Raw genomic sequence first — 72,089 nt, forward strand, 5'->3', positions numbered from 1 at the left:
AAGTGACAAATAGCGAGGGTCTTATATTTCAAGGAAGCAAATAGTCTGTTGAGATCAGGGCCTATATGTGAAAGCACGATGAGATATGTTCAGGGGCCAGGGCCAGCCACAACTGCTGAAGAAAGTGTCACCTAATTAATTAACTAATGAAATCTTAAATGATATTGAGGGACGTAGTAAGGACATTTCATATCAAAATATATGAAGTTGTTGCAGATTTGGTATCACTGACAATTTGCTTTTTGGTAAAGTATCATTGTAATCACTTTGATGAATAAGGTCAAGGAAAAGAAAAAAAACAAGGCATTGACAGGATTAGAAGGTGGTAATAGTAAAAACATTGGCATTTCTGCACTTACAAAACAACAACAAATTCAGTATAATTTTACAAGTGATGGTCTGAGGAGGGTATAGTGTGCACGCATACTGACCCCTACCTTGCGAAGGTAGAAAGACTATTTCCGATAGACCCTCAGCTAAAGCAAGAGTGCCAGACACAGTCAATTTGCGCCCTTTCTGCATCTAGCTGGAGAAAATCAAATTCTAATATTTTCAGCACGATAGCACATCAATATAATTACTTTATCTATTAATTTATTTTCAAAATTCAGATTAAGTTAAATTCATTTTAGAATTTTGTCAAATTGACCCTAGGAGAGATGAAATAAAACTAATTACTCCATAACAAATGTATTAGTCAAACACTTGCTCACTAATCCATAGCAATTAATTCATTCTTTGCTCCCTTCATAAATTGAAATGATAAGAAGATAATATCATAAAACTAACAAATGTAAGTATATACAAATTAGTACAACAAATTTAAGGTTTAAAAAGAATATCATATAAGTATCTCAATTGCTTGAACTACCTAACCTAAGTTTATTAAACGATCTTTCACCCGTGCTATCTTTCTCAAAAATGCGATCAAACGGAAGCTTAACAGTCTTAAACAAATTCTTGTTAACCGCCGTTATATCATCACCAGCTCCTCCGTTACCATCCTTAGACGACCGGGTTGAACCGCCTCTCGAAAAGAAAGGAGGCACATTCATAAACCCCCACCGGTCCGCCCGTCCTTCCTCATTAAACCGCTCGTAATAACCATGATTAATCCGTGCTGAACCGGTTCCCACACTACTACTTCTGTACCCATTCCTCACACTTCTCTCCCTTGGAAACGGCGAGTTGCTTTGTGCTCGACTCAAACCCGAGTTAATCAATTTGTTCCGAACCTCCTCTGGTAATCTTAAAGTAAACCGTTCACAATCCTGACCGGGTTGAATCAGTGAGTGACCGGTCGAGTGAGACCTCGGGAATTTTCCTGTAATTTTCTGTCGTTTTTGCGTTGACCTTGGTGGACGATTGTGTACTGGTGTTTGTGCTATGTTTATCACTTCAGGAGATGCAACATTTATATCAATCACCGAGTCATTCACTTCATGAACCAGGTTACCAAATTCCAGGTCGGGTGACTCGGAATTTATTGGGTAATGACCAAGAACCGTGATTTTCTCATCACCGGGTTTAGAGAGTAAATTAGCACGACAAACGGGACAGGTAATATGGGAAATTAGCCAAGCATCAATACAATCAGGGTGGAACACGTGGCAACATGTAGGAAGAAGTCGAAGAGTTTCATCATCTTCGAACTCGTTTAAGCAAACAGCACATTCTAATGCAGATGTACCAATTTTGAGATCCTTAACATCAGAGTAAAGAAACATAGGAAAAGAGTTAATGACATTTGGGTCTATACCACGAGCTGCCCCGCGGAGAGAATTTTCATCTACGTGTACGAAGTCGTTGGCAAAGCGGCGTTCAGCACATTGACGTACGTAAACTGAAACAATTCCCATAGCAAAAAATACACTGATTAGGGTAACAAGAATTATAGCCATAGGTGGATTTATTTTGATATTTCTGTCAAATGAATATGGTGGTTTTGGCGCCGTTTCTGCAGTTTGTGCTGCGGCACAAGCCACAAATATAAAAAGGCGGAGGAAAATAACGCAAAAGCCATGGCTAAGCTCGTTTATTATCTTCTTCATCTAATCTAAGTATAATGAAAGAAAAAAATTAGATGAATGGTAGACAAGTAATATTCATTTGCTTTGAGAGGAGTTTGATTACAAATTATTTCAGTGCCGGACGTGGAGCGAAGAATATATAAGGCAGAGATGTTTAAGTTAAGGACGTGGGGTTGGGAGATTTCGTTTATTTTAAGGGAGATGGAGATAATGATTTGTTTTGAGCAAGTTGAGTGAGTTGGTGGTGAAATAAACTCAATTTAATGTTAAGTTGTACTCACTAACCGCGTATTTGATTTTTTACACTATCAGATTTAGTTAATTTGCGATCAATGATAACACATGCTTTTTTATTAACAAGCCTGATATGATGAAATAAATAAATAATGATCTATTATAGTTGATTAAATTGTACTTATAGTATAAGAAATAGTTACACTATTATTGTATTTAACTTAAATTTACAAAAATGTACTATGTTATTTATCTTACAACAGAAGAGTTATCCATTTATGGTGGTCTCCCTCTGCTTTGTGATTTTATCTTAGTTAGATGTTGACAACGACGAAAAAGAAACATAGAATAATTGGTTGTGGCACTCATGTCCTACTAATTAGGTAGAACTAATCATTAAACCACTCAAAGATCAAAAATAACTTTTCAATTGTTGATCCTAGTCAATTATTTGAGAGGCACTCAATCATTTTTCCAAGGAAATAAAATCTTCTAAGTTTGTAGATTTAATTATATTTTCCCGCAATTGATATAACAATTTAGGTTTTGATGACCAATTCAACGTATTCTGTAAAACAAAATTGGATATTGTAATTCAATGCTAAATGGCCATATGTTTGACTTATATTAACAAAAACATAAGTAACAAAGTAGAAGATAAAAACGAAGTTGTACATAGAACTTGACTACAGACTAGTCTATCTCTCTTCTTTTGTAGCCACAGAAAAGAGAAAGAACGTAACAATGTTTGGGAAAAAAACTGTTCCCCTTTAGATTTTGAGCAGTGATTGAAAAAAGAAATGGATAATATATAATTACCGATAACATGACTTATAGCATCAAACGAAATAATGCTTTTATCATGTTTTGGTCCTCCTATCAAACCTTTGAGTACGACAATCGCTACCACTTACTAAATTGAGGAATTATTTCAACAAAATCATTGAATTTAAGCTTGCATCTTAAGTAAGTCATGTCCTTAATTTTCTCTTTCACATTGGACGTGTAACTTTATGACTTAATGTTAACATACACGATCATTCAGGTCTTTTGTCTTCTGTAAGTTAACACATACTACAATGGAATTCTAATCATAGGGATGCTCTTATGATGAACGACGTTGAAATCTAATCATTGCTAAGTAAGCTACTTCTAAGCTGAAACCATTTAATTAGGAGCTAACCATATCTATATAAGCTTTGTATTAAGTAAAGCCATTAACATATAATCATCGAAGTCGTTTGCTTTCTGCGAATTAACCTTAAGTAGAAAACTAACTATGAATGTTTTTTTTTTGATGAATTAAGCGCAAATCAAATGATTATTAATTTGTAAACTACTGGTGAAGTACTGATTACTTGATATACTAATTGTACTTCAAGTATTATGATTTATCTTGTAGAGTGGTGACTGGGTAAATCATGGTTTCGGCTCTAATATAACATTATTAAAGCTTGTCATAATTTTATTGGATCAGTGGCTACATTCTAAGTTCAAGACACGTTGGGCATAATCAAAATTATAGCTCAACAGTAATACCTAATAATTTAAAGAAGGACATAATAGTCATTTAGCCAAAATAATTAAACTTAACAAAGGGGATAATGGGCCAAAACCTATGGGAAGACTTGGTAAAAAAAAGGTCTTGTCAAGTTCTGGTTATCGAATTAAGAATTTTGATAAACTAAATGAAGAACAATTGTTTTGGGACGATTTTCTATTTATATAAATGGAAAATTGGCGACTGAATTACAGACTAATTCTACTAATAAAGGAAAAAAAACTAGTAACTCTTCATGGGATTGGATACCTACAGAAAAGAGAGTTTTGGATCAAAATTTATTAGAAGAAGAAGAAGAGAAGGGAACACAAAGTTCACATGAATCGAGAAGAAAGAAAGGGAATTTACCCAAATTCAGATATGCCTCCCCCCCCCCTCTCTCTCTTAGCTGCTTATATCTTCAATTGAATTGATTTGGGTCGTTGTTGCTCATTAAACTACTTCTAATCTGGGCCCTTCATTTGGGTATTTGTAATTCCGGTATAGCTAATTCTTTTATTTACACAATTTGAGCTTGAAGGGTCATGGCATACCCCTCCACTTAAAAACATCCTTGTCCTCAAGGATGAGAATCAAAATCAGGGAACTTGGACTTGAGAAACTGCTAGTCTTCCCAAGTTGCACCCTCTAGCGCCAAATTAGACCACTGGACGAGGACCTTGGCAGCAACTGTATTACCTTGTTTCACCATCTGTCTTTGCAATATGTGAACATGCCTGACTAAAAATTGTCCATCTCCACCGGTCATAGGCAATGAAGTCTGCACTAATACCAGTGCCCACCTTCTTTTTCAATAAAGAAACATGAAAAACTGGATGGACCTTAGAATCAGCAGGAAGCTCAAGCTTGTATGCCACTTGACCTATCTTCGCAATCACTTTATAGGGACTATATAACTTGGAAATGAGCTTCAAATTTCTCCTCAAAGCCAATGAGACTTGTCTGAACGGTTGCATCTTCAAATATACCATGTCTCCCACCTGAAAAATCCTTTCAGTCCTCCTAACATCTGCATAAAGTTTCATTCTCTCTTGAACCTTGCTCAAATTAACTTGTAGGAGTTGTTGCATCTGTTGTCTTCTCATAACTAAATCATCAGTAGTAGGAACAGTGTTGTCAACCAAGGGGCCTAGAGAAAGTTGAAGAGGACAATAGCCATATAAGGCTTCAAATGGGGTGCACTGTAGGCTGGTATGGAAGTTAGAATTGTACCACCATTCTGCTAGTGGTAACCATTGTTTCCATTGGACTGGTCTGTGAGAGGTCATACACCTCAAGTAGTTTTCAATATATTTGTTCACCCTTTCTGTCTGGCCATCACTCTGAAGGTGATATGCCGTACTAAAATATAGTTGAGTACCCAATAGTCTGAAAAGAGCTTTCCAGAAGTTGCTGAGAAATATCCTATCTCTATCAATGACTATAGACTCGGGTAGGCCATGTAGAGTATGAATCTTCTTAAAGAATTTGTTAGCAACAGTGAGGGCTATATAGGGATGTGCCAGTTCCATGAATGAGCAAATTTGGATCTTCTGTCGACAACTACCAAGATAACTTCCTTACCCTTAGACTTGGGTAGTCGTTCAATGAAGTCGATGCTTATGTGTCTCCAAGATTGATCTGGTATGGGAAGTGGTTGAAGGAGGCCTGGATAAGGAACGGTCTCATCTTTGTTCCTTTGACAAATATCATAAGCAACTACATGTTGAATAACCATTTGTTTCATGAGAGGCCAAATAGAACACTTGAGATAATCTTTTGAAGGATCACAGCTGGCCAGAGTGCCCACCAAAGGGTGAATCATGGAAAGTAGTCAATAATTGCCGTCCGAGATCACCAGAAGTTCCAACTTATATTTTTCCTTTTCTTCTGAGGATACCAGCTGAGTAATGATATAGGTGAGGTCCAACAGGAGCTATCGATAACTCAGCAATGAGTTCAGCTACTTGGGAATCTCCTTCATAGTTGTTGTTGATGTCTAACATCCATCTTGGCACTGTAGTGCTAATGGCCTGTAGAGTAGTTGTTGGATGGCTAGCACCCACTTCTTCGATGCCCTCATACTTCCGGGACAATGCATCTGCAACTCGATTCTCTACTCCCTTCTTGTACTGGACTTCATAGTCTAGTTCAAGTAACTTCGTCAAGCCTTTTTGTTGAATTGCCGTGGTAACCTTCTGTTCCAACATGTCACGACTCAAAATTCATTTAAAGATCATGATGGCACCGGACACAACTGTCAGGCAAACCAACACTAAATACTTAATTTAGGTCCTCATTTTAATATTTTTGAAATCATAGTTTCCTTCAATTTAATCAGTAACAGATGAGATTTACAGAATAATAAAAATGTTTTCCAATTTCAATACTGAAAATTCAATAATCATCCTAGAACCCGGTATCACAAGTGCATGAGCAATTACTAGGATTTAAAATACAATACAATAACTGTCTGAAATACAAATTTGGACAGAAAAGAAAACACAAGTACTCTGAAGAGACTCTGCTGGCTATGGATCGTCTCATAAGATGCAGCTCGCCTAACTCCCCGTATCACCCATGCCGATGCGGCTACAAAGCCATTGAACACACATGTGCTTGTACAACAAAATGTACAGCAAATGTAGTATGAGTACGAAAATAACGCGAACCCAGTAACTATCTCGTCTAACCTGGAAGAAGTAGTGACGAGAGGTCTATTCCGGCACTTACTAGTGGTTCAATAATATAATAGTATGAAATTCTAATTAGGCATGATATACAATAATAAACTCAGAACAAGAAATAACTGAACAAGTCTTCCCTATAATTAAGAGCTTAAGTCACTTCCTTCCTTTAAAACATGTGATCATACAAACAATGAACTTATATCAATTACAAAAAGGGGACTTCTAGTTCCATTATCACACACAAATACCATCGAAGACGTTCGGCCCGATCCAACATAAATATAAACTGTACACTGCCGAGGGTCGAATGACGCGATCCATACATACATCTATTTACCCCGGTCGCGAATCATGCATGCGACGCGGTTACACATAGTTTTCTTAAGTCATTATAATATTCTTCAATTCTTTTCAAAATACGAAGTTCAAATGAAATTTTTTAAGTTCCCAATTTTCTCTCAATTTCAACTCCTTTTAAAACATGTAATAAGCTAAATCAATCTTGCTTCTTCTCAAGGCAAACAATAAACATAAATCAACAACAATATCAACAAGGCATGATGTAAGCCTAAAACTACCAGGACATAGGCATAGCTAGTAGCCACGTATAGACTCTCATTACCTCGTGCGTACGTAGCCTCCACAAATAGAAGCATATAATAATTTGGTTCACCTATGGGATTAATTCCCTCTTACAAGGTTAGTGGGAGACTTGCCTCGCTCCGAAAATCCATAACCGGCTCCCAAGCGCTTCTGATGACTCAAACTGATGCCCACCACTCCAAAACTAGTTAATGATTATGCCAACCCATTAATATATATTAAATTACTCATTATAATCCTATTTACAACAATTCCCAACTCCGCTTGAAAAGTCGATAAAATCACTCTCGGGCCCACATGCTCAGATTCCAAAAAATTTCGAAGATAAACTTTACCCCTAACCCCACGAACTCAAATATATAATTTATTTCCAATTCCATGCCCAAATTTGTGATCAAAATCCAAAAATACCAAGTTCTAGGTTTTTCTTCAAAATCCCAAATTTTCTACAATTTTTCATGTCTAAATCCATATATAAACCTTGTATTTAACTCAAAACTAGTAGAAATCACTTACCTCTTGATGATGATGGAACCCCTCTCAGAATGCTCTCAAAAATCGCCTAAGATCAAGTGGGAAAATGAGGGAAATGGGCTATGTCTCGGAATAAAATGCCCTTGCACCAGACGCAGAAGTCGCATTTGCGACCTCTGACTCGCAAATGCGAAGGTCGCATTCGCGACAAAGGCATTGCAAATGTGAAGCCCAGCTGCCTCCTGCCATGGTCGCATTTGCGACAAAAAACCTCGCAAATGCGAAGAGGACAGCATCGCAAAAGCGATATTTCCCTCGCAAATGCGATCTTCCCTCAACAGCCCCAAGTTCGCAAATATGAACCTACCTTCGCAAATGCGATGGTCGCATTTGCGACCCATGCATCGCAAATGCGGTGGTCGCATTTGCGACCCATGCATTGCAAATGCGATCACACCAAAACTAGCTATCTAATTTCTTCACAAAATACTTCGAAGCTACTCTGAAACTCACTCGAGTCCCCGGGGCTCCAGACCAAACACACACACAAGTCTAAAAAAATAATACGGACTTGCTCGAGGCCTTAAATCACATCAAACAACATCGAAACCATGAATTGCACGTCAATTCAAGCTTAATGAACTTTAGAACCTCAAACTTCTACATTCGATGTCGAAACCTATCAAATCACGTCCGATTGACCTCAAATTTTGCACACAAGTCACATTCGACATTACGGGCCTACTCCAATTTTGGAATCGGATTTCGACCCCGATATCAAAAAGTCCACTTCTGGTCAAACTTCTAAAAAACCTTCAAATTTCTAACTTTAGCCAAATGACTCCAAAGTGACCTACGGACATCCAAATCCACTTTCGGATGCGCTCCCAGTACCAGAATCACCATACGGAGCTATTCCCAGACTCGGAGTCCAAAACGGACTTCGATAACATAAAAATACACCTCCACCCCAAATTCATGAAATTCTTCCAAAATGCTAACTTCCACAATAGGCACCGAAACGCTCCCGGGTCATCCCAAAACCCGATCCGAACATACGCCCAAGACTGAAATCATTATACGAACCTGCTGGAACTTTCAAATCCCAATTCCGAGGTCGTTTACTCAAAAGTCCAACCTTAGTCAATTCCTCCAACTTAAAGCTTCCGAAATGAGAATTCTCTTTCCAAATCAACTTTGAACTTCCGAAATTTCAGTTCTGACCATGCGTGCAAGTCCTAGTACCTGAAGTGAAGCTACTCAAGTCCTCAAACCACCGAACAACGTGTTAGAGCTCAAAACGACCGATCGGATCGTTACATTCTCTCCCACTTAAACATACATTCGTCCTCGAACGTGCTAAGAACTGCGTTGGAGTTGTCTGAAATCACTGTTTAACACCTCATGCACCTACCCGTACTACCACAACTCAGTTAAGCATATTTTCTCAAACAAATCTGGAGATTCTCCCTTTTTCCCATAACATACAAGAACAACCATCAAAGCTGGAACAAACTTCCATAGTCCACAACCAAATGAACTGAGCGCCCTCCAAGCACAAATTCCCAAATTAGCGATATTACCACAATCTTCATACTTGGTTTCAATTCTTCAATCAATCAAGTGACTACATGTCATACTTATACAATCTTCCCGTGGAATATGCTCCCACGACCTTCCGCACCAGGTAAGAAGTCTGTACATTCATACCATCGGCTGCACTAATGCTTTAAAGCGAACCAAGGATCCACAAAACCTCTTACACAAGACACCGATCTAAGGTGACGCTGAAGACAATACCAGTTTACTCTAAATATCTAAATTCTTTTCCTGCTCATCCGAGCTCGTGACATCCTTGCCAACAGCGAACCACAACCTTTATCCTCAACTTCCAATTCTCATGCTACTCACTGCACCTAATCATGCTAATATACAAGAGTACAAGAATTTCATCTTTAACTCCTGAACCACTAATAGGGTAGACTCTTCATCATATATAAACCTTTCGCTTAACTCCTCTCAGAAGAATCATTCAACATGTGACTGAATTCCCACAACTGCAGAAAATATAATCCTCTAGTAGTGGTCTAAACCACCATAACACTCCCCGGATCCATCCACACTTAACAAGCCATAATACTTAATCGCCTCCAAATAAAAATCAATTTTGGTGGCCATCAAGCTTCGCACGTACCGCCACAAATCACATACATAACTCAACGCGCTGAAGGAACTGATCATTGCCACCATCATGCCTATTCAACCATTTCTAACCGATTTGACTTCTTCTAATTTACTCTAGAAGCATCGGGAATAATAATAGCTCCATTCAAAACATAACAAACCCAAATTCGCACTTGTCCTGAGTGACCTTATTTCACGAGACCACGTTGTCTCAAAACCCACGAACCATCTCACACCCTCCTTGTGTGCATATTCACGTCTTCAACTGGTACATGCATCCGAAGTCATTTTCCCTCATTCCTCCAAATGCTACGCTGCAAGCTGAAGATAACATAGAACACTCCAAGCCCATTCTTCATAATCCGCTGCAAAAGATCGATACTCAACCATATTATGGACTCGAAATCCCCAAGCACCACACTTCAACTTTTGAATCCACTAGGACTGTTGTTGAGAGTCACCCACTCTGACTTGGTCCCGAATATAATCAAACTCCAAGGCTCTTCTATCACATGAACACCCTCTTAAAGAAGCACTCGGCTGAATCACATTCTTTGTAAATCACCTCTACACGAAACATAAATCCTGAACCTTCCCAAAGCCTGAACATGAATTAATAAGGCCAAGTATAGCACACATTCCTCAAAACCTTTGCTCAAATCACCACTGATGTTCTCTTTCTTTAGTCGTAATAACCCATCAATATGCTGATCACCAGAAACCTCACAAGTAGATAACCATACAATCCAATCGTAGGCGATGGGACTCTCCCACTTAGCTTGAAGCTACCATTGCATAAACCTGGAACCTACCAAGATTCTTCCTTTATCATGGACATGATCTTGCACAATCTAACTGCAAAACTCCTCAAAATCTTTCTATTACCCATTTTATGAACACTCTGAATCAATAGCTACATTTACATATCCAACCTCTCGCCGGATAGCCAGTAGAATTCTTCGTAGAAGCTTCGTCAACCACACGACCGCTGACCTGCTCATAGGAGATAACCCACCTGTGGAAATTACATGTTGACATCTTCCAACATCGCTGCACTGGGTACAATTATAACCGAATCAGTAACCCCTCCTGATCCTGTGCTCATTCGCCAGTCGTACGAGTCCGTTCACTTCTCATGGACATCAACTAAAAGGTGCAAGTACATTCCAATCCAAAGTCATATTGTACCCTTCTTCATATTAAGAAACTCTTTTCTGTCGTATCCAAACTCTCTCGTATAAAAGCCAATATTCCAAATTAAGTTTGTAAACCTAGTCATTGTCCACCATGAATCCCAAATCACTCTAACCTCTTCTCAAGGCGTGTAGTCATCCTACCAAAGAACCCATATGCTACTCTGCCACTCTCCCACTTTGGTCAAACCCTCTCCCTTAAGCAACTACTCGACTTCTGCTTCTTACACCTGGCATTCTAGGAATTTAACCACCGCATGAGACTTCCTACATGTCCTTTATCATCCTTCACTGCCCAGTTATTGCCTTATATCAAAATCTATCTCTATAGCACTTGAACCTATAGATCGCTACCAACTTTAAACCTCTTTAAAGATCATCTTCCTCGAGTCGTCAACATTAGAAACACCCATTTGAATTCCGAAATTGCTACACTCCTCTATCTCCGATAACAGCTTCTCTAGCACCATCTCACACTACTCTGCCCTGAAGGCAAACTGATGAAAACTATAACACCGACAAACCTTAACGCGTTGAACAAGGACGACGATACCACATCTTAGATGAAAATTCCACCACGCTCGAAAATACCGAGCCTTGTTACTCCATCAACCCAAACTTGAACATTTATAATCTAATTGCCTTTCCTCCGCTAGAAATAAAATAGTGAATCTCTGAATTATGCACTAAGTAAAACCTCCTCTCAAGTCATTCACTGCCCTGACGCATAGACAAGCATCCAACCATTACACAAACACTGTGTGATAGCAACGCACGAATCATCAAAAAAATCAATGCCAAATCCCTAAACTGTAGGTAGTACTGATACTAAGCTAAAATGACAGAACGGCCTTCCACAAGGCAACAACAATTGCCCAATCAATTACGCAGGGGGAAAGATCCTGCACCACATCTCTAGTGCCATTACAATTCCTTAATTGCCGATTTATAACAAGTGCTTCACGTCACATAAGATCGAGTAGGAAAGAAACAAAGGCATAACCCCAAAGGAATCAAATCGCACGATGAAGAAGCAAGAAGGGAAGTACTCCTAACAGTCTTGTAGCCTCTCGAAGATAAATACAGACGTCTCCATACCGATCCGCAAGGATCTACTAGACTTGCTCATGACTCGTGAGACCTAAGTGAACCTAGTTCTCTGATACCATGCTATCACGACCCAAAATCCATTTAAGTTCGTGATGGCACCGGACACCACTGTCAGGCAAACCAACACTAAACTCTTAATTTAGGTCCTCATTTTAATATTTTTGAAATCATAGTTTCCTTCAATTTAACCAATAACAAATGAGCTTTACCGAATAATAGAAATATATTCCAATTTCAATACTGAATATTCCATAATCATCCCATAACTCGATGTCACAAGTGCATGAGCAATTACTAGTATTTAAAATGCAATACAATAACTACCCGGAATACAAATTTGGACAAAAAAGAAATACAAGTACTCTAAAGGAGACTCTGCTGGCTGCAGATCATCTCATAAGATGCAGCTCGCCTAAGTCCCTGCGTCACGACCCTAAAACTAACCCGGTCGCGATGGAACCTATCATGGAACTAGGAAAGCCAACACAATTCCAAAACAATTCAATATTTGATTAACAAATAGATAAAAGCCTTTTTCATACTGAAATTTCATAAGAGAGTTCAACTCGAAAACAAAATGTGAAAGTAAATAACCCGACATCGGGGTGTCACTAAGTCATGAGCAACTACTACAGCTGTTCTAAAAGAGAGTAAGACTAACATAGTCCGAAAAATAACAAATACAACTAAAGGAATATAAGAGGGAGAAGAGCAGGGCTGCGATCATTAGGCAGCTACCTACCTCTCTCCGAGATAATCATCAACTAGAATAGTCAACAACTGCTACCATGCCCAGATACGTCTGGAATTGCACACAAGGTGCAGGGAGTAACACAAGTACTTCCAACTCAGTAAGCAACAGAAATAAATAAGGAACTGAGAAGTAGTGACGAGCTATGCAAATACAGTTTGTTTCAGAAAACTTCATCAAGAAATAGGCATGCTTTTAAATTCAGCAGCTTAAGCCAAATTAGTTCGTGCTTAAGTACCAGATTACAAGTCTTTCAGAGAGTTACATAACAAGTAGAGGAAACAGTTAAGAGCAACAACAATGGAAAACGAGTACAGTCTCTCAAGACACAGTCACTCAACTCTTCTCAGCAACTCAATCACTCGGCTCTCAGCCCTCAATGATCACACTCAATAGGTACATGCGCTCACTGGGGGTTTGCAGACTCTAGAGGGGCTCCTTCAGCCCAAGTGTTATCATCCGCACGGACAACTCACGTGCTGCACGGACAACTCACGTACTATAGTATCAATAACATAATCCACACGGACAACTCACGTGTTATAGTCTCAATATCAGAATTCGCAAGGACAACTCAATATTCTCACAATTTGTCCCTCGACCTCTCTCAATCATCAGTCTCTCCAGTCTTATAGGCTCTCAGAATCATATAAATAGCCCAATAGAAATAATATCATGTATCAACAATAAGCAGTAAAAGGCGGAGGTATAATAAGCAAGATAAACTATGACTGAGTACAAAACAATAATTAGCAGCTAATTTAGCAAGTACACAACCTCGTCGGTCTCAACAGTGCACACACAAGGCCTAAACATGATTTCCAACATTAAGTATGGGCAATTTCCATGAAAACAGAGAGAACATATATTAAAAAGTAGGCCAATTGATTCCACTGTCTCACGAGACAAACCAAGTCATAATCCCTACGGTGCACGCCTACATGCCCGTCGCTTAGGATGTGTGTCCCCTCCCAAATAGTCATATGACACGGTCTCCAGGGTTTCATACCCTCAGGACCATATTTATAACCGTTACTTACCTCAAACCGATCAAATCCTCTACTCTGCGATGCCCTTGCCTCTCGAACCGGCCTCCAAATGCCTAGAATCTAGCCACAAATAATTCAATACAATCAACACGAGCTAAAGGGATCAATCCCATAAGAAAATGCTAAGCTTAAGGTCAAGAGTCAAAAAGTCAACTCAAAAGTCGGGCCACGGGCCCACATCTCGAAATCCGACCAAAGTCACAAAATCCAATAATCCATTCGATTACGAGACTAACCATGCTAGTTTCACTCAATTCCGACTACATATCGGCTTCCAAATCCCAAATTTGTTTTTATGAAACTTCACAAATTTCCCTCAAATTCCATCCCAAATTACAAATCAAATGATGAAATCAATGATATATTCATGATTATTAGCCAAAACCGAGTTAGAATTACTTACCCCAATGATTTCCTTAAAAAACTCCTGAAATTTCGCCTCAAACCGAGCTCCCAAAGTCCAAGATGTGAAATAAAACCCTAAACCTCGCTTATATAGTGCTCTGTGAACTCTCATTCCGCGGTCCGCGTATTTCTCTCTACGGCCACACAATCACTTCCATTCGCCTCAAACCGAGCTCCCAAAGTCCATGATGTGAAATAAAACCCTAACCTCAGTTATATAGTGTTCTCTGAACTCCCATTCCGCGGTCTGTGTATTTCTCTCTACGGCTGCACGATCACTACCGCGGTCCGCGTAGTTTCCATCGTAGACGCGGACCCTGAGCCTCACCTTCCGCGGTCCGGGTAAAATCTACTGCGACCGCAAACCTGACCCCTTTCCTTTCCGTGAACCTCCTACTGCGGCCGCATTCTTCTAATGCGGTCTGCGAAATCCACACTGCAGCCGCACTCCCAAATGATCCAAGACCTGCAACTTTCCAACACCAAACATTAGGTATTTCCAACTTCCAAGGCCAAATAGTAATCCGATAACCACCTGGAACTCACCCGAGGCCCTCGGGACCTCGACCAAACATACCAACACACCCTATAACATCATCCGAACTAAGTCAAACCTTCGAATCATTAAAAACAATATCGAAACACCAAATCACCCTGGATTCAAGCCTAAGAACTTCTAAACTTATAAATTCCACAAATGACGCCGAAACCTACCAAATCACCTCCAAATGACCTAAAATTTTGCACACCCGTCAAAAATGAAACTAAGAACCTACTCCAACTTTCATAATTCCATTCCGACCCTGATATCAAATTTTCCACTATCGACCCAAAATCACCGAATTTCCAACTTTCACCAATTCAAGCCTAATTCTACCACGACCTCCAAATCATATTCCAGGTGCGCTACTAAGTCCAAAATCACCTAACGGAGCTAACGGAACTATCATAAATCCCAACTGTGATTGTTTACACATAAGTCAACATCCGGTTGACTTTTCCAACTTAAGCTTCTAAATAGGAGGCTAAGCGCCTCATTCCACTCCAAAACCACTCAGGACCCGAATCAACCAACACGATACAATAAAACACAGCTGAAGAACACAGAAGAAACCAGAAATGGAGGAAACAAGGCTATAATTCATGAAGCGACCGGCCAGGTCATTACATCCTCCCCCTCTTAAACAAACGTTCGTCCTCGAACGAGTCTAGAAACATATCTGAAGCTTCAAATAGGTGTGGATATCTGCTCTACATCTCCCGCTCGGTCTCCCAAGTAGCCTCCTCCATGGGCCGACCTCTCCACTGCACTTCCACCGAAGCTATATCCTTTGATCTCAACTTTCGGACTTGCCGCTCCAAAACAGCCACAGGCTCCACATCATAAGTCAAATCACCGTCTAACTGAACTGTGATAAAATCCAAGACATGAGACGGATCGCCGATATACTTCCGGAGCATAGAAACATGAAATACTGGATGCACAACCGACAAGCCAGGTGGCAAAGCCTGCTTATAAGCCATCTCCCTAATCCTCCAAAGCATCTCGAAAGGCCCAATGAATCGAGGGCTCAACTTGCCCTTCTTCCTAAATCTCATAACATCCTTCATGGGTGAAACCTTCAACAGAACCTTCTCCCCAACCATATAAGACACATCATGAACCTTCCTGTCAGCATAACTCTTTTGCCTCGACTGTGCTGTACGGAGCTGCTCCTGAATTACTTTCACCTTATCTAAAGCATCTTGCACCAAGTTTGGACCCAAAAGCCTAGCCTTGCCTGGCTCAAACCAACCCTCTGGATATCTACACCACCTCCCATACAAAGTCTCATATGGAGCCATCTGAATACTCGATTGATAACTGTTGTTATATGCAAACTTTGCGAGCGGTAGAAACTGGTCCCATGAACCCCCAAAATCAATGACACAAGCGTGCAATATGTCCTCCAATATCTGAACAGTGTGCTCAGATTGTCGTCCGTCTGAGGGTGAAAAGTTGTGCTCAACTCAACCTGAGTACCCAACTCTCGCTGCACGACCTTTCAACTGCAATGTAAACTGTGTGCCTCTATTTGAAATGATGGAAACTGGCACTCCATGAAGGCGAACAATCTCTCTGATGTAAATCTCTGCAAATCGGTCTGAAGAATAGTTAGTACACACAGGAATGAAGTGCGCGGACTTGGTCAGCCGATCTACAATCACCCAAATGGCATCAAACTTACTCAAGGTCCGTGGGAGCCCGACTTCAAAATCCATGGTGATCCGCTCCCACTTCCACTCTAGAATCTCTATCTGCCGAAGTAAGCCACCCGGTCTCTAATGCTCATATTTCACCTGCTGACAATTGAGGCACCGAGCTACAAACTCAACTATATCTTTCTTCATCCTCCTCTACCAATAGTGCTGCCTCAAATCTTGATACATTTTTGCGGCACCCGGATGGATAGAATACCGCGAACTGTGGGCCTCCTCAAGAACTCCCGAAGCCCATCTACATTAGGCACGCATATCCGGCCCTACATCCTCAATACCCCGTCATCCCCAATAGTCACATCTCTGGCATCATCATGTAGAACCTTGTCCTTGAGGACAAGAAAATGATGATCATCATATTGGCACTCTCTAATACGATCAAACAAGGAAGACCGAGAAACCACACAAGCTAAGATCTTACTAGGCTCCGAAATATCCAACCTCACAAACTGATTGGCCAAAGCCTGAACATCAACCGCAAGAGGTCTCTCCCCAATAGGAATAAATGCAAGACTGCCCATACTCACCGCCTTCCTACTCAAGGCATCAACCACTACATTGGCCTTTCCCGAAAGGTACAAAATAGTAATATCATAGTCCTTTAGCAGCTCCAACCATCTCCGTTGCCTCAAATTGATATCCTTTTGCTTGAACAAGTGTTGTAGGTTACGATGATCAGTAAACACCTCACAAGACACACCATAGAGATAATGCCTCCAAATCTTCAACACATGAACAATGGTAGCCAACTCCAAATCATGAATATGGTAGTTCTTCTCATGGGCTTCAACTGACAAGAAGTATAAGCAATCACTCTACCCTCCTACATCAATACACACCCAATGTAGACCCCAGAATCATCACAATATACCGTATAAGATCCTGAAGCTGATGGCAAAAATAACACTAGAGTTGTGGTCAAAGTAGTCTTGAGCTTCTAAAAACTCGCCTAACACTCGTCCGACCACCTGAAAGGAGCACCCTTTTGGGCCAATTTGGTCAAGGGCGATGCAATAGAATAGAAACCCTGCACGAACTGACGGTAATAACCCGCCAAACCAAAAAACGCTACGAATCTCTGTGGCTGAAGACGGTCTGGGCCAACTCTGAACAACATCTATCTTTTTCGAATCAACCTGAACACCCTCATTGGACACCACGTGCCCCAAGAATGCCATTGAACTGATCCAGAACTCACACTTGGAGAACTTAGCATAAAACTTCTCATCTCTCAACCGTTGCAACACAATCCATAAATGTTGGGCATGCTCCTCCTAGCTACGAGAGTGCACCAGGATATCATCAATGAATACAATAACAAATAAGTTGAGATAAGGTTGAAACACACTGTTCATCAAATGCATGAATGTTGTTGGGGCATTGGTCAGCCTAAAAGACATAACAAGGAGCTCATAATGACCATATCGGGTCCTGAAAGCGGTTTTAAGAATGTCTGATTCCCTAATCTTCAACTAGTGATACCTTGACCTGAGATCAATCTTGGAGAACACCTTCGCTCCCTGAAGTTGGTCAAATAAATCATCAATACGAGGCAAATGATACTTGTTCTTGATTGTGACTTTGTTCAACTGCCTGCAATCAATGCACATCCTCATAGTGCCATCCTTCTTCTTCACAAATAGGGCTGACGCACCCCATCATAACACACTAGGCCGTATAACCCCCTTATCAATGAGTTCCTGAAGTCGCTCCTTCAACTCCACCGGTGCCATACGATACGATGGAATAGAAATGGGATGAGTGCCCACCACCAAATCAATACCGAAGTCAATATCCCTTTCCGACGGCATGCCCGACAGGTCTACAGGAAACACATCCGGAAAATCCCTCACCACCGAAACTGAATCAATAGTAGGAGTCTCTACACTTACATCCCTCACAAAAGCCAGATAGGATAGGCAACCCTTCCCAACCATCCGTTGGGCCTTCAAGCATGAAATCACTCTACTGGGAACATAATCTGATGAACCTCGCCACTCAATCCGTGGCACTCCCGGCATGGCCAACATCACCGTCTTAGCATGACAGTCTAGGATAGCATGACACGGAGACAACCAATCCATGCCCAATATCACATCAAAATCAACCATACTAAGCAGCAGAAGGTCTACTCGGGTCTCCAAATCCCCAATAGTCACCACAAAAGACCAATATACGCGGTCCACCACAATCATATCGCCTACAGGAATAGATACATGAATAGACGAAACAAGAGACTTGCGGGGCGTATCTAAATAATGAGCAAATAATGACAACAGATATGAAAAAGTGGAACCAAGATCAAATAATATAGAGGCATCCCTGTGGCAGACGGAGATAATACCTGTAATCATAATATCTGAAGCAATAGCATCAGGCCTGGCAGGATGTGCATAAAAATAGGCCTGGCCTCCACCTAATTGGCCTCCCCCTCTTGGGCGACCCCTAGCTGACTGAGCTCCACCCCGCTCTGACTGGGCGGGTGGTGTAGCTATTGGTGTTGATGCCATCGGCCTAGAACTCTGCTGCGGAGTCCCACTTAACAACCTGGGGCAATCTCTCTTGATATGACCAAGATCCCTGCACTCGAAACAACCCCTCCTCTGATGGAACTGCTGCTCGTGATATCCCGTGGAACTACCCGTAGAAACCTAAGTAGACGAGGCATGGTGGGAGATCTGTGCTGGTAGTACAATAAATGAAGATTGGCCTGAGTGAGCAATGTGGGGGTTGTGGCTGGCTGATGCACCACGATGAACTGGTCGGGTCGCCTGATCATGTATATAGGGACGACCCTTGCCATGGTGGAACTGATCCTCTAGAAGGAATGCCACCAAAACTCCCTAATCCATGAGGTTGGCCTCCCTCTCAACTCGCTTCTGGCGGCGTACGGACTCTATTTCCCGGGCGATGTCAACAACCTCCTCGAAAGAAGCACCAGACACTCTCTCCCTAGTCATAAGAATTTGTAGTTGATATGTGAGGCCATCAACGAACCTCTTGATCCTCTCCCTGTCTGTGGGAACCAACCAAATAGTATGACGGGTTAGCTCAAAATATCTCATCTCATACTATGTCACAGTCATGTCATCCTGATGCAACTACTCAAACTGTCTGCACAGCTCCTCTTTGCAGGACTGCGGCACATACTTCTCTAGAAAATGAACCTAGAACTGTTGCCAGGTAAAGGGCACTACACCAACAGGCCTACGCCTCTCATAAGCCATCCACCAAGTAAAGGCAGCTCTAGAGAACTGAAAGGTAGTGAACGAGACCCCACTGGTCTCCAGAATACCCGTTGTATGAAGAATCCTTTGACATTTATCCAAGAAACCCTGGGCATCCTCGCCCTCTATACCATTGAAAGTCGGAGACTGAAGTCTACCAAACCTCTCCAATCTACGCTACTCATCATCAGGCATGACTAGAACCACATAATCTTGAGCAGGTGCAACCGGCTGGGCTGGTGGTGTCCTCGGTGTCTGAAGTCCCTGAACAATCTGCTCAGGTGTGTGGGCGGTGGGAGTTAGAATGCCTCCCCAAGCCTGGGAAGTAGCTACTGTATTAGAAACGGCGACCGCCTGAGCAAGACTTGTTCACATGGTAAGAATCTGAGCTAAGGTCTCCTGAAGACCTGGAATAACCATAGGCACAGCTGGTGCCTGAGCCGGTCTCGCTGGGGCATCTACACCCGAAACCTGATCCTGAACTAGGGCAGCTAGTGGATCTACTGGTGCTGCCCTAGCTGCAGTGCGAGCTACACCTCTACCTCTGCCACGACCTCTAACATGACCTTGGCCTCTCGCGGCCCTAGCTGGTGGTACTGGTGGCTGTCCGTCCTGACCAATAGTACGTGTCCTCACTATCTGTGAGAGAATGGAATAATAGAAGTTCAGTTACCCGAATCAACATATTCGCACGACAAGAATTCAAGAATATGAAGTTTTCTTAAAGGTTCTGCAGCCTCTCGAAGATGAGTACAGACGTCTCCGTACCAATCCACAAGAATCTACTAAACCCGATCATGACTCGTAAGACCTATGTAACCTAGGCTCTGATACCAACTTGTCACGACCCTAAAACTAACCCGGTCGCGATGGCACCTATGATGGAACTAGGCAAGCCGACAAACTCCTAAAGCAATTTGATATTTCATTAACGGATAGATAAAAGCTTTTTTAATACTGAAATTTCATAAAAGAGTTCAACTCGAAAACAAAATGCTGAAGTAAATAGCCCGATATCAGGGTGTCACTAAGTCATGAGCAACTACTACAACTGTTCTAAAAGATAGTAAGACTAACATAGTCTGGAAAATAACTAAATACAACTAAAGGAAGATAAGAGGGAGAAGAGCAGGGCTGTGACCGCCAGGCAGCTACCTTGCTGTGTCCGAGATAATTAACAACTGGAATAGACAACAGCCGCTACCGTGCCTAGATATGCCTGGATCTGCACACAAGGTGCAGGGAGTAACGTGAGTACTTCCAACTCAGTAAGTAACAAAAATAAATAAGGAACTGAGAAGCAGTGACGAGCTATGCAAATACAGTTTATTTCAGTAAACTTCATCAAGAAATAGGCATGCTTTCAAATTCAGCAGTTTAAGCCAAATCAGTTCGTGCTCAAGTACCAGATAACAAGTCTTTTAGAGAGTTACATAACAAGTAGAGGAAACAGTTAAGAGAAACAACAATAGAAAGTGAGTACAATCTCTCAAGACACAGTCACTCAACTTTTCTCAGCAACTCAATCACTCGGCTCTCAGCCCTTAATGATCACACTCAATAGGTACCTGCGCTCACTGGGGTGTGCAGACTCCAGAGCGGCTCTTTTAGCCCAAGCGCTATAATCCGCACGGACAACTCACGTGCATGGACAACTCACGTGCTGCACAGATAACTCACGTGCTACACAGGAAACTCACGTGCTATAATATCAATATCAGAATCCACACGGACAACTCACATGCTGCACGGACAACTCACGTACTGCATGGACAACTCACGTGCTATAGTATCAATATCCTCACAATCAGGTCATCGGCCTCACTCAGTCATTCAAAATCATATAAATAGCCCAACAGAAATAATATCATGTATCAACAATGAGAAGTAAGAGATGGAGGCATAATAAGCAAGAAAAGCTATGAATGAGTACAAAACAACAATTAGCAGCTAATTTAGCAAGTACACAACCTCGTCGGTCTCAATTGCGAACACACAAGGCCTGAACATGATTTCTAACATGAAGTACAGGCAATTTCCATGAAAACAGAGGGAACATGTATTAAACAGTAGGCCAATTGATTCCACAATCTCACGGGACGAACCAAGTCACAATCCCTATGGTGCACGCCCACATGCTCGTCACCTAGCATGTGCGTCACCTCTCAAATAGTCATACGACACAGTGTCCGGGGTTTCATACCCTCAGGACCAGATTTATAACCGTTACTTACCTCAAGTCGACCAAATCCTCTACTTTGCGATGCCCTTGCCTCTTGAACCGGCCTCCAAATGCCTCGAATCTAGCCACAAATAATTTGATACAATAAACACGAGCTAAAGGTCAATCCCATAAGAAAATTCTAAGCTTAAGGTCAAGAGTCAAAAAGTCAACTCAAAAGCCGGGCTCCGGGCCCACGTCTTGAAATCTGACCAAAGTCACAAAATCCAACAACTCATTCGATTACGAGACTAACCATGCAAGTTTCACTTAATTCCGACATTGGAATCGGCTTCCAAATCCCAAAAGTTCATTTTATGAAACTCCACAAATTTTTCCCCAAATTCCATCCCAAATTACAAATAAAATGATGAAATCAATGATATATTCATGATTTTTAGCCAAAACCGAGTTATAATTACTTACCTCAATGATTTCCTTGAAAAACTCCCGAAAATTCGCCTCAAACCGATCTCCCATAGTTCAAGATGTGAAATAAAACCCTAAACCTCGCTTATATAGTGCTCTCTGAACTCCCATTTCGCGGTCCACGTATTTCTCTCAGCGGTCGCACAATCACTACCGCGGTCCGCTTAATTTCCATCGCGGACATGGACCCTGAGCCTCACCTTCCGCAATCCGCGTAAAATCTACCGGGACCGCAAACCTGACCCCTTTCTTTCCGCAGTCTGCGAACTTCCTACTGCGGCTGCATTCTTCTACTGCGGTCCGCGAAATCCACACTACGGCCGCACTCCCAAATGATCTGAGACCTGCAACTTTTCAACACCAGACATAAGGTATTTCAAACTTCCAAGGCCAAATAGTGATGTGATAACCACTTGGAACTCACCCGAGGCTCTCGGAACCTCGACCTAAAATACCAACACACCCCATAATATCATTTGAAACCTTCGAATCATTCAAAACAATATCGAAACACCAAATCACCCTCGGATTCAAGCCTAAGAACTTCTAAACTTCTAAATTCCACAAATAACGTCGAAACCTACCAAATCACCTCCGAATGACCTAAAAATTTTGCTCACACGTTACAAATGACACTATGAACTTACTCCAACTTTCAGAATTACATTCTGACCCTGATATCAAATTTTCCACTGTCGGCCCAAAATCGCTAAATTTCCAACTTTCGCCAATTCAAGCCTAATTCTACCACGGACCTCCAAATCATATTCCGAACGCGCTGCTAAGTCCAAAATTACCTAATGGAGCTAACAGAACTATCAGAAATCCCAACTGAGATCGTTTACACATAAGTCAACATCCGGTTGACTTTTCCAACTTAAGCTTCTAAATAGGAGGCTAAGTGCCTCATTCCACTCCAAAACCACTCTGAACCTGAATCAACCAACACAATACGATAAAACACAGCTGAAAAACACAAAAGAAAGTATAAATGGAGGAAACAGGGCTATAACTCAGGAAACGACCAGCTGGGTCATTACACCCTGTATCACCCATGCAGCTGCGCCCACAAGGCTGCTGAACACACATGTGCCTGTACAACAAAATGTACAGCAAATGTAGTATGAGTACGAAAACAAAGCGTACCCAGTAAGTATCCCGTCTAACCTCGAAGAAGTAGCGACAAGAGGTCGACTCCGACATTTACTAGCAGTCCAATAATATAATAATATGAAATTCTAATTAGGCATGATATACAACAATAAACTCAGAACAAGAAATAACTGAACAAGTCTTCCCCATAATTAAGAGCTTAAATTACATCCTTCCTTTAAAACATGGGATCACACAAACAATGAACTTATATCAATTACAAAAAAGGACTTCCAGTTCCATTATTGTTACGACCCAAATCGATGGGCCATGACGGGCACCCGGTGCCTTACTCAATCGAGTACCAACGTAACGTATCTTTCTTATTACATCATCATGGGTAAGTGGGCCAGAAGGGCCGTATGAGGCAACAAGAATAAAATATAAGGAAGTACTCGACATAAAACAAATCAACCTGATATAGAAACTATACACGTGACATACGAGCCTATAAGGCCAACATGATCATTTGTAGACTTAAAATATAGGCCGACAAGGCCATACAGGTATCTGTATGCATGACATCTACCTACAAGCCTCTAAGAGTACATACTTATCATAAAGGTCGGGACAGGGCCCTGCCATACCAAACAATACGCATCTAAATCATACTGACCAAACAAGGAACTCTAGAGAAAATAGAGCGCACCAACATCTTTTGCTGAGCTGATAGCTTACTTGGAGGACTCTCGACCTGTCTATCGAGACCTGTGGGCATGAGACACATCATCCCCATGAAAAAGGGACATCAGTACAAATAATGTACCGAGTATGTATGGAATAAAAATCAGCAAATAATAGACATGAGAGAAACATGGAGTAAAATACTCGACATGTAAGTCCAAATAACTCTGTGAATCATTAATATGTATAATGTCATGCATATGCGTATAAATATCATGTCGTGCATAGGTACATGTGTTCGTAACATCATCAAGCTTCTGAGGGCATTCCATCATATCATCTCGACCACTATGGGCAAAATTATCAACGTATATCAGCTGATCAGGTGGTGGTGCGTATATAACGACGTAACCATTTCTCATATCCCATATACATATATATACATAAATACGCGTATATAACAACATCTAGTCATGGGTCAATGTACATGTATAATTGAATGCAATGCATAAGAAGTACGTCAATAAAATATCTTGGAATGTCATAAGACCATTATGCCTTTGAGTAATATCATAAAATAAACTTTTTCAATTTACGTTTTTTCTAAGACCCATGAACAGACGATAGAACAATAAGATATATGGGAATTCAAGAACATAGGAGTCTCTAGTATTTCTATGAATAAAGTCATTTATGGAAGTTGTGCATTTGCTCGTTTCGTTTGTATTGTATGTATCATGCCAAAAACAAAGAAGGGATAGCCTTAACATACCTAAACCGATTTTTTTGACAATCCCTTTAACACCCGTTGATTGCGACAACACATAATGGCGGATTGAAGTAGGGAAAAATCCGTATGATATTCTTGAGAAAGATTGTACCATACTCTCTTAGAATCGCAAAATCTCACGTTGTTAAGATACTAAGAATTCTCCTTTGAATTCTTGAAGACACCTATAAGATTTAGTTGAATTGTTGAAGATGAAAATTCTCACGTTCTCATGAATATGAGAGATGCATAAAGAGAGATGCATATTAGAGTCTTTATTAAAGAGAGATGCTCTTTACTTCCAAAGAATTCTCGTTGTCTAGAATTGCCATTCTCTTAGACAACATATGTATTTTGATGACTTATATTGGAGTCTTTATTAAAGAGAGTGGGCCCCACTTTAGGATGACTTGGCCATAAGATTTTCTAGTTGTGATACCAAATACATGACTTAAGAGTCATTTTTAGCTAAAACGTTTTGGTTTCCACGTGGGGGAATTTGTCCCCACCTATTAATTATCCACAAATCCTTAATTACATGGTTAATTTTCCATTAAACCAATAATTAACCATTTACCCACATAATTAAGAATTATCTCAAATTACTTAAAATACTACTCATTTTTAACACACTTTATACATCATACCATCATGGTCATATGGTACCTTGTATGGCATTAGTCCATAAATACCAGGTATTATAGCTCGGACCATATTTTATCCCAAAATGTCAAACTTCGACGAAAACTCATTTTCTTCTATTCGCTTACCCTCTCACCTTCACGAATATAACACTTGTTTGAAATAGCATAATAATTATAATTCCAAAATAATCTCACTCCCGAGCTTACGTCGATTAACTTACGACGAAACTTTAACGTACAAAAATGCTCTAACATCTCATTTCCGAGCTTTCATCAATTTATTTATGGCGTACTTTTACGTACGAAAATATGGGAAGTAATAATTATCACACACAAATACCACCGAGGATTTTCGGCCCGATCCAACATAAATGTAAATTGTGCAATGCCGAGGGTCGAACGACGCGAACCATAGATGCATCTATTTACCCCGATCTCGAATCATACATGCGACGCGGTCAATCATAAATTTAAGGAATTTACCCTACTCGCGAATCATACATGCGACGCGGTTACACATAGATTTCTCAAGTCGTTATAATATTCTTCAATTCTTTTCAAAATACGAAGTCCAAATGAAAACTTTTAAGTTCCCAATTTTTCCTCAATTTCAACTCCATTTAAAACATTAATAAGCTAACTCAATCTCGCTTCTTCTCAAAGCAAACAATAAACATAAATTAACAACAAATGCGAAGCCCAGCTGCCTCCTGCCATGGTCTCATTTGCGACAAAAAACCTCGCAAATGCGAAGAGGACAACATCACAAAAGCGATATCTCCCTCGCAAATGCGAGCTTCCTTCATCAGCCCCAGGTTCGCAAATGCGAACCTACCTTCGCAAAAGCGGTGGTTGAATTTGCGGCCCATGCATCGCAAATGCGATCACAACAAAACCAGCAATCTAATTTCTTCACAAAATACTCCGAAGCTACTACGAAACTCACCTGAGCCTCTAGGGCTCAAACCAAACACTCACACAAGTCTAAAAATATAATATGGACTTGCTCGAGGCCTTAAATTATATCAAACAACATCGAAATGATAAATCGCACCTCAATTCAAGCTTAATGAACTTTAGAACTTCAAACTTCTACATTCAATGATGAAACCTATCAAATCACGTCCGATTGACCTTAAATTTTGCGCACAAGTCACGTTTGACATTACGGACCTACTCCAACTTCCAGAATCGGATTCCGACCCCGATAACAAAAAGTTCACTTCCGGTGAAACTTCTCAAAAGCCTTCAAATTTCTAACTTTAGCGAACTGACTCCAAAGTGACCTATGGATCTCCGAATCCACTTTCGAATACGCTCCCAGTACCAGAATCACCATACGGAGCTATTCCCAGGCTCGGAATCCCAAACAGACGTCGATAATATAAAAAATACACCTCCACCCCAAATTCGTGAAATTCTTCCAAAATGCTAACTTCCACAATAGGCGCCGAAATGCTCCTGGGCCATCCCAAAACCCTATCCGAACATACGACCAAGTCCGAAATCATTATACGAACCGATTGGAACTTTCAAATCCTGATTCCGAGGTCGTTTACTCAAAAGTCCAACCTTCGTCAATTTTTCCAACTTAAAGCTTCCGAAATGAGAATTCTCTTTTCAAATCAACTCTGAATTTCCGAAATTCCAGTTCCGACCACGCGTGCAAGTAATAATACCTAAAGTGAAGCTGCTCAAGGCCTCAAACCACTAAAGGACGTGCTAAAGCTTAAAATGTCTGGTCGGGTCGTTCACAACAAGTATTTGAGGTGTTGGTGATCAGTCCTCACTATAAAATGCCTATATTGTAGATAGTGCCTCAGTTTGTCAATAGCATTAAGTAATTCCATATATTCCTTTTCATAGATTAATTTACTATGTGTATTGGAGCCAACATCTTGCTGAAATAGGGTATAGGTCTACCCTTCTGTATCAATATACCCCCTATCCCTGAGTGACCTGCATCTATCTTTATAATAAATTCCTGACCATAATCAGGTAAAGCAAGTGCAGGTGTATTAGTCATAGCCACTATTAAGGTCTCAAATGATGTCTCAGCTTCTTCAGTCCATTTGAATGCATCCTTCCTGAGCAATTCAGTCAAGGGCCTACAAATGATGCCATAGTTCTGGACATATTTTCTATAATATCCTGTGAGCCCAAGAAAGCCTCTTAGAGATCTTACACTAGATGGTTTAGGCCACTCTATCATTGCCTGAATATTCTCTAGATCAGTAGACACTCCTGCAACAGTTATCACATGGCCAAGATATTCTACCATTCGCTGTCCAAAAGAACACTTAGACCTTTTGGCAAACAACGAGTGGTCAATCAATATCTCAAAAACTATAACCAATTGACTGAGATGTTCGTTTAGTGACTTGCTATAGACCAGTATTGTCAAGACCAAAACCGATAGGCCGCAACGGGTGCTTGAGTCCTACCTGTCAAACACCTCTAAGCATGCGTCTATGATTTGCACCTATATAACATATGTTGAATTACGAAGATAACATACATGAAGGAAACCTGCAAACAAGGCATATGTACATATACATGCAGAATACAGTGGGCGAGCCGGCAAGGATACTATAGCCAACTACACATCCAATAACTGAAAGTCGACAAGGCCACATACAACCCAACTAGACATACTGTCCACAAACCTCTAACAGAAACATAACTGTACAAAGACGGGACTGAGCCACGTCATACCCATATACATATATATATATATATATAAACGTATCGTACCAACATCAAAAGCAGCTCCGGATACACACAAACGTATCATACCAAAATCAAAAGCAGCTCCAGATCAAGTGGAACACGCCAACTCTCGCTGATTAGGGACCCTAAGAAGGGGGACCGTCAACTTGCCTACTTGCACCTGCGGGCATGAAACGCAGGCCTCATGAAGTAGGGCGTTAGTACGAAAAATGTACTGAGTATGTAAGGCATGAAAATTAATACGTAAAAGACATAGATGGAACATAGAATACAGAAATACCTTTAAATATGAATAATTTTGTAAATTCTGAAACGTTTATAATGTTATGCACGTGCGTATAAATGTCGTGCCATGCATAGATATGGGTGTACATAATATCATCAAGCCACTGAGGGCATCCCATCATATCGTGTAGGCCACTGTGGGCACATCATCAACATATACCAGCAGATCAGGTGGTGGTGCGTATATAACGCCGTAACCTTTTCCCATATCCCATATACATATATTTACATATATACGCGTATATAATTCCATCTGGTCATGGGTCAATGCACATGTATAAATGAGTGAATTGCATGAAAAATACGTAATAATCTCAATATTCTTTTAGGATAAACTTTTCCAACTGCGTATTATTCTGAGACCCATGAACAGAAGATAATAATATATTTCATAGGGAATCAAAATATAGACACCCCTACTAATTCTATGAATAGCGTAATTTATGAATACACTGTTTTTGCTCGTTTCTTCAGTATAATTTGGACCATGCCAAAAGAAAAAAAAGGGAGGGCCTTAACATGCCTGTTTCTTGAATTATTTGAACGAATCTACTTCTGCGGAATTCTTGAACGAAATTTATACTTGGATCTGCTTCTAGCGTTTTTGGCTTGGATTGTAATTGAAATTGGACAAATTGAACTTTGCTTGGATTTGAATATTTGGACGAAATGATTCTGTTTCTAACTTCCTTGTTTTGAAAACCAAATACAGAATGTGCCCTTTTTTATCTAATGAATTCATTACTAAGTTTCCTAGGTACAAGTCTTATTTGCTACAACTTAAGTCATGTCTTAGTCATATTTACAATTAGCCATCTGGCAACAATGACTATCTAGTCATTTCTAATGTTGTGGCTTCTTGCCACGTGGGTGGGGGTGGGATAATTTATTAATTTTTTATCCACTTATTAGTTAACTGGGTAATGTCCTATTATCTGGTAATTAATCAATTACCCGCATAATTTAAAAATTAACACAAATTACTTAAAATTTTATTTATTTTTGAAATACTCCATATATATACTTTATATATTATACTACCGTGATCATATGGTACCTTGCATGGTACTAGTTCATAATTATCGGGTATTATCACTCGACCCGTATTTTATTCCAAATTGTCCACTTTCAACGAAGCTCGTTTTCTTTAATCCATGTACCCCTTTATCCTTCATAACACTTATTTATCGCTTGTTATAAATAGCGTAAGTACGTTAACGTCAAGATGATCTTATCCCCGAGTCTACGTCGGTTAACTGAAAATAAAATTTTAACGTACGAAAACGCGAGATGTAACATCCTCCCTCCCTTAGAAACATTCGTCCTCAAATGTTCAACTCCCCGTGATCTATATAATTTTGGTAAGGTCATCTCTATAACAACACCACTACCAACTTTCCCCCGTAGAAGCTTAAACATCCATGATTATGAATAACGACAATGGCCTCACATGACCAACGATAATAACCAACACAAGAATTTATACTCGTACCTTAAAGTTATGACGTTTCTTCAAAGTACTTTCACCGAAGCTACGTCTTTAGTTTTCGATCTCCAAATCTGTCTGTCTAATATTGCAATGGGAGTTTCTTCATATGACAGCTGGTCTATGACTTGAATGTCGTCAACTAACACAATTCTGGAAGGATCTCCGATATATTTATGGAGCATAGACACATGAAAGACTGGATGTATAGACTCCAAGCCCGAAGGCAAGTCTAATTCATATACTACCTGGCTTACTTTGCGTATGATACTTTATGGTTCCATGTACCAAAGGCTATGTTTTCGTTTCTTTCTGAACCTCATGACAACTTTCTTCGGTGATACCTTTCTGGAATACTGAGTCGTCCACCTGAAATTCTGAGTCTCGTCATCGATTATCCGCATAAGCCTTCTGACGGCTTTGAACTACCTATAGCTTTTCCTGTATAAGTTTAATTCTCTCGATTGCTTGCTGTACCGATTCTGGTCCTACTAACGTACTTTCCCCAACATCGAACCACCCTATAGACGACCTACACTTTTGTCCATAAAGAGCTTCGTATGTAGCCATCTGAATACTGTAATGGTAACTATTATTATATGCGAACTCAATAAGCGGTCGATGATCATCCCAGCTACCTTTGAAGTCTATTACACAAGCTCGTAACATATCCCCTAGTGTTTGAATAGTACGCTCAGCTTGTCCGTCTGTTTGGGGATGAAATGATGTACTAAGACTTACTTGAGTCCCCAATCTCTTTTGGAAGGACCTGCAAAAGTTATTTGTAAATTGAGCTCCTCTATTCGAGATAATAGATATAGGGACACCATGCAGTCGTACTATCTCCTTGATATAAAATTTTGTATAATCCTTTGAGGAATATGTAGTCCTAACAGGCAGAAAATGGGCTGACTTTGTAAGCCTATCAACAATCACCCATATCGAATCAAACTTATGCTGGGTACGAGGTAAGCCTACGATGAAGTCCATATTGATTACTTCCCATTTTCATGTTGGAATATCCATATCTTGAAATAACCCACTAGGTTTTTGATGCTCAATTTTAAATTGTTGACATTTAGGACACTAAGCAACAAACTCTGCTATATCCTTTTTCATTCTGTCCCACCAATACACTTCCCTGATATCATGATACATCTTTGTTGTTCCTGGATGGATAGAATAACAAGAATAGTGAGTTTCTCCCATAACCTGCCGATGCAGCCCTGCAACATTAGGCACACACAATCATCTTCGATATCTGAGGACCCCATCTTGTGTAATTCCAAACGGTGTCTTCTCCTTCTGAAGGATGGTATCCCTATAATGAACTAACATAGGATCCTCGTACTGGCGTTCCTTTACTTCAGTTACTAATGAGGATGTTGTCATATTCTGAAGATTAATTCTAATGCCACATGAGTCCAGTATCCGAACTCCAAGACTAGCTTGTTGATGAACCTCATGGGCTATTCCCCTTTTTTCTAGCTATAAATACGATAGGCTACCCATAGATTTACGGCTGAGGCGTCGGCTACTATGTTCGTGTTCTCCGGATGGTATAAAATATCAACGTCATAGTCTTTAAGTAGCTCCAACCATTTCCTTTGACGAAGATTCAATTCCTTTTGCTTGAAGATATACTGGAGGCTCTTATGATCCGTATAGATATCAACATGAATGCCATACAAGTAGTGCCTACACATTTTTAATGCATGAATCACCGTGGCTAACTCTAAATCGTGAGTCGAGTAGTTCATCTCGTGCTTTCTTAGTTGTATAGAAGCATAAGCCACAACCTTACCATGCTGCATCAGCACATAATCCAATCCAATGCCTGAAGCGTCACAATAGATAATGTGACCATCGGTCCCTTTTGGAAGTGTTAGAATCGGTGCTGAAGTTAATCTGTCCTCTAAGGCCTGGGAAAACTTCGTTCACAAGCGTTGGTCCATTGAAACCTAGTTTCCTTCTGAGTTAACTTACATGGTTATCCTAATCTTGTACAATTTAGGAAATTTCTCTCTTCGGAGGCCCAAACTTCATCGTTCACAATTGCGCCCTTATCCCACTATTAGGGCAACATTTCATCTATTCTAAACGTTACTAGTCTTAGACTTCTTTGAGTTCATTCGGGCTATACTGAGCCTTCTATAACTTAGGGAAACCATCAGTTCTCTTATGAACTTATTCCCAAGGACTCATCCATTCTTGTCACCTTTTTACTCATCTTTTCTTATCCTTCCTCCTGTCTTCCTAGAACCTTGTCGCTCTACCATACTTTAGCTTGCGACCTACACATATCTATTTATACTTATTCGCAACCTTTCTTCAACCTGCTTGCACTATAGATTTCCTTATGTTATACCAGAATATCAAGCAAGACACCACATACCACTTTGGTCAAAGGTGCTCAGAAGAGAAGAAAATTTCGTTACAAGTTTCTTGTAATAACCAGCCAAACGGAGAAGTTACGAACCTTCATCAGTGTTGTGAGTCTAGGAAAAGTCTTCACTGCCTCAGTCTCTTGTATAACCACTCAGATGTCTTTACTCGAAATAATATGCCCAAGGAAAGCTACAGATTTCAACCAGAATTCATATTTAGAAAATTTTGCATACAACTTCCCTTCTTGTAGAACTCTGAGCACAGTACGCAGATGATCTACATGCTTAGCCTCTAAACGAGAAGATACCAATATATCATCAATAAATATAATTATGAACAGATCTAAAAAAATTTGAACACATGGTTCATCAAATCTATAAATACTGCTGGGGCATTGGTCAGATCGAACGACATAACCCAAAACTCAAAGTGCCCATATCTAGTCCTGAATGTTGTCTTTGGAATATTTTCATCCTTAACCCTTACCTGATGGTATCCGGACCTTTCAAACAAAACAGGTGCTCCCCAACTGATCAAATAAATCATCAATTCTCAGGAGTGGTTACTTATTCTTGATCGTCACCTTATTCTGCTGCCTATAATCAATACACATTCGTAAGGAACCATCTTTCTTTCTTACAAACAAAACAGGTAATCCCTACGGTGACGTACTAGGTCTGATAAAACCTTTTTCAAGCAAGTTTCTTAGTTGTTCCTTTAATTCTTACAGCCATACAAGGCCTATTCTATGGGGGGGAATATATATATTGGATGAATATCTGGTAGTAGGCCAATGACAAACTTAATTTCTTGCTCTGGCATAAGACCTGGAAGCTCATCGGGAAACTCATTATCTACAGGAAAGGACTGAATGGTTGGTAACTCTAATTCCACATCCCAAACCCGAACTAAGTAATAAATATTGTCCTTTATGATCATCTTCCTTGCCTTGAGATAGGAGATAAATTTACCTCTTGGTGATGCGGTATTACCTTTCCATTAAAATAGGCTCTCCTGAAAGTTGAAATCAAACCAACTTTGATCTACACTTGATATTAACATAACAAAATGCCAATCAATCCACACCTATTATCCTTGTTCATTATCAAATCTATCAAGGGCCATTTCGGGTCACATCCATATATATAAGTAACAATATTAAAACATAACTTGCATAACTAACTTACAAAAAGGTTTATATACATAGGGGTTGACTAGGATGCAGACATGTCATACCCAAAACTATATACAGGATAATGTATGCAAAATTTCTAAGTAGTCATAACCATAATATGTACAAGTCGGGATGGGGGCTCCCTACATCCTCATAAAACAACCTAACACATTTAGAACCCTAACTTGGTAATATTCCAAGAAGAGGTGAAACTTACCAGCCAAAAACTGACACTTGGAGGAAGTCTATAATAGAGGGTCATCGCCTTGTCCTATATAAGAACCTCGATCGGACACACTTTGAAGTGAAATCTTCATGTCCTTGTTAGTTATCTTCCTCCTCTTGCCCGACTACTATCTTTTTCCTCTGCGTATCCCATAACATACACCGATGAACCTTGAGTGGTCGAAATAGCTCGAACTGATGACTCATATGGATCCTCAGACAGATCCTTCTCAATAGAACCCATGATCTCCGATGGGTCTGAATCCATAGTATAACTTATCTCTCTTTCTAATACCTATGTAGCATTCTGACCCATGCTAGCGGCTGTAGTCTTCAGAAGCATCGCTAAAAATGTAACACATCGTTAGGAACATAAATGCTTATATCACACGATCTAAGATAAGAAGAGAGTTTGACATCCTATATGTCCTGTAGCCTCTTGTATATAAGTGTGGTGCACAACACACCAATAAACAAGACTCTACTAGACACGGTCTATAGACAACCCTATGACAAAACTGCTCTAATACCACTTTTGTCACGACCCAAACCGATGGGTTGCGACGGGTGCCTGAGTCCTACCTGTCATAACACCCGTAAGCATGCGTCTAGGATATGCACCTATATAACATCTATCGAATTACAAAGATAACATACATGAAGGAAACCTACCAACAAGGCATATGTACGTATACGTGCAGAATATAGTGGATGAGCCGACAAGGCTACTATAGCCAAATACACATCCAATAATTGAAAGCCGACAAGGCCACATACAACCCAACTAGACATACTATCCACAGACCTCTAATAGAAACATAACTGTACAAAGACGGAATTGAGCCACGTCATACCCATATATATATATATATATATATATATATATATATACAGACGTGTCGTACCAAAATCAAAAACAGCCCCGGATCAAGTGGAGCATACCAACTCTCGCTGATCAGGGATCCTAAGAAAGGGGACCATCAACTCGCCTACCTGCACCTGTGGGCATGAAACGTAGGCCCCGTGAAATAGGGTATCAGTACGAAAAATGTACTGAGTATGTAAGGAATGAAAATTAGTACGTAAAAGACATAGATGAAACATGAAATACAGAAATACCTTTAAATCTGAATAACTTTGTAAATTCTGAACGTTTATAATGTCATGCATGTGTGTATAAATATTGTGCCATACATAGATATGGGTGTACATAATATCATCAAGCCATTGAGGGCATCCCATCATATCGTCTCAGCCACTATGGGCACATCATCAACATATACTAGCTGATCAGGTGGTGGTGCATATATAACGCCGTAACCTTTTCTCATATCCCATATACATATATTTACATATATATGCATATATAACGCCATCTAGTCATGGGTCAATGCACATGTATAAATGAGTGAAATGCATGAAAAATACATAATAATCTCAATATTCTTTTCGGATAAACTTTTCCAACTGCGTATTATTCTGAGACCCGTGAACAGAAGATAATAATATTTTTCATGGGGAATCAAAATATAGACACCCCTACTATTTCTATGAATAGCGTAATTTATGAAAACTGTGTGTTTGCTCGTTTCTTCAGTATAATTTGGACCGTGCCAAAAGAAAGAAGGGAGGGACTTAACATACATGTTCCTTGAATTATATGAACGAATCTGCTTCTGCAAAATTCTTGAACGAAATTTATACTTGGATCTGCTTCTAGCATTTTTGGCTTGGATTGTAATTCAAATTGGACGAATTGAACTTTGCTTGCATTTGAATATTTGGACGAAATGATTATGTTTCTAACTTCCTTGGTTTGAAAACCAAATACAGAATGTGCCTTTTTTATCTAATGAATTCATTACTAAGTTTCCTAGATACAAGTCTTATTTGCTAAGACTTTAAGTCATGTCTTAGTCATATTTACAATTAGCCATCTCACAATAATGACTACTTAGTCATTTCTAATGTTGTGGCTTCTTGCCACGTGGGTAGGGGTGGGATAATTTATTAATTTTTTATCTACTTATTAGTTAACTGGGTAATGTCCTGCTACCCGGTAATTAATCAATTACCCGCATAATTTAAAAATTAACACAAATTACTTAAAATTTTATTTATTTTTAAAATACTCTATATATACTTTATATATTATACTACCGTGATCATATGGTACCTTGCATGGTACTAGTTCATAATTATCGGGTATTATCATTCGACCCGTATTTTATTCCAAATTGTCTACTTTCAGCGAAACTCATTTTCTTTAATCCGTGTAACCCTTTATCCTTCATAACACTTATTTATCGCTTGTTATAAATAGCGTAAGTACGTTAACGTCAAGATGATCTCATCCCCGAGTCTACGTCGGTTAGCTGAAAACAAAATTTTAGCGTACGAAAATGCGAGATGTAACAAGTATGTCATCAAAGAAAACCAAAACAAACATCCTAAGATGGGCTTAAAATACCTGGTTCATCAAATCTTGAAATGTAGCAGGTGCATTGGTGAGCCCAAAAGGCATCACTCTGAACTCATAATGGCCTTGGCGGGTCCTGAATGATGTCTTGTGCACATTAGCTGGTCTCATTCTGATCTGGTGATGCCCAACTCTCAGATCAATTTTTTAAAAATCACATACCCTTGTAGCTCATCCAACAAATCATCCACTATAGAAATTGGATATTTATCTTTAATTGTAATCTCGTTCAATACCCTGTAGTCTACACAAAATCTCGATGTTTCATCCTTTTCTTTACTAATAAGGCTGGAGAAGAAAAAGGAAATTGACTAGGCTGTATAATCTCATGGCTCATCATATCTTTAACTTGCTTCTCTAGTTCTTATTTTTGGAAGAAGTTGTATCTGTATGGCCTTAAACATACTACTGAGGCCCCACTCTTCAAAGGAATAGTATGGTCCAATTGTCTAGTGGGGGGGGTTGTGTTGTAGGCTCCACAAACACTTCTTCATATTTGGCCAGCATTTCTTGAATAGCAGAATCCACCACTTCTTGCTCGTGATTTTGCTCAACTTTGAGTAGAAACAAATGTGCCATCATCATCTGTCCTTTCCTTAATATTTTGCCCATGGTGCTGCTACTTATCATACTAAGTCTTCCCCTTTCAGGAATGGCCTGTAAGACCACTCTATTGCCCTTCTTCCCAATGGTAACAGTTTGCTGCTCATGGTCAAATGTAGTGGGGTTAAACTTCTTCATCCATTCATTGCCCAACACTATGTCACACGCTCCCAACTTGATGATCCTCAAGTCCTCCTTGAAGGTTTTACCAGTCATATTCCAAGTGAACTTAGGACAAGTAGAACTACAATACATATAACTATCATCCGCAATAGGCACTCTAATTGGAGTAGAGTACAATGGATGATATTCAGTTTCTTTCACTATCTGCTCATCTATGAAACTATGGGTGCTACCAGAGTCAACTAGCACACTCAAGTTTCTATTCTTGATAATTCCACTTACTAGTATAGTATTTACTCCATTACCAGACAATGCACTCAAATAAATGGCTTCTTATAACTCAGCCTTGATATCACCTTCAATAACAATCTCATGTTCAGATGCTAACTCTGAGGACAATGGTTCACTTTCACCCATTATGCACTGGAGTTGCTTGGTTTTGTATTGATGCCTAGGGCCATATTTTTCACCACATTTGAAGCATAAGTGATTATTCTTCCTATATTCATACACTTCAGGACTGAGTATGAAGGTAGTTGGCTTGAAACTGGTCAGTGCTGCATTTCTAGTTACTCGTGAACTGCTAGAAATTATATTGCTCTTGTACAACTATTTTTGCTTCTTCTGGGAAGCCTCAATGGCCTTTTCTTGCATCCTTGCTTGTTGAATAGCAAAGCTAAGAGTTCTTGGCTTAAACAGTTTAATAGAGAATCTGATTTCCTCCTTGAGAGCACCCACAAAACTCGATAGGAAGTGGTCTTCATTTAGAGCAGGAATTTTGATTATCATTTGAGCTTTCAAATCTTCGAACCTACTCAAAAACTCATCCACACTGCCAATTGTGAGAGCTTGTTAAACTCCTCCACTACATCATCCATCGCTATATCCCCAAATCTATTGCATATTTCAAGTATAAATTTAGCCCAAGTAAGTACTCCTTGACTCAATATTAAGGAGTTATACCAAATCTCAGCATCACCATTCAAATAAAGTGCAGCTCCTTCCACCTTTTGATTATCTGGTACTCTATGCAAACTAAAATACCTTTCACATTTTCTAATCCATACCTTTGGATCCCGACCTTCAAATCCGGGAAGTTTCCATTTAGGAGCAGGAACATTAGCTCCCTGTGGTCTGATTTGTCTCAATTCTGGTACGGGTAAGATCCCATCACCTCGACCTTCTTCCTGTCCATGATCAGGCCTTCTATCCATGTTATCCAGTTGTTCAAGTATCAACTCCAGCGTTCCTTGAATACGCAATTGAGTTTCACCCAGATCTTGTTGTCCATTGGTTAAGCCTTCCAATATTTCATCATGCTTAGCTAGCCTGTCATCCATAAATTTCAATATAGTACCCTCTGCCATTGGTCAATACTATGGTCGCAGAATCGCAGCTCTAATACCAATTGTCATGTTCTGGTTATCGAATTAAGAATTTTGATAAACTAAATGAAGAACAATTATTTTGGGATGATTTTTTTGTTTATATAAATGGAAAATTGGCAACTGAATTACAAACTAATTCTACTAATAAAGGAAATAGAAACTAGCAACTCTCCATGGGAATGGATACCTACAGAAAAGCGAGTTTTGGACCAGAATTTAGAAGAAGAAGAAGAAGAGAAGGGAACACGAGGTTCAGATGAATCGAGAAGAATGAAAGGGAATTTACCTGAATTCTATTATGCCCCCCTCTCTCTCTCTCTCTTAGCTGGCTTATATCTTCAATTGAATTGATCTGGGCTGTTGCTTCTCATTAAACTACTTCTAATCTGGGCTCTATATTTGGGTATTTGTAATTTCGGTATAATTAATTCTTTTATTTACACAATTTGAGCTTAGAGGGTCATGACAGTCCTAAATACACTAGCAATTGAATTGTTGAATTTTAAAGAAAAAAAGAACTTAATAGGAGCAAACTCGAGAACTAAGAGATCACATTCATATCAGGGAAGGACGCACAAGTGCTAGGCTTTGGGAGCAGTTGATACGGTGTCTTGGAACCATACCAAAGCTGTACTTGAATCCTAGAGAAAACTCTTTTGCTTCTTTCGGGTATTACATGAAACCCTCCATCTAACTGTTGTTGGCAGGCTCCTATTTAAGGTGTTCTTATAACTACTATTGAACAATTTGTTCGACTATTTTGTCGCACAAGTTAAAGGGAACAAATTTATATTTGAGTTTTGAGTAATAAATTAGGTGAATCAATATCAGATTTACATTTTCAATTGTTTGAGTTGAAAGTCAAGATGCCAACTTAATAAGTTGTGACTATATAAAACTATTATAGGGATAAGGGAATATAACCTTATTGTTAACCATTCCCCTGAAGCTCCAGAATACTAGTAAAGAAGTTGGAAAGGTTTGAGAATAGAAAAAGAGAATTAAATTGCGATAGATATTTATTTAGAGAATGAATTATGGAGTTGATGGGTAGTAACACTAGACTTATATTGATTTATAGATTTCACACAAATTGGGAATTTGGAGTGATAAGAAGTCGAGCTTTGGCTAGTTGGCATCATGAGGTGAGTACAAACCTTACCGTAATTTATGTTTCTACAACTAGCATGATTTACATATGATTTTAATATGAACATGTTACCAACTGTTTTGAATTTGCATGTAGGACAAGTCATTTACTTGATATGATACCACTATATTTATTTGAGATGATTAAAGTTATTTTAATATTCTCATTATTACTGAATATGTTTTACTGTTACTTGAGATAAGATTTACCGTTATCGAAACGAAGTTACATGATATGATTTGATAAGAATTGAAATGTCCTATATTATTTTAAAATAATTTTCACGAGTATTTACGGATTACAGAGACAAGTATAAATGGGAGTAGACATTGAAGGATCCCGTAGCTAATGACGGGTTCGTTAGACCTGGTGCACCTTGTATTAACCGATTACCATTACAACTCTCGCTAGTGGGAAGGTAGAACTAGCATACCATTATTGATTTCTCTCAAGTAGGGACTACCGTTATATTTGACTTATTGCGATGAGGTCCACAGTTATACCGATTACATGATCCATTTATTGAAACCTCCCAAACATGAGTATTGATATTACACAGTTTTTACCGATCTTATTATCGAATTGTCAATAGAATTTTATTACATGAAAAACATGATAAGACTGATAATTGTTTATTGTTTCTGAAAGGGCATTCTTATGATATTTTTTGTTTAATATACTAGCATGTTTTCTGACTTGCCCCTGATTAAAAATGATTCTAGTTAAGTGTTATTAATCACTGAGCTAGCTACTCACTTCCGGCTATTTTTGTTTTACAAAGACAGCAGTTGATGCAGGCAAGGAATTCGTTAATAAGAGCGCACGGGTTGATAATTCCTTGTGAGCCCCGTATTCGTTCATGTGAGCGAAGAGTTTTATTTATTTGCTATAGTCTTTTCTTTTGAACTCTTAAAGTTGTTTCATAGTTATTTTATTAGTGTCGTGAGTATTCATTTGTTAATATGGACTAGTTACTAGTATTAATTTCCTTTCCGCATTTTTGAGATGGATTTAGTTTTATTATATTGAAAGGGTTGGTAATATTTGTGGAAACACATTTTTGGTTAGTTAATGATGATTTTGACAGGTTTATGATAATATTGGTTGGTTGTTTAATTATGAGACAGGAATTATTTTCGGATAGTCCTAAAACAGGGGAAACTTTATCCGATTTTCTGTAAAAATACCGACGAGATTTATTTGGGGGCACTTGCTCCTAGGTGGTCGTGATCCTAAATTGGGTCGGGACATCAACGAAAGTGGAATAATTCATAATTCCAATTACATGGATTTAAGTAAAATCCTATCTCCCTTGGGCTAAACATTTAGTTGGACTTCATAGAATGAGTCCACTTTATTTCAAGCCCTAGTTCCACAATTCATTAAATTAGTCCTAAAGCTTTAACACTTGCAATCGTAATTGATAAAAGATCTTTCGTCTTTCTTTATATTGGGAGTACTTGTATTTCTGCTATTTGAACGTTGTTTGGATGTCAAGAGCTGAATTTTATTGTATTCTTTTGACCTGAATTATGATCTAATTCGGAGCATGCATCTGCAATATATCAGACTCTAGGAACATTACCCACGGATGGAGCCCAACCAGTTGCCACTATACCCTCCTACCTTCGGAGGTGAGCGTCATGAGGATGCCTAGGATTTCACTGATAGGTGCAGGGACAAACTGCAAAACATGAGGATATTGGAGTCTCATGGGGTTGACTTCACTACTTTCTAGCTAGAGGGCATGGCCCGTAGATGGTGGCAGTCTTATGTTCTTTGCAGGCCAGCGGGTTCTCCTTCCATTACTTAGGGTCAGTTCACACAGTTTTTCTTGGATATGTATATTCCACCCTCTGAGAGGGAAGAGTTGCAGTATCAGTTTGAGCAGCTTGAGCAGCTTGAGTAGGGTCAGATGTTAGTGACCGACTATGAGGCGAGGATCTCTAAGTTGTCTTACCATGCACTGATAATACTTCCTATTGATGCAGAGAGAGTACAGAGGTTTGTTGAATGTTTGCATTCTGGTATTAGGGCCAACATGGCCCGAGAGGTCGAGATGGGGACTCCTTATCAGCTGGTAGTGGAGATTACTCAGAGGATTGAGGGCTACTGTCTGAGAGGTAGAGAGCAGATGCAGCAGGACAAGAGGGCTTTATTCTCTGGAAATTTTAAAGGTGCCCCGGCTAGGGGCAAAGGTCAGTTTGGGAGGGGTCAGCCCAGCAGGCCCCCATATTCAGCACTACCACCTCCTGGAGGTGCTCCAGTGCGCCCATATTTTAGTGTCATACCAGAGAGTACTTACCGCCTGCCAGTCATCCAAGGTTCTTCCATTGGGTATTCAGGTCCCCAGGGTTCTTCCAGCTCCTACTTTAGTGCTACACCGGAGAGTTCATACCGCCCCCAGCCATTCAGGGTTCCTCTAGTGGGTATTTAGGCCATCAGGGCCATGCTTCAGGGAAACAGTCCATGGTGCCGAGAGGTTGTTACAAGTGTGGAGATCCGGGTCACATAAAGAGGACCTGCCCTAGACTTCGGGGCAAGGCAGTGCAGCAGGGTCAATATCCCATGATTATAGCACCAGCTGTCAAGCCGCCCATAGGCGTAGGGCGGACTGGTAGAGACCATCTTAGAGGTGGAGGCCAGGCAAGGAGAGGTCAACCAGCTATTCTTCAGTCAGGTGGAGGCCAGGCAGCCAGTGCTCTAGCCAGATTCTATGCTTTTCCGACCAAGCCAGATGCATTAGCCTCAGATACCGTTATCACAGGTATTATTTCTGTCTGAGGTAGGGATGCTTTAGTACTATTTGATTCACGGTCTACCTATTCATATGTATCATCTTTGTTTGCTCATTTCCTGGATATTCCTCCCGAGTCCTTGGGTACTCCTGTTCATGTGTCAACTTCTATGGGCGATTCTGTGGTTATGGATTAGATCTATCGGTCTTGTGTGGTCATATTCTGTGGTTTTAAGACTAGAGCAGATCTCATGTTGCTTGATGTGACTGACTTTGAGGTCATCCTGGGCATGGACTGGTTATCCTCATATCACGCCGTCCTAGATTGCCATGCCAAGACTATTACTTTAGCGATACTAAAGTTGCCGAGGTTGGAGTGGAAGGGTTCCTTAGCTAGTACATCTAGTCGGGTTATTTCTTTTCTGAAGGCTCGACATATGGCCGAGAAGGGTTGTTTGGCTTATCTAGCTTATGTTTGGGACACCACCACAGGGTCTCTGATGATTGATTCAGTTCTAGTAGTCCGGGAGTTCGCTGATGTGTTTCCTTCTGACCTTCCAGGCATGCCACCTGAGTGTGATATCAATTTTTGTATTGATTTGGCTCCATATACCCAGCCTATATCTATCCCACCATACCATATGGCTACGAAAGAGTTGAAGGAGTTGAAGGAGCAGCTAGAGGAATTGTTAGCAAATGGGTTTGTGAGGCCGAGTGTGTCACCTTGGGGTGCACCAATATTGTTTGTGAAGAAGAAGGATGGGACCAGACCATGTGGATGTGCATTCATTACCGCCAGTTGAACAAGGTTACTGTCAAGAACAAGTACCCGTTGTCGTGCATTGATGATTTGTTCGACCAATTGCAAAGTGCTAGGGTGTTCTCTAAGATCGACTTGAGATCAGGGTATCATCAGCTGAAGATTCGGGACTCAGATGTCCCAAAGACTGCTTTCCGTACTAGATATGGCCATTATGAGTTTCTAGTGATGTCCATCGGCTTGACTAATGCCTCAGTGGCATTTATGGACTTGATGAACAGGGTGTTCAGGCCTTATATTGACTCCTTTGTCATTGTCTTCATTGATGACATCTTGATCTACTCACGTAGCCTAGGGGAGCACGAGCATCATTTGAGAGTAGTGCTCCAGACATTGTGAGAGCAGAAGGTATATGCTAAGTTCTCCAAGTGTGAGTTTTGGCTTGAGTCAGTAGCATTCTTGGGGCATGTTGTATCAGGAGAGGGTATTAAGGTGGATCATAAGAAGATTGAGGCAGTTCAGAGTTGGCCACGTCCTACTTCAGTGACTGAGATCAGGAGTTTCCTGGGGTTAGCAGGCTATTATCGCTGATTCGTGCAGGGCTTTCAATCCATTGCATCACCTTTGACTAGATTGACCGGAAGGGTGCTCCTTTCCGATGGTCCGATGATTGTGAGGCGAGCTTTCAGAAGCTCAAGACAGCTTTGACTACAACACCGGTTCTAGTATTGCCTTCCGGATCAGGGATGTATATGATATATTGCGATGCCTCACGCATTGGCTTGGGTTGTTTATTGATGCAGGAGGGGCAAGTTATTGTATATGCTTCGGGTCAGCTGAAGATTCATAAGAAGAATTACCTTGTGCATGACCTAGAGTTAGCAGTGATTGTTCATGATCTTAAGATATGTAGGCATTATATGTATGTGGTGTCATGTGAGGTTTATACTAATCATCGCAGCTTACAACATTTGTTCAAGCAGAGGGATCTCAATTTGAGGCAGCGAAGGTGGCTTGAGTTACTGAAGGATTATGACATCACCATTCTTTATCACTCGGGCAAGGCAAATGTAGTCGTGGATGCCTTAAGCAGGAAAGCAGAGTGAATGGGTAGCTTGGCATTCATTTCAGCAGAGGAGAGGCCACTAGCTTTGGACATTCAGTCCTTGGATAACAGACTTGTGAGGATGGATATTTTAGAGCCCAGCCGAGTCCTTGTGTGTGTTGCTGCTCAGACTTCATTATTGGGACAGATCAAGGCTCGATAGTTTGATGATCCACATTTGGCAATCCTTAGATAGACGGTACTACAACGTAGTGCCAAAGAGGTTTCTATTAGCGAGGATGGTGTTCTATAACTTCAGGGTCGTCTGTGTGTTACTAGTGTCGATGGCTTGAGATCCAAGAGGATTTTCGTGGTAAAGGTTCAGTGGAGGGGCCAACCGGTCGAGGAGGCGACCTAGGAGTTCGAGGAGGACATGCGGAGAAGATACCCACGCTTATTTAGCACTTCAGGTATGAATCTAAACCTGTTCGAGGACGAACGTTTGTTTAAGAGGTGGAGAATGTAACGACCCGACTGGTCATTTTGCTTTCTAGAATCACGTTCCCCTAAATAAGACTTCCCGTACATGCTTTTACTGATTTATGACTTGCGGGGATGGTTGGTTCGGGATTTGGAAGAGTTTGGGTTGAAATCGGGACACTTAGTTCCTTAAGGTTGGCTTAAAAAGGCTAAGTTTGACTTCGGTCAACATTTTGAGTAAACGACCTCGGAATCAGGATTTGAAGGTTCCAACAGGTTTGTATGATGATTTCGGACTTGGGCGTATGTCCGGATCGGATTTTGGATGACCCAGGAGCGTTTTGGGGCCTAATAGTGAAAGTTGATTCCTTAAGGATTTTTTAAGTTCTTTAAATATGGTTTGGAGCGAGTTTTTGTGATATCGAGGTCCGAATGGAATTCTAAGACCGGGAATAGTTCCATAATATTATTTAAGACTTGCACGCAAAATTTAGTATCATTCCGAGTAGTATAAGTATGTTTTGGCATATTGGAAGTTGATTGAAGAACTTGAAGTTCATAAGTTTGATTCAATTGTTTTTAGGGTGTGATTCTTAGTTTTAATGTTGTTTCGGACGTTCCTAGGGTTCGAGCGAGTCCGCTTTATGATTTCAAACTTTTCGGTATGTTCGGGCGGGGCCCCGGGGCATCAATCGAACGAGGCTCGAGCTAAGTTGAAAATTTGAGAAGGAGCTGAAGCTCCAGATTGTTGTCATAACCGCACCTGCGGTTGGCTAGCCGTAGGTGTAATCCTACAGAAGCGACTAAGACATCGTAGATGCGGCCCAAGGGGAGGAGCCCAGGCTCCACAGATGCGGCCCCTCTTCCACAGAAGCGATCACCCGACTGCAAATGCAGCCCCAGTTGGCCTGGCCAAATTCTGTAGAAGCGGACGACCCTTCGCAGAAGCGAGACCGCAGATGCGGTCCCCTTACGGCAGATGCGGAAATTGCTGAAGGCAGTTGCCTTCATTTAATAAGGGAGTTTTGTCATTTTGACACATTTTACTCCATTCTTGGGCAATTTGGGAGCTTCAAAAGGGGAGATTTTGACCTAGCTTTGTGAGGTAAGTTATTTCTACTTAAAGTGAGTTTAATACATAGTTTACGGGTAGATTACAACATGTAAATTAGTGTAAATTATGGGTTTAGAGTAAAACCTAAAGTTTTGATAAAAATGAGATTTAACCACGAAATTTGTTATGGAATGTAGTAGAAATCATATATTCTTGATCCTAAGGTTATGGGTAACGATTTTCTTCGAAGATTTCCACAATTCGAGCATGTGGGCCCGGGGATGATTTTTAGGGACCTTGCATTTAGGGTTGGAAAATTACTTTAATATTAAGAATATGAACTATGGAGCATATATTGACTAGTTCTTACCCCATTTGAATAGTTTTGGATCGTTCGGCTCCGATTTGAGGGTATGAGCTCATTAATGAATTTGGAAGTAAGCTTTAGGGCAAGGTAGGTCTCCTTTCTAACCTTGTAAGAGGGAATTATCCCCATAGGAGAAATAATCGAATATTTGCCACTAATTGCGGGGGCTATGTATGCACGAGGTGATGAGAGTCCGTGCATAGCTACTTGTATACGGGTGAAATCGGGAGGCCCGATTTCACGATCAATGTGCCTCTCCCTTAGCTTGAAAAAGGCCTCGAAGACCCGAGGGTGCAGCTCGAAGTTTCGACCTCGAGGGTTCTTCACACTCGACCTCGATGCAGCATGAGTCGATGGTTATCGAGGGTAAGCGGAAAGTTTCCTAGGCAAGTGGTCCGAACTGACATCATCTGCAATAATAGTACCAATCTGCACCAGACTGCTAGGTAGCTGTGCCAGCTACTTTACTTTGTAATAAATACATACGTAATATGAAGGGGTTCCCTCCTCCTATATAAAGGGGACCTTTAATACTTTTTGAGGGGGAATGATATCATTCTTACAACATTGAATATAATAGAACATTCTCTTTGCTCTTTAACCCATATTCTCTTGATTTCACTACCTACATTTATTGCTTATATTCATAGTGTTCTATTTATTGTTCTTCAGTTATTGCTCATTATTGGCCATAAAGAGCCATCATCGAATTTATCATAACCGTTAATCCTCCATTGACTGCCCTTAGTCGGGCATCCAACTCGACCTCGAGGCCTAGAATACGCGAGCCCGAGGCCTTGATTTTCAGCCATTTGGTTTGATTATTGCACTGTCTACGAGATCTCGTCCTATCTTCTACCCATTCACTTAGCATCTACTATCTAAACAACTAGCATAAAAATAGATCACGTATTTTTAGAACCACAAAATCAAATCTAATTGTTATTACCATTTTCGCGGTAAACACTACTATTATACTTAAGTCCGGGTAGTCTAGGACCCAAAAGCATGCTTTACTTGCCATACTTGTAACTTTGTTGTCAGTTTAAATTGCGTAAATCATATCGAACTTGGCAAATGAATTTCAAAAAAAATTAAAACATCATTTTCTTGACCGTTAAAGAGAAGTTAACAGTACTTTGGGTAATTGCTTTCCTGATGAATTTTTGACTGACTGTTTGATGTGTTTATTTGTATTTGACCTCGTCGCATGTATGATTCGCGAGCGGGGTAATAGATGCATCTATGGTTAGCACTATTCGACCCTCCGGCAGTGCACACTTTATTATTATATTGGATCGGGTCGTACGACCTCGACATTATTTGCGCATGCTATTTGCTTGGTACTTTATGTGATTTGAACTGCTTTAAGTGCCTTGAAATATAGACTGTCAATTGAAATGTCGGAAACTAAAATATTATTTATGAAAGAACCAGTCACTTCCTGTTATTAACTGTTAATTATTCATGACATCCATGCTTAGCGTAATACTTAAATTATATTATTATTGACCCTAGTAAGTGTTAAGTCGACCCCTCGTCACTACTTCTTCGAGATTAGACTGGATACTTATTGGGTACATATTATTTATGTACTCATACTACGCTTATGTACTTAATTTTATAGGATCTGAGGCATGTGCATCTAGCTACCCATCCGGCGTGTGTTCCTGATACTTGACCGAGATTCTACAGTGAGCTGCCCCTTCTGAGCAGTTCAACAACATGCCGGAGTCTCTCATTTTATTATTACTATCTATTCTATTTCAGGCAGTAAGATAGTTATATTCTTTTGTACATTCTGTTGATACCCAATTTTTTCCTATATATTTTCAATATGCAAAATACTTTCAAAATAGCATATATATGCATATGTAAGCATATCCAAATGTTTTATTATTTTTTCATAATTTTTAAAGTTTTTCAAATTAATTTATTTCCCTCTTTTATCCATAAAAAACCCAATAATTATTTCCAAAATTATTATTTTGGTAATTCATTTGTTAGATTTTTATATTTATGCTAAAATATAGCTAAAGTAATTTTTGCATATTTTTACAAATTTATTTAGTATTTCAAAACTAAATTGCATATAATTGCAATATTAGCCCTTTTAAGATTCAATTGTATTTTATATTCATAAAATTAAGTCTTGTATTTTTAAATTGATAATTATATGTGATAAATCATTTTAGTGATTTCAATTTATTTTCAGAAATTAATTTACTATTTTTATAGTTTTAAATGAGGAAAATTGGCTATTTAAATAATAGCCCAATTACATTTCAGTTTTAGCCTAAATCCGAACCCAAATTAAACCCAATTTCCCCGGCCTAATTCCCTTTCAAACCCGACCCCTAACCCAATTAAATGACCCAACACGGATTTCCCTACCTACCCTTTTGAATCCAGGCAGTTGATCATTCAGATCAACGGCCACCATTCGCCCTTCCATAATTAAACCCAAAAGACCCCTAAACTTACCTTATATTTCACCAACCGCCGCCTCTGGATCCCTTCGCTCTCAAAACTTTGTGCAATCCCTCATAAACCCTAGCCGCCGCCATCTAATTTCACCCTAATCCACCTTAACCCCTGCATAATCCATGGCCTCTCATGGCCATTGGAGATGTGTATCAGCCTCCTATGGCTCTTGGGTTTTGTTTCTGTGGTTTCATGGCCAGACCTTGAAGGGATCTGGTCCAGTCCTTGCTCGACCTTTGTTCATGGCCTTTCTCCGGCCATTCTTGGCCTTTCAAGGCAGATCCTTGACTTTCCTAGTTAGATCGGTAACTTTCAAGGTCTTTCTCACGTTTTCTGGGTTTTTGAAACCCTAATCTTTAAGATCTTTTGATTTTTCTTTCAGATCTACCATAGATCTGTGCTTACTATGATGTCTTAAGTGTTCTCTCGAAAGTTCTTCAACTTTTCATTCAAAACGACTCTTCATTAGGGTTTTCCTTTAAGTTTTTCAAAAGATCTCTTCTCCGATTTTAATGTTGTTTGTGATTTTGCTATGTTTTGCTCATATTGTTCTTCTATCCGAGTCAGCATGTTGGAAACCCTAATTCCTTTTTTGGTCGCATCCGAGTTCTAAAACTGTTTGTTTAAGTGTGTACTGGTTCGATTAAGTTCTCCGTTCTTGTTGACTTATTTGATTCTGAGTTTTGCCATCTTTTAAACTCGATTATTGTGGAAAACCCTAGGTCTTTTGGTTTGAAACTGCTTGTTTGAATGTATACTTGACGCGATTAAAAGTTCCTTATTTCAGGCTCTCTTCTCTTTATGTGACTTATTTGATTCTGAGTTTAACTATCTTTTTAACTCGACTATTGTTGAAACCCTAATTTCTCAAAAGGTTTCCACACTTGTTACCCTGAGACCTTTACTTATTTTTTTTGACTCTCTTCTTCACTTTGGCTACATGTGTGAGCCCTGACTGTCTAACTTTGTTCACTACTGAATCCTATGCTTATTTCTGCTACTATTGTATGTTGTTTCTTTTGCCAATGTTCTTGGTCTTGCATGTCTGATGCTTCTGTTCACTCTATTTATATATTGAAGTGCAGAATCATGTTTTTTCCTTGATTGATCTTAGTCTTGTGACTGATTGCAAAAAGATTTTCTTTTATGACCCCTAATTTCACTCGCCTGTTTAAAATTAATTGATTCCTTTCCCTTTACTGTGATGTTTTACCTTGCTGAATTCTTTCCCAAAATAAGCATATTTTTGAACTTAGACTTGATTGTTTGCTTCATGCTTTTATTGCCCCTTTTATGGTAATAATCAATCTGTCCCCAAACTGATTTTCTTTCCTTAATTAGACCCGCTGCTACCCGTTAAACAGTGATCCCTTAATTAAAGGGAATCACTTGTGGTAATTGATTCTGACTTGTGATTGTTTGATTTTCTTTCCTTAATTAAACCTATTACTACTTGTTAAACAGTGATTCCTTAATTATACCCACCCCTATTCTTTCAAATACATGAACAATTGAGTTCAAGAACACACACTTACACTCAAAACTTTCTCTCTTTTCTCTACTACTACTTGTGCTACTGCTTTGTCTAGCCGGCTGAAAGCCAAGGCTAGACTTTGGAAGTTTTGCCTACTTTTCCTTTCTGCACTTTGTTTCTCTACTGGTATGTCCTAGTTAATCTTCAAGCATCAACAACAACATGTTTCTTTAGCCGTTTCAGTTTCCTTCACCCTTGCCTGCTTCTGCTTCTGCTTATGTTTATGCAATCAAGTTACATTACTAAGCATGCTGTAATCTGCTCCCTCCCCTTCTAAATTAATTTTTTCCCTTATGTATGCACTCTGTCAGTCACTTGTTGTGTGATTTGCTGACTTATGAATCCCAAACCCCCTTATGCCCCTATGTGTTTGTGTTCTCTGGCTGGTTTGTGGGCATGCCAGTATCATCTATTGTTGTACATGACCAAACCTGACCCTTTCTGAGGTCATATGTTTCGTGCAATGTAATCCCAAAACCCCTGACCCCTTTGTGTAACTGCTGATTCTGTGAAGTTTGAGTTTTATTACTACTGTTTTCAAATCACCCTTACCACTTACTATTCTCAATCTAGTTTTAATAAATCTCTGGGTTCTGTACTTCCACTATATTCTTAGAACTTAGGTTCTGCCCCTCTTGTGTGAGTCTTGCCTTGGGACCATTGAGCTCCTTCTGAACTTGGACACAAAAGGGATGGCCCTTCCACACTACACTCAGCTCTATCTGGTTATGTAGACCTAGGTGTAAGTACTGTCCGGGGTCCCTTGAGACCCTTAAGGAACTTTGACACACCCATGTCTGAGAAAGGCTTTGAAACAAGTGGCATTTGAGGTGGTTTATTCCATAACTCAGAAAGGAAGTCAGAATTAGACTTCCTATGGTTATAAATTCTTATTTTACACTTTTCTGATGTAATTCAGTATTTGGTCTGTAATAATTTGTAACAAATATTGAGGTTGGCTAGTGAAAAGGGATGGGGTAATTATGCATGTTTTAGCTATTAGAAGGGTAGAGAACATGCCTATAGGATCTGTTATGTTTTAATTCAAGTTCTGCATGCTTTACTTTCACGCAAATAGGGAACATGCCTATAGGATCTGCTCTATTTTAATTCAAGTTCTTCATGCTTTACTTTCACACAAATAGAGATCATGCCCATAGGATTAAAATTCTTTTTAATAGAAAGCATGCCTATAGGAATTTTGCTTTAATCAAATAAATCCTGCCTACTTCGCTGCATGTTCAATTAGATATCATGCCTATAGGAATTGAAATCGGCTATAATAGAAACTATGCCTATAGGATCTAAATCAGTCTAGTTAAAATCAGTTTAACTCATGCCTGTCATGAATCAGTTTAAGCAACCCTCCTTTTATTAATACGGTTTAGAAAGCATGCCTATAGGATCCAAATCGCCCGTTTAGAAAAAATCAACCACTGTTCTGATGCCTTCTTAATCAGTAATAGATATCATGCTTATAGGACACCACCAATACACACTTAGGCAAGCCTTAGGTAATTGCTTGATAAAACTGAACTCGCCTTTGTTTAATTAGCACTGATACAACCAGCAGGTAGACCTGATTCGAACTTTTTATCTGAGTTATGTAATAAATTGGTCTACTTCAACAACTAAAGCACCCTGCCTTAGTACCTTTAAATTCTGACCCTAAATATGTTTAAGTCATGCTATTTATGTGCTTTATTTGAGGAGGTACATATGAGCCTCTTAGTTGTTTATATGTTTCCCCTAATATGCAGTCCTACGTGTTTTGTATGTCCCCTTAGTCTTTTTACCTTAAAAAACCAAGAGTCGGCCTAAAATCCTCCCTCTTATAGGAATAGTAGTCCTAAATCCCTCCGGGACTGATAGGAATGGGATGGGTAATAGCATGCAATAGAGGTTGAAACCAATCTGCGCTTTAATACCTTAACGGGGTGGGAAGGGTAGATATGGATATGATGACCGGTGCGCTAATACCACGTGTTTCCCCTCTTCTGAGGAGTGTCATACCGGGTATCGCATTGATGTGATCCATATTATAAATAAACCTACGACCCCCTCATTTTTATATTCTCAAGTATTTGTAGAACTGTAACTGCTTTTCAAAATTCGCCTTTTAATAATTGTTTTTCAAACTCTTATATGTTCAAACTTAAATCCCCTACTATTTGAGCCTATATTTGTCTATCTGCTAATTGTACAAAATTCACAAAAAACTGTCTGGCCGGGAACCACACTAGTGGATCTTGAGGGGTGCCTAACACCTTCCCCTTAGGATAATTTCAAGCTCTTACCCTATCTCTGGTTATCCAACAAACTTAGAAATGAACCTTATAGGTGTCCTAATGCACCTTAAATCATCGGGTGGTGACTCTTCAAATGCAACCCCAGTTCCTGATTTTCGAATGCAAAGAGGGAAAAAGGGGGCGCGACACATTCTACTAGTTGCCCTCGTACTTGTGGCACTTGGTCCTGACACACACATTAGTAGACTATTACTTTTGGGTTGTATTTCTATTATTATGAATTTGTTAATTATCGACTGTTTTAAATTTAAGTTAAATAAATGTTGGGATTGTTTAATAAAATAAATGAGAACTCACTAGTTGATTAGGGTTGGCTTGTCTAATAATGGTGATGGGCGACATCACGACCTATAATGGAAATTGGGTCGTGACAGTAATTTTCGCCCTCTTTCAAAAAAATTTATTAGGTGATCCCAAGTCTATGCTCAAATATAGAAGTGCTATTAGATGGCCTGACGAGATCAAGTTTCCGAGCATGTTATTTATTATGTTGACCAGCTATCTAGTTCTTAGGATTAGAGGATGCTATGGTTATTTTAAAAAATTCTTTTTGGGTGACATCAAGACTTAATATTGAGTTCTCATATTGATATGAGTTTTAAAGTTTGTTCCGAACGGAAGATTTGTATCAATATTCGCTTCAATAAAACTGCAGTGAGCTGTGCCTGAAGGGACAGGTAAGAGACTGGATCAAGCGAAAAATCAAAATATTTTTATATCATATGCCTTCAGTAAAATTGCTCAGGCTAAAGTGACTGAAATCAGCCCCAGTATTTTAAAAGGTTTTCTTGCAGACTCGCGTCGGAGTGAGACACTATCAAATGTCTTGAGTCACTACAACATAATATATCTAGCTACAAAATCTCAATACGGATTTAAAAAGTGACTAGTACCTAAATAGGCACAAAAAATAAAATTTCATGACTATTTAAAAAATTATAAAATTTCATAGGTACGAAAATTAAATTGCCTTATTATTGCTATGATTGCTAACTATCGTGGCAATAATTACCTAAATAGCTATAAATATATTGCTACAATAAATTTTTGTAGCTAATCATAAGTTTTTTGCCACATGTTAAAAGTTCTATAGCAATAGTAATCTTTTAGCCGCAATAAATTATTCAAACCAAAATACTGTAGCTAAATAAATATTTTTTTTCTTCAAACTATAAAAGATTGTGGCAATAGGTAGCTTGATAGTTGCAATTAGTTATCATGACGAAATGATATAGCCACTAATCTACTATTATAATGAAATTTCGTAGCTAATCATATGTTTTTGCCACAAGTTAAAACTTGCGGTAGGAAAAGCACCGTTAAGCCACAATAAATTATTTAAAACAAAATATTCTAACTAAATAAATATGTTTACTTCAAGTTATAAAAAAAATATGACAAAAAACTAACTACAATCAGTTGTTATAGCGAAATTATATAGTTAGCGATTCATTGCTATGATAATATTTTGTAACTAATCATATATTTTGGTAACAACGCGATCAGTCATTTTATGTAATTGCGTCCCGTTACCTCTTTTATTGCTTCACACATGTGTGCTTATGTCTTTATGACTTGCGGGGTGGATTAGTTTCGTTCCGGGAGGCTTTCAGGTTGATTTGGACATTTGGTTCTAGACTTAGAAGTATAAATTTGAAAATATTGACCAGACTTTGACTTTTGTGAAAACGACTCCTGAACTGTATTTTTATGACTCCGATAGCTTCTTATCATGATTTCGGACTTGGGTGTATACCCGAAATTAATTTGGGAAGTCCGTAGGTTGATTTGTGTTGATTTGCTGAAATTGGACAATTTTAAGTTGAATTTTTTTTACAGTCGGTTGACTTTTAGCTATTGAGCTCGGAAATTTATTTTGGGACTTGGAATAGGTCTGTTATGGTATTTAGAACTTGTCTGCAAAATTTGAGGTCATTCAGAGTTAAATTGATAGGAATCGGACACGTAGTTGTAATTTTAGAAGTTCTTGAAAATTCTCTTTGAAAATCATGCATTTTAGTGTTCAATTAGTAGTTTTAGATGTTATTTTTGTGTTTTGATCACGCGAGTGAGTTTGTATGCTATTTTTAGAATTGTGTGAATGTTTGGTTTAGAGCCCCGAGGGTTTAGGTGAGTTTCGGGCACGCTCCGAAAGTGTTTTGGATTGGAAATCTGCAGAAACTGATGTATGGTGTCGTAATTGCAAACACCAGACTCGCAATTGCGATGATGACAGGTGAGGGGTAAATGTCGCAAATGTGACTCATATTTGCATTTGCGAAGCCAGTAGAATTTGGTAATGTTCGCAATTTTGAACAATTTGTTCGCATTTGCGATATGTCCCAGCTCGATATTGCAAAGACTTCAAGGTCGCAAATATGAGCCCTGGTTTGCAATTGAGTTGGTTGCAAATGCGAACCCTGTGTCGCAAATGCGATATGTGCAGCTGGTTAAAGGGTTGGGAGACGGGATTTTTTAATTCATTCTCACATTTTTGAACCCTAGACTCGATAGGAGGCGATTTGGAGAGGGATTTTCACCTAAAAACATTGGGTAAGTGATCCTAATCTATTTATAATCATATTTCATCAACTTATCTTTGATTTTAACATCAAAATCATGTGAATCAAAGTATAAATTTATGAAACTTAGTCAAGTTTTTCAAAAATAAGAAATTGAGTTTTGAGAATCGATTTGGACTTGAATCTTAAAACCAATCACATATATGAACTCGTGGGGTCATGGGTAGATGGAATCTACCATTGGACCCGTGTTCTGATCGGGCGGGCCTCGGGTTGACTTTTGTTGACTTTTTTGAAAAATATAAAAATCCTAATTTTATCTGTTGCAATTGAATTCTCTAGTATTATTTAATGTTATTGAGTCGATTTTGGTTAGATTTGAGCCATGTGGAGGCGGACTTTAAGGGAAAAGCTATTTTTCGAGTTCTGAATCTGCCTATTTAAGGTAAGTGTCTTGCCTAACTTCATGTGGGGGAACTACCCCTTAGGATTGGTATTGTTTGATTCAACTGTGCTAAGTAAAATCTGTGTATGCAAGGTGACGAGTGGGTACACGGGTTGTATGTAGTATTTGACCGATTTAGGCTACTTAGGCTATTTCCACTTTAATTGAAATGCCATATTATATTTTAGATTTTCATAGTTAAATCATCCTTAATTGTATTAGACTATCCTTAAATGCTATAGTTGAATTGTTTAGTAATTATCCTACATCTTACTTGCTAAATTGCTCCCATGCTTAAGTTGAACCTGTTGCCCTTTATTGTCATATGCTATCTCTTCATTGTTAATTATCATTGTTGAATTAATGGTTCATGTTGCCCTTTATTTGTTGACTTCCGCTATTTGATATTCATTGTTGAAGATTGTTTCCTTTATTGTGAGTTAGTCTTATCTAATATTGTGGTTACACATTGTTTTCTCATTGTTGAGTTATTTGATGTTGAGATTGTGAAAGTTGTTAATACGTTGAGGCGATATTGGTTATGGTTGGAACATCTATCCTATTTAGCATTTTTTATCCATTATTGTTATTGATATTCTTGTACACGTTGTGGTGGAGCCATGGTTTATTATTGTGAAAATATTGATATTGTTGTTGTTGGCAAGTTGTGATATGTGGGAACTTGTGGTGTGGGTTGTTATTGTGATATGATATTGATGCGCATGCGGCGGTATAAGGCTTGGGTTGATGTGCATGTGATAGTATAAGGTGGGACTTATGTGCGTGTTACTTGTAGCGGAACTACGTGCAGCCATGTGGTGTCATAAGGTGGGCTAAAGAGCGTGTAACTATTTTGGAAAAACTATTTTCAAATGTAAGGCCTATGCGGTGGCATAAGGAAAGATTGTGATTGAAATTGAGAAATATGAATACGACGGTACCTCGGTCGTTATTCTTGATCATATGAGGCGGTACCTCGGTCGTTATTCTTGATCATACGAGGCGGTACCTCGGTTTGATTTCATTATACACGAGGCGGTGCCTCGTTGTGTTTCTTGATGTTATTTCATGTTTCAAGTGTCGTGGAAGGAATATTTCTTATTGCTCCATTCCTTATCATTCTAGTAGTTGTAGTCCGTACATGATCCTTGTATCATTTAGTTGTTTCTTTCATGTTATTTCTAGTGTTGATTTTTCTGGTTTTAGACCATTCTATCATCTTGTTCCGTATTAGTTGCTTTCTTACTTCCCATTTTATATCTGTATTTCATTTTATACTGTCTATTTCATATCTTGTAGGTATCTTGACCTGACCTCATCACTATTCTACTGAGGTTAGACTTGATAATTATTGAGTATCGTTGTCGCGTACTCATACTATGCTTTTCACATCTTTTTGTGCAGATCCAGGGGTAGATAGAGAGTCTTGCTAGCTGCTTTTACTGAAGACTTCAAGGTATGCTTGCTCGATGTTCGCAGGCCTCGGAGTAACCTTCCCTTATTTTCATTACTGTTATATTTCCTTTTTGGACACTGATGTAGTAACACTCTAGTAGCATTCTACAGAGCTTATGACTCAGCTCTACCAGTTTTGGGGCGTAAATTTGTGAGATTCTATTTACAGACTGTTTTTATCCATTATCTAGTCGCTTTTAGTATCTTGTATCTATATATCGGTTCGGTGATTGCTATTTGTTAGACTTACCTAGTCGTAGAGATTAGGTGCCATTACGACATCCTTCGAAGTGAATTTGGGATCATGACAATTTTGGTTGCGAGTTGAAACATATTGTAGCAAAAGGAACCTTTTAGCCATAATAAATTATTTAAAATAAAATATTATAGCCAAAATAAATATTTTTGCTTCAGGTTATGAAAGAATATGACAATAGTAGGCTTAATAGTTGCAGGTAGTTGTTGGGACGAAATGATATAGCATGAATTTATTACTATGATAAACTTTTTGTAGCTAATCATATGTTTTTGCCCAGATTGAAGCTTACCATAGCTAAAGTAACCTTGTTGCCATAATAAATTTGTTTGAAATCAAATATTGTATCTAAATAAATATTAATAAAAAATGTATATTTTTAGCTGCTCCCAAATATAATAGTTTGTAATATATATATATATATATGTATATATATATATATATGTATGTATATATATATATATGTATGTATATATATATATGTATGTATGTATGTATGTATGTATGTATGTATGTATGTATATATATGTATGTATGTATGTATATATATATATATATATATATATATATATATATATATATATATATATATATATATATATATATATATATATATACATACATACATACATACATACATATATATATGTATGTATATATATATATATGTATGTATGTATGTATATGTATGTATGTATGTATGTATGTATAATGCAATTAATTTTGACCGACCGGTCAATATTATTTTTGCCATAAATTAATTTTCTTCAAATTTTAAATATTGTGGCAATAGTTGGCTAGATAGCTATAACCTTTTGTCATGAGAAACGATATATCTACAAATTTATTTCTATGATAAAATTCCTAGCTAATATTTATGATCATGAATACTAAGTACCAAGAGGGTTTGAAGGCTTAGTAGCTAAACGAATTGAAGAAAATAAGTTTCGCCGAAAGTCGACAAGTTGGGAATGTTATAACATGTACTTTTGGGGTGAGACTAGGGTACTTAATATGATCCCGTAACTACATGCATTTGATAACGAGGCATAAAGAGAAGTTTTTATTCCTCAATTTATGTACATTATCCTAGTCTCATAAGCTAAAGTATTCTCCCTTATATGGACTTCATATTCAGTTTAGTTTTGTCTTCTTTTAGCCAAGAGAGCAGGGAGTCTATATATATACAGTATTACATAATACAGTCTTTTCACCAGTATTGAGCTATAATCGATGGGCAGTTTCCTATTGGGCAACCTATGATCAGATGGTAAGTTATATACCGATCTTACTACGGCCGAACGCCTATGAGTGAGCCTATTATGGCAGAGCAGTTACATATACCAAGCCTTATAGGGTCGGACAACTATTTTACTTACTATATTGAGAGAGAAAAGTCAATATCAGCATGTAAGCATATTTTCAAATTATATTTGACTCCCAGGTACTTTCAGTTATTATATTATCAGTTCAGTTTCAGCTTTCAGTTATTCTGTTATCTCACATACTTGGTACATTATTTCGTACTGACGTCCTTTTTGCTGGGGATGTTGTATTTTATACCTGCAGGTCCTGATAGATAGCTGGATAGACCTTCCCAGCAGACAAAGTCAAACATCAGCTTGGTTGGTAAGCTCCACTTCCTCGTAGTTATCAGGTCTATACCTTGGAGTCCATTTTATATATACAAGTTTGATGGGTAGGTCGAGGCCCTGTCTCGATCATGATACAGTTCAGTTATCCCTAAAGGCTTGTAGACGACTCATGTATATTTTTTACCAGTATTGGGGCTTTACCAACCCTATGTAGATGTTTAGTTTGGTATTGCCGGTTGTAAACGTTATTTTCAATTGATTCAGAATATGGCCTCTTCGACCTAAGTTGAGGCTTACCCCTCCAGAGTTCACAGTTACAGAGTGGTACGCTCGAACCGAGTATGGCACTGGATGTCGGCCACGCCTCTTCAGGCTTGGGGCATGACATTAAATTATTTGAAATTATATCATGTAACTAATGAATATTTTTTCTTCAAGATATATAAAAATGTGGAAATAGTTGTTACATTTTTATATAATTTTTGTATGTCTAATTACACAAAGTATTATGAATTTAATATGGTTGACATCTAAGTTCATAGAAAATTAATTAAAAAATTATTAATAAATATTAACTTGTAAGTTCCAATTATAACTAAAAAAATAAATGAAACTATATACAATTAATGTTACGACCCAAAACTAACCATATCGTGATGACGCCTATCGTGGTACTAGGCAAGCTACCACGTTACCAAAACCAATTAATATTTATTTCTTCACTTCTCAATCTTCAAGCCGTCCAAATTATCTTAGACTTCTCTCCTCTTATACTTTCACAAAACCTCATTCTCTCTCTTACCTAGCCCAGAAATGTCTAACACTTCCGAAAAGCCTTCATCACCACCACAAGAAACCACTTCCTCACCCACTATCACTCTTTCCAAAACCCCAACCTCTAAGAAAAGAGTAAAATAGATGGCTCGCAAGATTGTTGTTGGTGAAGAGTAAATTAAGAAAATTAACGAACAACTGAAGGCGAGTAGGGAGGAGGAATCTCAGAAATTTGATGAATCCTTCAAATTTGCTATTAAGGGGGAAAAACTGGTTCTCCCGAAACTGAACATGTATCTTCTGGCTCTAAAGTTATTCCTGAAACAATTTCTAAAGTTGCTGCAAATTTGGAGGCTAGATTTATACTGGTAGGGTCTATAGTAGGAGAAGTTGGTGGTAAAAATAAAAAAGGAAAAGAAAAAGAGAGCAAGGGTGTTAGAAGTGCTATGAGGGGAAGGGTAAAGGAGTGGTTGATTCTTCACCTACACCTATGAGTTTAACCAAAGACACATGTGCAATGGTTGTTTGGGGAGAGAAATCTGGTAGAGTAGAGGAGAGTGTCAAGAAAACAGGGGGAAATGGGTCTGGTGAAGCCGCAAAAGGGCTTGTTCAACTTGGGAAAAATGGAAATGACCATGGTTCATCTGTAAAGGAAACCCTTGCAAACTTGCTGAGGAAAGTGACTGAAATGCTATTATCCAAAGAAGAGAGGGAGTTCAAGGTTAAAACCCCTGGCACTGCTAGGGCTAACAAGAAAAGGAAGGCTGCCCCCTCGGTTACTATTGAAATTTCTCCCATAAAAGGAAGAGCCACAAGAAGCCAGCTAAAGCAGAATGAGGCAGAACTACAGAAAGCCTTAAAGGAAAGTAAAAGAAAAGCGGTTGCTAAGGGCAAAAAATAGATGAGCCTGTTGAGGCTGTTGATGTTGATGAGATGGACCTGGTCTGTGACGATTCGACCAGTCATCTCATAAGTTACCGCTTTGTTTCCCCCATTTTTGCTTCTTCTTGCTTTTTTTATCGGTTCTATGTGTTATCGGGTTGGTTGGCTCGGGTTAGGAAAGGTTTTGGTAAGGTTTGAGACACTTAGTCTCTGTTGAGGAAGCTTAAGTTGGAAAAGTTAACCAGATGTTGACTTATGTGTTAAAGGGCACGGATGTGAGTTTCGATGGTTCGGATAGCTTCAGGAGGTGATTTGGGACTTAGGAGCGTGATCGGAATGTGTTTTGGAGCTCCGGAGTAGATTTAGGCTTGAGTTGGCGAAATTTGGAATTTTGGCATTTTCCGGATGTTAGGTGAGATTTTGATATAGAGGTCAGAATAGAATTACGGAAATTGCAGTAGGTTCGTTGTGTCATTTGGGAGGTGTGTGCAAAATGTCAGGTCATTCGGACGTGGTTTGGTAGATATTTTTATCAAAAGCGTAATTCGAAAGATTTTGGGAACCTTAGGCTTGAATCCGATGTGTTTTGGTTGATCCGATGTTGTTTGAGGTGTTTTGAAAATTGGTATAAGTTTGGATGGTGGTATGTGACTTGTTTGTGCTTTTGGTTGAGGTCCCGGGGGCCTCGGGGTGATTTTGGATGGTTGGTGGAAGGTTTGAGTTGGTTTGTGACAGCTGAAATTTTTCCCATTGGTGTCATAACCGCACCTCCCTTTCTGGCGCTTGAATCTCCCATTCTACCGTTGTTCTTTTTCCGGATAGGACTCAGATGAGGAGGAGGAAGAGGGCCCTTGGATCTCGTACTGTATGATGATGGTGCCAGAATGCACGAACTAACCTTTGGGGAGGGGAATAAAATAAAGAAAAACAAAAAAGGTAACAAGTTAGTGCTGGTTATGAGAAGAAAATGTTGCAATATTTAAACACATTGTGCAAGAATATAAATCGCGTCCTAATTTGGGTGCCTCGTTGTGCCCGAGGTAGGCTTAGCGACAAATTAATTTGGAGAACTTATAATGCTAAATGCCTCATTTTATTGATAAAAATAAGACGAGTTCACAACGATGCTAAATAACAGAAAATAAAATGTCACTAGTGGCCATTGGCCTTATTACATCATTAAAAGCAAAACAAAAAACTCCTAACTACTTGGTCCCAGAAGGACCTTCCCCAGATTTGGTATCTTTATCCTCCTCGAACAGCTTCACCAGCTCGCGCAGTCCTAGCAGCAGATACGCTTGGGCCAAATGTCCGCCTGCATTCCCTTCAGCATTTCGACAATCTTCAATCCTCTTGAGGAACTTTCCTTCTAGCTCCACTAGACCCCGCTCCAAATACCCTAGTCGTTTGTTGGCGCTGACAGCTATATCGATCAACTTTTGATGGGCTTCTTGTATTTCCCGATGCTCACTTTCACACTCTCGAATTCTCTTGCGCAGTTGATTGTACTTAACCCGTGCTTCAGCTTTATCATCGATGATTCTGTGTCCGTGAATGAACCTGGGCTGATCCGTACCATTGTGATTATCTTCCAACCAACCCGAATAGTGCGGCACGCAACCAGCGTGATACCTGTCTGGCTCAATAGATTCTTTCCCCAAAACGAGCTTGCAATGCCACATGTGTTGAGCTTGGCATTTGTGAGGGCTATCATTGTCTTGGAAATCAGCCCTAAAGTGACTCATTTTGTCGACCCTTGGTATGATTTGCTTTCTTCCCACCTGCATCATGGCTCGGAGGGGAACGTAGGGATAAGTTCCTCTTAGACCAATGAGTATGAGAAATGGTGCGTCTCGAGATCGAACAATGAATTCTTCCGTAGGGAACCATTCGACCATCCACTGTACCTGGTCTTCTTTTACATTCTCAAATAGCTCTACCCATCTTCCAGCGTCCTCTGGCTGAGCGAACATGTTAGGCATATAATTCATACGCCTTGGTTGGTGGAAGGCAATGTGATCATCCCAGTTTCTGTGTAAGATCTCTTGTCGGTATTCTCCTTTCTGGAGGTGCTTCATGAGCCAGAGCTGAAGTAATAAATTGCATCCCTCAAAATGACTGGCTTTTCGCTGACAGTTGTCCAGAGCCCGGTATATCTCAGCAACAATCATGGGCACTATAATGAAAGGTTGTCCGCCAATTCCTTCCATCAGATGCTTGGTTACCATGGCCAGTCTGGTGTGGATCCTAGCCTTCTTCATAGGGAACACTATCATCCCCAGGAAACAAAACACGAATACGAAGACCCTTCTGTGAATATGCCCCTGTGAGGTGAGGGCAAATTCATCTGAGTAGGTGCGGTATGACTTACTATGGCCATACCTCTCGTACAGATAGTCGAATGGGATGTAGGAGTCTTTCAGACAGGTCAAGTCTGGGTTCTTCTTCAGTCCCATCATCTTAAGTAAACCCCTACCCTTGCGATTCTCTGGCATAAGCAAACCTGGAGTCTCCCAAGGAATACCAGCTAAGCCTCCTATTTCTTCGAGCAAAGGAGTCATTTCAAGGTCCCCGAAGCGGAACACGGACCTGTCACTATCCCAGAACAGAGTTGCAGCCTCTATGATTTTGTTGTCAGGCTGGATTTCTAGAAGAGAAGGAAGATTCCCTAAATATTTGCGGACGAGTGTCTGATCACTGGAGTGGAGATCTTCCCGCCAATTCAGCATCCTTGGATGAATGTTGGTTACCATGCCAAATCTGGGGAATTCGTGCCTCATTTTCTGCAAAACAAAGTGTTAGACTCCTACCCCGCCAGACTCGACTATTTAAATCGATAATTAGTATAAAAAGCATTTAGTTCTCCAAATAAATGCACAGAACGTGTAGGTGTTCGTTTGGGTTTCAGGGAAACCCGATGGACTTTGGACAAGGCTATCTTAATGAGTCATTTTGTGGACAACATAACTGACTCGGCTAGGTTTGACCATGATGCATGCACAGTTAGACAGAGTAAGGTTTCTATCGGGGTATTAGACATGTACCCTTGAGCGGACAAATCAAGAGGGAAAGGCACGGAACCGTCGACTGCACCGCTGATCGACTGGTTTTATCGCAAATACGCCTTTGCCGAATTTAAAGGGTGATAATATTGGAAGAGCGCAACCACTCATTATAAGCGTTGCTATGGTATTTGTTTGGCACGAGTGGAATATGATGTTGAAGATGCAGTTTACAAGAATGAAACAAATTGACATGTATTTTCACGTTCATAAGATAAATGATTACAATAATTGCAGTAATTACAACAGTATTGAAATAAAGCAGTAAAGCAAAGAAGTTAAAGGAAAGAAAAGACATTAAGAGCCAAGTCAGTTTCGTAGCGAATAAAAGACATTAAATAAAGCAATTAATGAGATAGTAAAGTCACAAGCAACATGCAATGGTAAAAGCCTAAAGAAAATCCCCAGCAGAGTCGCCATGCTATCGACGCCCCCTTTTTCTCTAACCGCAGGGTCAGAAATCGGGTATACGACATTGGGAGGACAACTCTATTCCCTTTCGAGAATTGGGTTTAGAAGTTGAAGAGTCGCCACCTAATGATTATAGTGCATTAGGACACTTTTCAGAAGAGTTTGAGATGCAGAGACCAGAGATTGAGTAAGGGCTAGAAATTATCCCGAGAGGAAGGTGTTAGGCACCCCTCAAGATCCACGAGTGTGGTTCCCGGCTACAATTGTGACTTTACAAGTAAACCATCAAGGCTCAAATAAAGACATGCATACAACATTATCAGGTTGAAACTTATGAAAGTAAGTAGAAAGAGAGCAAGAATTTGAAAAGTTTAAACGACTCTAAAGGAAGAAAATAAAGAAAAGAGATCCTAGGTTTGTGATTAATATGGATCACTTCAATGCAATATCCAGGAATCACTCCTCAAAAGAGGGATCGCACGTGATATTAGCGCACCGGTCATCATATCCATATCTACCCTTCCCAACCCGTTAAGGTATTAAAGCGCGGAATGGTATTGTTGCTTATTGCATGCTATTACCCGTCCCAATCCGGTCAGTCTCGGAGGCATTGAGACTACTAATCCTAAAGGGGAGGGAGTTGGGGCTTTTTCAGAGTTTTCAAAGGGATAAAAATCTAGGCGACAAGCAATAACAAATAGTAGCTAAAAGGGGAACAAATAGCAGTTAAGGCTTAAGTAGGCCTTCTCGTTCAAATCAGCAGATCATTTAGCATGACTTACAAGTACTGGTTTGGTCTGAATTAAATTAAGGCGTTGGATAGGCTGATTCATCACATATTTCTCAGATGAGGAGTCCGAATTATCCTTGTCTAGATGTAGTTATCGAAGACTGACACGGTTAATTAATCACCTAATAATTTGCCTAGGTGAGGCCTAAAGGCATGACATCTAATAGAGATGTATTGATTTTAAGGAAAATGTTGCTGACTTTATAAACAAAGATCTCTAGACTTTAAGACTGATTTTAGATTGAAAAACGAAACTGATTCAGTTAATTTGATCCTATAGGCATGATCTCTAAGTTTCATTGGTTTTAAACAGTTGCAAGAATCCTATAGACATGTATCTAGAATGAATTGGTTATTATTAATCCTAAGATCGTTTGCCTAATGGCGTGTATATGCAGAAAAACCTAAGACATGATTTTATATGCGGAACCTATAGACATAATCTCTAAAATGCATAAATGCAGAAGTGAAGAAAAACTTATAAGCATGTTTTCTAAATGCAGAAATGCAGAAGTTGCAGAAAGACTATAGGCATGTTTTCTAAATAAAAAAATGCAGAAGTGCAGAAAGGCTATAGGCATGTTTTCTAAATGCAGAAATGCAGAAGTGCAGAAATTGTAAATAACCTATAGGCAGGTTTTCTACCCTTTGCATGCATTCATTCTCCTCCCTTTCCACTAACCATCCCCAATAGTTTTGACATATTATTACAGGCCCGAATGAATTAGAAAAGAAAGTAAAATTACATCAAAAGTTCCAGCTACATCTAAACAGCCTAATTCAGATTCAAAGTCCAACAATATGAGATAAACTAACTTCCAGGATCAGATTTCCAAAAGACTTTCTCATATTTGGGGTGTGTCAAAGTTCCCAAGAGTCTCAAAGGGACTCCAGGCAGTGCTTACACCCCAAAATATTGCAGAATTAAGAACATGGTGCAGTGTGGAAATGCCATCCCTCAGATGTCCAAGTTTAGAGGGAACTCAAGGTCCCAAAGCAAGGCTCATAAGAGGGGGGGCAGAACTTAAAATTCTAAGAATAAGTGTAAGTGCACAGGGGTTAGAAAGTGACAAGGAAGGCTAGTGGTTATGCCCAGCCATATGCTAGGCTGGCACACCCCTGACCAGCCTGTCGGCCAATCAATTATGAGTAAAGACCTATTGAAGGTTAGACTAGGGCGTGGACAGTGATTAGGACACTATCAGACCAAAGTCTCAAACTCGACATACATGTAAAGGGGAATGGGGATGGGAATTGAAAGAGTTTAGGACTCAAGAGGGTCCAGTACATGTCCATGGACAATAATATCAAGTATTGCCATGTTTCTGAACCATAACTCAACCACATAGGGGGGCTTAGGGTTTGGGATTCATATAAGAGCAGGAACGATGAAATAAACAAACTTGCAGAAAATCATAGCATGTAAACAGTAAGAGATGAACTATAGAATAAACAAATAAGGGGAAGAGACAGGACTTGAACATAAGAACATACCAGTTGCAGAAAAGTAAGCACAAAAAAGCAGGATTCTTTCAAGCAAAGCCACAATCAAAGAAGAACACTTTATGCTTGTGAGTTCAGAGAACTCGAGCTCTTATGAAAATTCTAAATGTATTTGAGAGTGAGGAGTGATCAGAATTGATCGTGTCCAATTCATTCTCTAAAGTGCAGAAGGGCAGCCCCCTCTTATAGTGTAGAGAAGCAAGGTAAGAAAACCTTTTAAAAATCAGTCTCAAATATTCTCCCTTCAGCCAAGGGATTTAATTTCAGACGGAAAATGTAAACAAGGAAAGGAAATTTGAGTAAAATCTTTCATAGTAGCCTAAGAAGGGAAAATACATGAAGTATATTTAAGGAAAGGTCTCAATAGTACTTGATTTGTAAAGATAAAGGAAAGGGAATCAATCAGACAGTTAACAAAATCAAAGTAAACAGGTTTGATTCGAATGAACCCAGTTAGGAATAGGGGAGAAGGGCTCAAACAAAAGGAAATTAAGGGCAATCAATTAAGACCCTATCAAAGGGGTCCAAAATCAATCAAGCAATCGTCAAAAATCTTGAAAGAGGGGTTTCTCACATATAAAGCAAACAATTCAAACAGAATAGTCTAGCATTGAAGGGTTTAGGATCACAAACAAAAGAATACGAGTTCAGTCATAGATTCACGGTGAGTTTGAAAGTTCAGGGTCCCAAAGTGGAACCCTAATCCAATTTATCGAAGAAACCCCCAAAATCTAGGGTTTCAAATTGAATCAAACACAGAAATGAGAAGGCAAGTGAACAAACTCAAGGAGTCTCATGAGGAACAAACAGACCACGATAGCAGGTTTGAAACAATCAGAGAAAGAAAATCGATTTGAGAGCATAAAAGGACACGTTTTGGAAACCCGGAGCTCAGACAAGTCCAGAATAGATGAAACATGCTTAACAAGAACACAAACAGAGTTCAGAAAAGCAAAAGTCAAGAAGCTCGGTAGTAAACACACATGGTAGAGGAGTGAGAAAAATTTAACACGGATTAATCATGTGAGCACACATATAAAAGAAAGGAAAAAAGACAATACATGCGTAATAGAGAAAGAAAACATACGAGCATAATACAGACGAACATCTAAAAGAAAAGAACAGCAAGAATCAAAAGACCTTCAGAAACCCTAATTTGAAATCGAACGATTTTTGAGAAGGAAATTTGGGGAAAACACTTAAATCGTCAAGAAAAGCACAGACATAGCATAGATCTAAACAAATAACGGTGAAAGAACCTCGAATGGCTTCGGGTTTCAGAGAAACCCTAGAAGTGAGAAAGGCTTGGAAGAACAAGATCAGATCCTGAGTCGAAACGGTCAGGAATAGAGCTTCCAGCGCTTGAATATGCTGGAGCATGGCCGGAAAACCATAGATCTACGGATCTGAGAGAGGACCATCGAGGTCAAGCCTCCAGACTTCGTGCAACTCAGGCTTGGGCGTGAGAGAGGGTGAGTAAAGGCCATCTATGGCAAGAGATGCCATGGATTCTGATGGAAACGAGGTGAGATAAGATGGGAGGTGATTAGGGTTTCGGAGAGGTTCGAGAGGATTTGAGGGAGACGAAGAGAGTTAGAGGCGGCGTCTCTATGCAAATGAAGTAGGGTTAGGGGTGTTAGGTGATTAAAAAGGGAAAGCCTAAACTACAGCCGTTGATCAAAACGATCAACGGCTAGGATTTAAAGAAAATCGGACGGGTTTAAAAATTGGGCTAAGGGGTCGGGTCGAAATGGGAATTGGGTCGTTTAATTTGGGGCGGAATTGGGCCAATTGAGGCTACAATTGAAAGGGAGAAAAAGCTGTTATTGAAATAGAAATAGGCTAAGTGTTAAATAGCCAATTTTCACCTTTTTATTTTATAAAAATAGTAATAATAATTTAAAAAGTAAATTAAAAATACTGAGTGAATAAATACTATATAAATATCAATTTAAAAATATTGGAACCAGTTTTATAATTATAAAATGCTATTAATCATAAAATAGGCCATAATTGCAATTAGCTTAAAAATGCCAAATAAATTTGTAAAAATATGCAAAAATCACCTTAATTATATTTTGGTGTAAATACGGGAATGAAATAAGATATTCACCAAAAAAAGATAATTTTGAGAATAATTATTGGATTTTGTGGTATTAAAATAGGTAGTAAATCAGTTTAAAATCATTAAAAAAAATACTAAAACTCTTGGGTATGCTTATATATGCACATACATGCTATTTTGGAAGTATTTTGGGTACAAAAATACCTAGGGGAAAATTGGGTATCAACACTGTCCAAAGACAATCTTTCATGGTCTAAAGGGAATTTGCATCATCTATATACTCGCATGCATTGTGTTTTAAGTTTTGCAGGTAATCTAGGGGGTAACCGTTTTTCAAACAGGAGCACCCTTCGCTCCAGTTTCCGCTCATGCCATTTTCACTTTGCCACTGATTCCCATCAATTACACACCTTACTCTGCGACCATCTAGATATCTGCCCTACAATCCCTTCGTTGCACTCCAGACCCATAATCATAACTCTATCCGACATCACCTTTCACAAAAGAACCTTTTTGATGAAACTAGCCACTATTCCTATAACAACTCCATCGGTTTCATTCACCGTTGGGTCCAGAACTACACATGGCCTGATTCTTATAAAACAAGGGATATGTAGGCACCTCAAAGACCAGGGTTCAGCCTCTATTTTTTTCAAAACACCCATTCGGTCAAAATCGGTCATCATTTCTTTACCCAAAAAACTCTTTCATACTTCCGGGGTAAAGAGGGGTAGTTGTTGATACCCAATTTTTCTCTCATATATTTTTAAATATGCATAAACACTTTAGAAATGTTGTACATGTATTTACAAACATGCACAAGTACTCTACAGTTTTTCTACAATTTTTTCAAGGCCCTAAATCCATTTATTTCTCCATTTTTTAATTACATAAATGTTCAAAACTATCCCTCATATTATTTTATGATGGTTTAATCATCTAAATTCATCATTTATGTTCATATGAGTGTTCAAATATTTTAATCGCATTTTTTATAATTACATTTGCATTTCTTAGACTATAATTTCATATTTTGCAAAAATAGCCCCCATATATGCATAACTACATTATCTATACAAACGATGAATTTTTATATTTTTATAATATTAAATAATTATTTTAAATCACCTTCACGCTTAAAATCATTTATATCATTTAATTGGGTATTTTTTAAAATTATTTTATTTAGTAAAATGAGTATTTAACAAATAGCGCCTTAAATCAGCCCCAATTGAACTCAATTCCCAATCTCATTTCCCCAACCCAATTTTAATTTAAACCCGCCCCTGACCCCAATTAAATCCTACTGAACCTAGACTCTTCTCATCTTGGCCGTTGATCTCTGAGATCAACGGCCCCTATTCATTCTTACTATTTTTAACTCAAACGGCCCCCCTAACCTAGCCCATTTGTTACACTCTGTTGCCCTTCATTCCCTAACCTCTACAACTCTCTCTCAACTCGCCCCTAACCCTAATCGCCGTCACCGGTGGAGACCTCCCTTCCATGGTGTTTCTGTGCATTCTCCGACCACCACCGGTCTCCTATACTCTCTAGTTGTTTGATTTCATGAGTCCTTGAGAAGATCTTATGGAAATCCAACATGTTCTGGCTTGAAAGTTGTTTACCGGCCTATCTCAGGCCACTTTCGTTTGTGAGTATGGATTTCCTCTAGCTTCTAGTACAAATCCATGGGTTTTCGATCGATTCTCTTCATCTCTACTATTTTCTGAAAATCCTAGTTTCACTACTATTCGAATCTTCTCAGATCTGTGTAGATCTGAAGTTATTCGAGTATCATTGGGTGTTTTCCTTTAAGAATCTCTTGGTTTAATTAATTGTTTCGACTTCGTTTACTCTTTCTGAAATTAGGGCTCATACCAGACTTTTCTTCAAAGATTTTTCTAAACCTTTCAATGTTTATGTCTGATTAATTTTCGTGTATATGTTCAAACCCTAGATGTTCCTATTTGTGACACTGATTTCTTTATTGTTTTTGTTATTGTGTTTATCTCTGTGAACCAGTTGTATTGACTGATTCTATTAATAGTTTTGAACAATTTTTCTGATAAAATAAGTATTCTTTGGGATTCTTTTTAGTTAATTGATTTCTATTAGGGATTTGAACCAATTCTTCTCGTTAAAATCAATATTCTTTGGGATTTTTACTTATTTTCCTTATTTGTGGCATGTAATTAGTATTACTTGCTTTATTCCAGTTGATTAGTTAATTTATGGTCAATTTACGATTTGTTATCTTATTTAAGCCCCAATCAGGGCTGGTAATGGATTCACTTTGTACTGATATGATCTTCCCGGATTTGTTTGTGCAAATTAATGGGGATTAGCCCCAATTAACTGATTGATTATATCTACCTACTTTATTTATGAACTCCAAATCCTTTTTTACCTTATTTGTTTCATCTCCCTAAGTGCTATATATACAATCTCATTCTGATTCCTTAGACATGGACGATAGTTCAAACACACACACACACACACACACACACACACAAAAGCTTTCTCTCATCTCTCTATTACTTGTGTTCATTGCTTGTCTAGCCAGTTGAAAGCCAAGGCCAGGTTGTTGAATCCTGCCTACTTTACCTTCTATTTCTTCTTCCTTAACTGGAATGCTCTCACTTTTGCCATTCAATTAAACCTATGTATTTTTCTTATAATCAGTATGCCTTCTTCTAAACCTGTATGTTTTCCTGCTCAGCATGTTTACTGCTATTTTAATTCAACTATGTGCCATGTTATCAGCATGTTCACTTTCCTGTTATTAAATAAGTAGGATCTTTATATCAGCCTGCCTATCTTTAACTAAACCTATGTGCTTCATGTTTATTCTTCCTAATCAGCATATGTACTTCCATTCAAGACTATATGCTTCCTGCTATTCAATATGTTTCCTCATAATCAGCATGTCTTTCTTTTGCTTAAACAAACCTACGTGTTTACTATAATAAGCATGTCTACTTCTGTTCAACCTATGTGTTACTGCAATAGCATGTCTACTTCTGTTTGATTGAACCTATGTGTCTGGTTTTCAACCTGTTTACTCTTGTTTTAGCCAGACCTATGTGCTTCTGCTTTCAATAAGTCTGTATACTTGCTCATGTATAAACTGGACCTATGTCTATTTACTTCTCCACTAGCATGCTCTTTAAGTGTTCACCTCTCACAGACTCCTGACCAATATGGCTCCCCATCCCTACTACCCCTTTTAATGTGACTGTTTGAGTGATCCCAGCATGCCATGCCTTTGATTAGTGTCTGATCACCTAGTAACAGTTAGTAAACTAAATTGAAACTTTGAATGATCCTGTTTCTGTATACTATCTGATTGTTGGGACCTTTGTTTGAGTTACAATGATTGAATGACCCTGTTTGCTCCTTACTTCCTGAGAATCCAAAACTATCTTCTTAAGAACTATCTCTTGTTTTCCACTCCTATTCTTAGAATACCTAGGGTCTTTCCCCTCCAGTGTGAGCATTGCTTAGGAGTCCATGAGACTCCTATGAACTTTGACACACTGGAGTTGACTTTCAAAACTTGCTCGCAAAGGGTTACTTTGAAAGTTTTTCTAGTGTGAGCATTGCCCGAGCTCCCTGGGGACCTTGGGAACTTTGACACACTAGGATACTATTGGGTGCTATAAAAGATTATGGCATTTTTGGACTGTTTGAAGGCCTGGTTTGCCATGTTTATCTTTGGGCCTATATTCAGGCTCTCTATAGTTGTAGCAATTTCACTTCTGTAATTCAATGTTAATGTTGGTCTGTAATAATAATTTCTTTGTAAACAGATGTTGGGAATATTAGTAAAACCGGGAGGGGTTCTTATACATAACCTGTTGGCAAAGGGTAGATACCATGTATATAGGTTGTTACAAGATTATTTATTTAGATACCATGCCTATAGGTTTTAAAAATT

General features: G+C 39.1%; 2 protein-coding genes across 2 annotated transcripts; both read right to left on the reverse strand.

Moving 5' to 3' along the window:
- Positions 1-754: 754 nt before the first annotated feature.
- Positions 755-2,226, reverse strand: LOC107785148 (E3 ubiquitin-protein ligase ATL15-like). The gene has a single exon (XM_016606382.2). It carries the CDS (start codon positions 2,049-2,051, stop codon positions 855-857), a length of 1,197 nt encoding a protein of 398 aa, XP_016461868.1. The 5' UTR covers positions 2,052-2,226; the 3' UTR covers positions 755-854.
- Positions 2,227-27,455: 25,229 nt separating this feature from the next.
- On the reverse strand, positions 27,456-37,498 carry LOC142170209 (uncharacterized). Its single transcript, XM_075232057.1, has 4 exons — positions 37,438-37,498; positions 36,840-37,362; positions 36,518-36,643; positions 27,456-27,894 (listed from the first exon to the last, which is right to left on the reverse strand). Exons 1-4 carry the CDS (start codon positions 37,496-37,498, stop codon positions 27,456-27,458), a joined length of 1,149 nt encoding a protein of 382 aa, XP_075088158.1.
- Between the last annotated feature and the right edge of the window lie 34,591 nt (positions 37,499-72,089).

This window comes from Nicotiana tabacum, chromosome 16 (assembly GCF_000715075.1).
Source record: "Nicotiana tabacum cultivar K326 chromosome 16, ASM71507v2, whole genome shotgun sequence".
NCBI classification, from domain to species: domain Eukaryota; kingdom Viridiplantae; phylum Streptophyta; class Magnoliopsida; order Solanales; family Solanaceae; genus Nicotiana; species Nicotiana tabacum.

Bases quoted from the DNA above. Each gene is read 5' to 3' on its own strand.
- LOC107785148 (XM_016606382.2), bottom strand. From the start codon at position 2,051: ATGAAGAAGATAATAAACGAGCTTAGCCATGGCTTTTGCGTTATTTTC.
- LOC142170209 (XM_075232057.1), bottom strand. From the start codon at position 37,498: ATGGGTGAAAGTGAACCATTGTCCTCAGAGTTAGCATCTGAACATGAG. The intron at 37,363-37,437 runs GTGATATCAAGG...ATACTATACTAG, and splicing joins ACATGAGATTGTTATTGAAG to TAAGTGGAATTATCAAGAAT. The intron at 27,895-36,517 runs GTATGTGATTTT...GTTTGCCAAAAG, and splicing joins TTGTTGGATGAGCTACAAGG to GTCTAAGTGTTCTTTTGGAC.